The 59214-nt window shown below is 45.7% G+C and overlaps 2 protein-coding genes across 2 annotated transcripts; both read left to right on the top strand.

The window, feature by feature from the left end:
• Positions 1–8021: 8021 nt before the first annotated feature.
• On the top strand, positions 8022–18093 carry IZUMO2 (IZUMO family member 2; the record flags this gene model as incomplete). The annotated part of the gene is made up of 3 exons (XM_082676775.1): positions 8022–8253; positions 8450–8524; positions 17996–18093. The coding sequence occupies 3 exons, from the start codon at positions 8022–8024 to the stop codon at positions 18091–18093; spliced, it is 405 nt and encodes a 134-aa protein (XP_082532901.1).
• Positions 17947–37385, top strand: LOC309836725 (zinc finger protein 69 homolog B-like). The gene is made up of 5 exons (XM_082676849.1): positions 17947–18043; positions 25014–25102; positions 26050–26176; positions 28887–28988; positions 37329–37385. The coding sequence occupies exons 2-5, from the start codon at positions 25070–25072 to the stop codon at positions 37349–37351; spliced, it is 285 nt and encodes a 94-aa protein (XP_082532975.1). The 5' UTR covers positions 17947–18043; positions 25014–25069; the 3' UTR covers positions 37352–37385.
• Positions 37386–59214: the final 21829 nt, after the last annotated feature.

Consider the following 59214-nt stretch of genomic DNA (forward strand, 5'->3'; position numbering starts at 1 on the left):
CCAAGGCCCAGGCCAGGATGTGTGTGTGTGTGTGTGCATGTGCATGTGTGTGTGAGAGAGAGAGACAGTGTGTACACTATTAATTCAGCAAATAGCACTGCACATTAATTTTAATTTTTAAATTGCAGTTCAGTTGATTTATAATGTGTTAATTTCTACTGTACAGCAAAGTAATTCAGTTTTACATATACACGTATACATACTTTTTCATATTCTTTTCCACTATAGTTTATCACAGGATATTGAACAGTGCTTCCTGTGCTATACAGTAGGACCTTGTTGTTTATCCCTTGTGTATATAATGGCTTGCATCTGCTCATCCTCAACTCCCAATCCTTCCTTCCCCTACCCCCTCCGCCTTGCCAACCACAAGTCTGTTCTCTATGTCTGTGAGTCTGTTTCTGTTTCATAGATAAGTTCATTTGTGTCATATTTTAGATTCCACATATAAGTGATATCATATGATATTTGTCTTTCTCTGTCTGACACACTTCACTTAGTGTGATAATCTCTAGGTCCATCCATGTTGCTGCAAATGGCATCGTTTCATTCTTTCTTATGGCTCAGTTATATCCATATATATATGCCACATCTTCTTTATCCATTCATCTGTTGATGGACATTTAGGTTGTTTCCATGTCTTGGCTACTGTGAACAATGCTGCTATGAACATAGGGGTGCGTGTATTTTTTTAATTGTACTTTTGTCTGGATATATGTCCAGGAGTGGGATTGCTGGGTCATATGGCAACTCTACTTTTAGTTTTTTGATGCACATTATTTAGTTATGAAGTTTTTTTATTGTGAAATATAACACACATCCAGAAAAGGACATAATACGTAATGTCAAAGCAATCCACATGTTTGCTGATGGATGACTGGATACACAAAATGTGGTCTATCCAACCAATGTCATATCAATCAGCCTTAAAAAGGAAGAAGGGACTTCCCTGGCGGTCCAGTGGTTAAGACTGCACGCTTCCACTGCAGGGGACATGGGTTTGATCCCCGGTTGGGGAACTAAGATCCCACATGCTGCTGGGCACAGCCACAAAAGAAAAAAGGAAAAAAAGGAAGGAAATTCTGACACACACTACAACGTGGATGAACCTTGAGGACATTAGTGAAATAAGCCAGTCCCAGAAATACAAGTATTGCATGATTCCACTTATCTTAGATACTTAGAGTAGTTAAATTCATAGAGACAGAAAGTAGAATATTGGATACCAGCGGTTGAGGGGAGGGGGAAAACTGACTTAGTGTTTAATGGTACTGAGTTTCAGTTTTGCAAGATGAAAACCGTTCTGGAGACAGATGGTGGTGATGACTGCACAACAATGTGAATGTACTAGATGCCACCACGTTGTACACTTAAAAATGGTGAAAATGGGGCTTCCCTGGTGGCGCAGTGGTTGAGAGTCCGCCTGCCGATGCAGGGGACACGGGTTCGTGCCTCGGTCTGGGAGGATCCCACATGCTGCGGAGCGGCTGGGCCCGTGAGCCATGGCCGCTGAGCCTGCGCGTCCAGAGCCTGTGCTCCGCAACAGGAGAGGCCACAACAGTGAGAGGCCCGCGTACCGCAAAAAAAAAAAAAAGAATACGGTATCTAAAATATTTTACAAAGACAACGTCAATGAAAAAATAATAATAATAATTTTTCAATTAAAAAAATTAAAAAAAAATTTTTAAAAACCGTAAAGCTGCAACACCTGATATTTACACCGAGTTACTAGAAAACGAAGGGAAGCACTTATTAGTTTTAAATGAAAAAAAAAGCCATGAAAACAGGAATGCACTTTAATCAATACAAAAAAACACAGTAGGTTTATCTAGTGAGTCTCCTGTTGACGGACATTTGGGTGGTTTCCGGCTTGGGATCCTCACAGAGTGGGGACTGTGGGCATTCGTGTCCCCTGGCGGCCGCGTGCACCCGTTTCTCACCGGTACACACAGAGGGGACACGCGGACGGCCAGCTCTTGTAGATCCTGCCAGCTTTCCAAAGAGCTTGTCCCAATTTCTCCTCCCACGGCAGCGCTAGGGAACAGGCCACTCTTTCTGGGGCCACGCGATGTGGACTGAGGAGGGGGCTGGGCACGGACAGTGGATGGTGGGAAACAGCCCCCCTCCCCCATCCCCACCCCAGGCGCTGGCACGGCCTCTTCTAATTCCACCTCCTCCTCCACCGGGCTCAAAGCCAAATCCCTCCAACCGTTTCCCTGGCATTCTTTTCTGCCTGCCTCAGCCAACGCCAAACAGGGCCATTAGTGTTGCCCAGCGGGGCTCATGGTCAGGACCCCAACCTGGTTGCCCGGTCCGACTCCTGCTTCTGTCTCTACCTGCGCGACCCAGCACAAGTGGCTTGACCCTGCTAAGCCTCAGTTTCCACATCTGTCAAATGGTGATTTTTTTTAAAAAAAAGAGGCGTGCCCATTAAACGTGCCAAGTCATGCCTTCATTTGGGCGATACACTATTTTATGTCAATTACTTTACAAGGTTCACGGAGCACAGCAAAACCTCTGAAAATATCTGAGCCGCGGGTACCACTTTTTACAATCACAATGTGCGCATAAAGCATAAAGGCTTTTCTTTATAATACAGAGCTGTGTTCTAGAGCCTGGACCCTGGAACCGGACTGCCCAGGTTCAAAGCCCAGCCCTCCCACTAACTAGCTGTGCCACCTTAGAATAGTTACTTAACCTCTCTGATCCAGTTTCCTACTTATGAATGGGAGTCCAAACAGTACCTGTCTCACTCAGTCATGAGATTAAATGAGTTGATACGTGTAAAGCACTTAGGACTGTGCCTGGCACTTAGGAAGGGCTCAATACATGTAAGGTATTGTTCTATGACCTCGTGTGGTTGTCATGAGAATGACTTGAATGAACATATATGAGTAGCTAGGAAGATGTGTGGTACTTAACGCATGCTCAAGGGGGGATCCGATTTGGGTGGCAACCAGCAGTCTCTACCTCATTTCCTTTGTGCCCCGGAGCCTACAGGACGTTTACGGAGGCTTCTGATGGCCAAAGGCACACACCACCATTCCACCATACGGCTGCCAGTGGCCGTTTTAGAACATATCCACAAATTCCTTGGCCCTCGTCCCTTCCAAAGGTGGAGGCTGATTCCCCTTCCTTTGAATGTGAGCCAGACTCAATGGCTTGCTTCTAACAGAATACACTAGAAGTAATGGTGTGTGTCTTCGGAGGCTAGGTCAGTCACAAAAGACATGACGACTTCCTCCTGGCTTTCTCTTGGAATGTTCACTCTGTGGGAAGCCAGATACTCTATCCTGTGGACCTTTGAGAAGCCTGTGGGGAGGCCCACATAGCAAGGTCACGAGGTGTTCTGCCAAGAGCCAGGGCCAACTTGCCAGTGAGCCATCTTCGAAGCAGGTTCTCCAGCCTCAGTCTTGCCTTCTGATGGATGACTGCAGCCCAAGCTGACGTCATGAGACCCTGAGCCAGAACAGTCCAGCTAAGCCACTTCCCAATTCCTCACCCACAGAAACTGTGAGATAACAAACGCTTATTGTTGGTTTTTTTGGGGGGGCAGTACTTTGTTACAGCAGTAGGTGACTATTACACTGCCCCACCCTGATGGCATGAGGGAACTTCTCTGACAGGTTTGTCTTCTTTCTGAGCAAGCCCCAGACGTTCAGGATGAGTTTTCTCAGCTCTCAGGTCCCTAAGTTTAAAGAGGGTTTTGAGCTGGTCAGTCAAGCTGCTCGCAAATATTCCAACTCTCAATCCTTCTGGGCCCATAAAAGATCATTCTTCCTCACTCTTGTGAAGGGTGATGTGGCCTTGTGACTCAATTTGGCCAACAAGCAGGTGTCATTTGAGGGTGGAAGCATTTAAGAACAACTGTGGGTTCTCCTCTTTTTTCCCCGCCCCAGAGTTCTGACCAGCCAACCGTGATGACACAGCAAAAAAACAAGTTTGTTGTTTTAAGCCACTGAGACATTTGTGCTCTTTGTTACAGCAGCATAACCCAGCCCACACTGATACAGTATGCATCTTCCATGTCGCCTCACCTCTGCCAGACTCAGAAGGCTCCACATTCACGTCCAAATTTTTTATTTTCTCTCCTTCTCGCATCTCTCTCCCCTCCAGCTCAGAGGGCCTCCCTTTTCCCTTACATTGCTAACAACCTCAGGTGCAGAAGATTAAGTAAATAATCTTCAGCTCATAAAATGTATAAAAAATAGCCGGCAGGTAATAGCACTTGCTATGTACTATGTAAACTCTTTATACATTTTATGTTATTTCATTCTTGTCGGGACGACCCCGTAATGTAATGTCAGCACTCCTATTATCCCATTTTATAGATGAGGCAGCTGAGGCACAGAGAAATTACCTAATTTCACTGAGGGCCCCCAGTAATTAAGAGGCAGAGCTTAATTTTAATTAATTAATTAAAGTGGGCAGTCTGACCCCAGAGGCACACTTAACCACCTGGTTCATACAAAAGCCAGTGTTAGTTTTATTTATTTCTTATTCATTTACTCCATTTTGCCCTCACCACCTGCTTCCTTTTCCTTCCCAGCCAGAGTCACTATTTTATCATGTTTATTGTGGTTCTTTCGTTTGTAGGTGCTCTTACACATTGTGTATTTTTGTTTGGGACATATAAATTTTACATTTATATCAACAGTATTGGGTTGTTTCTTACTATTTTCACTCAGATGCATTCTTGCTGTGTGCACAGCCTGGTCTGTTGCTTCGCACCCACAGACTCCTCCGTCCTGGACCTCCACCCTCCCCTCCTCCCTAGTGATGGACACCAGCTTGCCTTTCACCCTCTCCCCCCGCCCCCACTATAAACAGCACTGGGATGAACATCTTTGCCCCTGATGGGCGAGCGTGAGAACTTCTTCAGCCTCTTCACCAAAGACAGTGGAATTGCCAGGTTGTGAAATCCGCAGGTAATTATGTTAACGAAGTTTTACCAAATGGCCCTTTAGCGTGGCTACATCATCAGAGAAACAAAACCGGTTCTGCTTCCAGATTCTTCCTGCCTCCCACCTGGACCTGAGGCTTTGGGGCTTAGAAGCGGAGGAATTTGCAGCCTTTGTTTCCCGACATTTATTTTCAGTCCCATTCTGACAACTCCTTACCTTGGGGCAAATAGCCCCTTGACTCACTACTGCCTGCCTGCGGCATGGTAATGGGGGAAGGGGAAAGGCCGGGCAAGTTCATATCTCGGTTCGTATCTCAAAGTATCATCTGCAGCGCATTAGCTATTATTATAAGTGGCTAATCCTGGGAAAGGTAGGCGAGGGCAGCAGGAGGCCAAGAGTGAGAGTTCTCAGGTGGGAAAAAGAGAATTTCAGTGTGGTGTGAGCACCCCCTTGTGGTCTAATCTCCTCATTACAACTTGAGTGATTCTCCCCATTAAACCCAGTTACTTTAATCACACCTAATTCAATTCAAATGATACCTATTAGGCACCAGCGATGTCCAATTTAAATATAATTCGAGCCCCACATGTGATTTCAAACTTTCTGCTAGCCAAATTAAAAAGGTAAAAAGAAACAGGTGACACTAATTATAATATTTTCTTTAACCCAATAGGCCCAAAAAACGATCACTTCAACGTGCAACCAATATAAAAATTATTGAGATTTTTTTACCTTTTATTGTACTAAGCCTTCAAAATGTTCTCAGGACAGCCCAGGTCAATGCGGACACTAATTTTTTCACTAAAAACATTTGATCTCTACTTAGATTTCATACCATTTACAGTAGAAGAGGTAGATTCCCATACTTACGTTGTTCCAAACATGTTTAAAGGGTTCCCAATAACTGAATTGAGGCTCCATTTTTTTAAATCTAAGTTTAAATCTATTACAAATTCCCTCCTAGGGGTTGGGGACATACTGGTGAACAAGATACATGTGGTTCCTCGCCTCAAGGGGTTTATTGGATGATATAGGAGAAGGACAAAAAAAGAATTATAAATTGTGATTAAAGCTACGGCAGAAACTAACAGGATAATTAGAGTTAATGGCAAACCATGACTCCTCAGCTGAAAATGGCTTTTACATCTCTAAAGGGTTGAAAAAAGTCAAAAGAAGAATAGTTTGTGACACGTGAAAATTATATGTAATTCGAATTTCAGTGTCTGTAAATAAAGTTTTATTGGAACACAGCTGCATCTATTCATTTCTATATTGTCGGTGGCTGCTTTCCTGTTACAGTGGCAAGAGAACTATGGACGACAAAGCCGAAAATATTTACAACCTGGCTCCTTACAGAAAGTGTTTGCCGATCCCTAAAATAGAGAATAAAGAGGCAGGCATGCTTTACAGGGAGGGGGTAATCTGGGAGGACTTCTCAGAGGAGGCGATATTGAAGCAGAGAAGAGTCAGGAGGCATTTACGAAAGTCTGAATATGGTTGAACCGATCAAGCCAATGTTAAATATCCTGAATGTGAATTTAACTACTCTAGGTACGTTCAATACCTCATATAAGTGGAATCATACAGTACCTACCTTTTGTGACTGGCTTTATTCCACTTAGCATAATGACCTCAAGTTTCATCCATGTTGTCGCATATGTCAGAATTCCCTTCCTTTTTAAGACTGAATAATATCCCATTGCATGTATATACCACATTTTGTTTACCGATTTGTTAATTGATAGGTTGTTTCCACATTTCAGTTTTTGTGAATAATGCTGCTAAGAACATGGGTGTGCAAAGATCTCTTCCAGTCCCTGCTTTCAGTTCTTTTGGATGTATATCCAGAAGTGGAATTGCTTCATCATATAGTAATTCTACTTTTAATTATTTGAGGAATGTCCATATTGTTTTCCATAGCGGCGGTACCATTTTACATTTCCACCAACAGTGCACAAGGGTTCCAATTTCTCCCCATCTTTTCCAACACATTATTTTCTGTTTTTTAGATAGTAGCCATCTTCCTGGGGGTGAGGTGGTAGCTCATTGTGGTTTTGACTTGCAGTTCCCTAATGCTCAGTGATGTTGGACATCTTTTCACGTACTTATTAGCCATTCTTATATCTTCTTTGGAGAAATATCTATTCAAATCCTTTGCCCATTTTTAATCGAAATTAACAATCTCTATATAATATATACATAGAGAGAGAGAGAGAGACAGTGGATGCAAGTGTTAATAAGGCATATTCAAGTGTTTATTGTACTGTTCCTGTAGCTTTTCTCTAGGTTTGAAGATTTTTCCAAAAAAAAAAAAAAATCCAGGGAAAAAACAGGGTGCGTTTTCCTCTTCTGTGGATTCATTGAATTCAATAAATATTTATTGAGCACCTAGGATATGTCAGGCATTGGACAAGGGCAGGGAACACAAACCCTGACCTCCGGGCACTAGCGTACTGGGAACTCATGATATATCACATGGTTTATTTACTTCCCAGCACTTAATGCGGTTTGTCATGATCTTATTTACTAATCTGTTTACTAGGTTTTACATTTCTCTCCCGAGCACATCCTTCCACTCCTGCTAGAAGGAACCCCATGAGCAGGAACTGTGTCCATCTCATTCAGTCTATCTCCAGCGCTCCGCTGGAGATAGTGGGTGCTCCATTGACAGGTCTTGAACTGTAAACTCCACGTGAGCAGAGACTGTGTCTGTTTGCCTCAGTGCTCCATCAGGCGCCTAGGACAGGGCCCGGTACACAATAGGTGTTCAATAAATATTTGTTGAATTGAAGAATGTAAGTTCTGAAAAGAGCAGGGATCTCCTGTTTTTCTCAGCTCTAACCCTAGCTCCTGGAGCAGACCTGGCACATAGTAGGTGCTCAATACACATAAGTTTGAAGAATGAATGTAAGATCCAAGAAGGCAGGGCAGACCTCTGGTTTTTGAGATTCTCTCCTTAGCTCCCAGCTCCACGCCTGGCACAAAGTAGGTGCTCAGCAAACGCGCGCCTGCGCACTCACGCACTCAAGGAGTGTTTCTCCCCGGGCCTCCCTGACTCCGCCCCTGGCTGGGGGGCGGGGCCGACCGGGTTCTCTGTGAAGTCACAAAGGCCGTGCCATGCCTCTGACCTTAGCCCTTCTGCTGCTCTTGGACCTGAGCGCCCGACGAGGCTGGGGCTGCCTGCATTGTGACCACTCGGTGCGGGAGGCCCTGAGCCAGCTGCGCGTCGCCCTCATCCCGGACCGCTTCCATCAAAAGCAGCTGCAGGCCCGCACTCGGGCCCTGCTGCTGGGCATGGAGGGGCCTTTCTTCCGGGACGACGCGCTGAACGCCTTTGTGGGGAGAGTGGGTGAGTGGTGGGGAGGGGAGGGTGCCTAGCACGGTGGAGAAAGGGACCAGTGGGGCAGCCCGAGGCTGGGCCGGGAGACCGACCCTTTGGGGACCACGCCCCCAAGGGGGAGGGCGGGGCCAATCTCGGAGGGAGCTGGAGGGGATCACTTGGCTCTCGCAGGACCCACTGGAATTTCCTCCTCTCTCGCCCCCAGGGATAGAGCACCTGGACCTTGTGGCATCCTTTATCAAGAATCAAACAAACAACTTAATGGTTAATTCTCTTAGAGGTAGGAGCTAAGAGGGAAAGCCTTTTTCCAGCCCCCTTTCCCTTCCTCCCTTTCCACCGTTCACTACGCCTTCTCTTGATGTAAAAATAAAAGCAAACACGCTGTACAGCCTTTACTGTGTCAGAGTTCTAGAAAAGTCTAGGACAGGTCATCAAGGTGGGCGGTATTGTGATCTGCCCTTAACAGAGGGGGAGGCTGAGGCTCAGAGAGGTTAGGCGACATACCCAAAGTCACACAGCTAGGAATAACAGAGCTGAGGATTTGAACCTGGGACATCCAGCTTAGACCCTTATATTCGTAACCATCACCCCATGAGGTTTCTCCTGGTTTTGTATTCAGCAGCTCCTGGGACGCCACTGAAATCATTGTGGCCGTTAAGACAGTTCCCAACGGGAGGGCAGTAGAGGGCCCTGTGGACTGGAGTGGGAGGACGGATCTAAGCCCCAGGAACCTCACCCCACTTTGAGGGATGGAGCAGGGAGAAGGGCACCACGGAAGAGCCCACCATTTTTTTAAAAAGATATGAAATATTTGTGTGTGTGTAGTTTGTAGAAAGCGAGCCCTGAAAGAGGAATGGGGGTGGGGAGGTGGGTAGATTCGCAGAATACTGATGTCGGTTGTCCTAGGATAAGGGAACAGAAGGTGATGTATGCTTTTCTTGCCTATGCTTGTCAAATTGCTGTGGATTTCCATTTCCTTTTCTTTTTCCCTCCCTCCCCTTTTTAATAACGAATATGCAGTAGTCACAGAATCAGGAGGAAATAACAATCATTTTAATTACATTAAAAACTTAAATTTTATCTCAATTTTTAGAATTGCCCTACCATTTAGTGAATATGAAACTTTAAAAAACAATGCACACTAAGGAGTGCAGGGCTTTTGCGGGGGCAGGGAGAGGTAATGAATATTCTAAAATTGTGGCGATGGTTACATAACTCTGGGAATAATCTAAAAGCCGTTAAATTGTGTACTTTATTTTTTTTATTTATTTATTTTTTTAAATTTATTTTTATTTTTTGGCTGTGTTGGATCTTCGTTTCTGTGCAAGGGCTTTCTGTAGTTGCGGTGAGCAGGGGCCACTCTTCATCGCGGTGCGCGGGCCTCTCACTGTCGCGGCCTCTCTTGTTGCGGAGCACAGGCTCCAGACGCGCAGGCTCAGTAGTTGTGGCTCACGGGCCCAGTTGCTCCGCGGCATGTGGGATCTTCCCAGACCAGGGCTCGAACCCGTGTCCCCTGCATTAGCAGGCGGATTCTCAACCACTGCGCCACCAGGGAAGCCCCAAATTGTGTACTTTAAATGGGTGAATTGTATAGTATGTGAATTATGTCTCAGTAAAGCTGTCCAAAAAAAGAGTCCAAATGTGTATAGTCCCCTTTGACCAGGCCCCTCCCTGGGAACTTTAAACACTGGAAGGTCTGTTCTCAGCTGGCGGCCAGGGAGTGAGTTTGGGTTCTCATTCCAGACCTTTGAGAGAGGTGTAGAAATTACAGTGGAGGTCCTGAGGGTGGACTGCCCTGGAATCAAAGCCTGGCTAACCTTCAGCAAGCTAGTTAACATCTTTGTGCCTCGGTTTGCTCATCTGTAAAACGGGAATAATAGCACTCACCCCATAGTCACTGAGAACCATAAAGAGGTCTGTGAAGGTGCAGTTAGCCCACAGTAAGTGCTCAATAAATGTTAGTTATTAAGATGATTATGCTGCATCTTGCGTCTCTGTCTAGAGCAGGAATTGGCAAGATATAGCCTGGGGGCCAAATCTGCAAATAAAGTTTTATTGGAACACAGCCACACCCATTCATGTATTTACTGTCTATGTTGCTTTTGCTCTCCAAGGCAGAGCTGAGTAGGGACAATGACCATATGGCCCTCAAAGCTGAAAATATTGACTGTCTGGACCTTCACAGAAAAAGCTTAGAGCAGGAGGTCTCAACTCAGGCTGCAAGTTGGAATCCCCTGGGGAACTTTTAAGACAGTCCAGGAGCCCAGGCAGCAGCCCATGCCAATTAAATCAGAATATCAGGGGGCGGGGCCTGAACATCAGTCATTTTTAAACTCTCACCTTTTAAAAAAAGTGATTTTTATATTTTGAAAAAATTCAAATGGATAGAAAAGTGGCAAGAGTAGTACAATAAACACCTATACACCATTCTTAACATTTCACTGTATGGTAACCATTGCCACATTTGGGGGGTGTGTGTGTGTGTGTGTGTACCATTTGAGACTTAGTGATACTTCAACCCTAAATTCTTCAGCAGGCAATCAGGCAATCTCCTAAAAACAAGGAAAGACATTCTCTTACACAGTGAGTGTACCTAGGAATTTAATCAATTCCATACTATCCTCTAATATTCAAACCTCATTAAAATGTCCCCAACTGTCTCAATCATGCCCTTCATGGCTAGTTTTCTTTCAGTGCTGGATCTGTTCTGGGATCATGCATTGCATTCAGTTGTCTTTTATGATGATGACATTTTTGAAGAGTCCAGGCCAATGATTTTACCAACTATTATTATATTATTGGGGTTGGTTACATAGGCAAGGAGCACCCAAGTGGCTTTTCTCAGTTATTCTGTCTCCAGCCCCACCAGAGGTCAAGCTGCTACTGTGTTGGCCCAAGGCCACCACCATGAATCACATTGTTAGCACAGACGGTGTGATGTGACCCAAGGCTTCCAAGTAAAGAAAGACACACTTAACAGGCGGGATATTCCAAGGACTTAGAGATTACCTCCCAGGAACGAGGCAAGAACCAAGCCTTTTTTTTTTTTTGGAATGTGCAGGGTTTGGAAAACTCAGACCTGCTGAGTTAACCCTTTACTGTAAAATATAACATGTCAAATGGGGAAAAATACTACAGAGAAAAAAAATAAAGCAGGGACCAGGGGATGGGGAGTACTGGGAATAGGGGCAGGGCTTGCAGGTTAAAATAGGACAGTCAAGAAGGATGTCACTGAAAGGTCAGCACGTGAGAAAAGATGTGGAGGAGAGGGGGAAGCAGCTATGAAAGGGTAGAAGCCTAGGCTAGAAGGCTGTAGGCAGAAAGGACAGCGACTGCAGTGCCTGAGATGAGACTGTGATTGGCATATTCACAGAACCTTGAAGAGGCCAGGGAGGCTGGAGTGGAGAGAGAGGGAGAGATGTAGAAGCTGAGGTCCTAGAGGTAAGGGGAAGGGGATGGGTAGGTTGGTACCCATCAACTGGAAGGGACTTATAATGGTAAGGACTTTCCTCATCACTTCTCTTTTTTTATTTTTTTATTTTTTGGCTGCACCGCAACCAGGGATTGAACCCACACCCTCGGCAATGAAAGCGTGGAGTCCTAACCACTGGACCACTGGACCACTGGACCACTCAAGAGATTATAGTCGAAAACTTCCCTAACATGGGAAAGGAAATAGTCAATCAAATCCAGGAAGCACAGAGAGTACCACACAGGATAAACCCAAAGAGAAACACACCAAGACACATATTAATCAAACTATCAAAAATTAAATACAAAGAAAAAATACTAAAAGCAGCAAGGGAAAAGCAACAAATAACATACAAGGTTATATGTTAACCCCATAAGGTTAACAGCTGATTTTTCAGCAGAAACTCTGCAAGCCAGAAGGGAGTGGCAGGACCTATTTAAAGTGATGAAAGGGAAAATGCTACAACCAAGATTACTCTACCTAGCAAGGATCTCATTCATATTCGACGGAGAAATTAAAACCTTTACAGATAAGAAAAAGTTAAGAGAATTCAGCACCACCAAACCAACTTTACAACAAATGCTAAAGGAACTTCTCTAGGCAGGAAACACAAGAGAAGGAAAAGACCTACAGAAACAAACCCAAAACAATTAAGAAAATGGTAATAGGAACATACATATTGATAATTACCTTAAATGTAAATGGATTAAATGCTTCAACCAAAAGACATAGACCAGCTGAGTGGATACAAAAACAAGACCTGTACATATGCTGTCTACAAGAGACCTACTTCAGACATAGGGACACATACAGACTGAAAGTGAGGTGATAGAAGAAACATTCCATGCAAATAGAACTGAAAAGAAAGCTGGAGTAGCAAGTCTCATATCAGACAAAATAGACTTTAAAGACTATTACAAGAGACAAAGAAGGACACTACATAATGATCAAGGGATCAATCCAAGAAGAAGATATAGCAATTGTAAATATTTATGCACCCAACATAGGAGCACCTCAATTCATAAGGCAAATGCTAACAGCCATAAAAGGGGAAATTGACAGTAACACATTCATAGTAGGAGACTTTAACACCCCACTTTCACCAATGGACAGATCATCCAAAATGAAAATAAATAAGGAAACACAAGCTTTAAATGCCACATTAAACAAGATGGACTTAATTAATATTTATAGGACATTCCATCCAAAAACAACAGAATACACTTTCTTCTCAAGTGTACATGGAACATTCTCCAGGATAGACCATATCTTGGGTCGCAAATCAAGCCTTGGTATATTTAAGAAAATTGAAATCATATCAAGTGTCTTTTCTGACCACAAAGCTATGAGACTAGATATCAATTACAGGAAAAAAAACTGTAAAAAATACAAACACATGGAGGCTAAACAATACCCTACTAAACAACAAAGAGATCACTGAAGAAATTAAAGAGGAAATCAAAAAATACCTAGAAACAAATAACAATGAAAACAGGATGACCCAAAACCTATGGGATGCAGCAAAAGCAGTTCCAAGAGGGAAGTTTATAACAATACAACCCTACCTCAAGAAACAAGAAAAATCTCAAATAAACAACCTAACCTTACACCTAAAGCAATTAGAGAAAAAAGAACAAAAACACCCCAAAGTTAGCAGAAGGAAAGAAATCAAAGATCAGATCAGAAATAAATGAAAAAGAAATGAAGGAAACAATAGCAAAGATCAATAAAACTAAAAGCTGGTTCTTTGAGAAAATAAACAAAATTGATAAATCATGAGCCAGGCTCATCAAGAAAAAAAGGGAGAAGACAAATCAACAGAATTAGAAATGAAAAAGAGAAGTAACAACTGACACTGCAGAAATACAAAGGATCATGAGAGATTACTAAAAGCAACTATATGCTAATAAAATGGACAACCTGGAAGAAATGGACAAATTCTTAGAAAAGCACAACCTTCCAAGACTGAACCAGGAAGAAACTGAAAATATAAACAGACTAATCTCAAGCACTGAAATCGAAACTGTGATTAAAAATCTTCCAACAAACAAAAGCCCAGGACCAGATGGCTTCACAGGTGAACACTCCCAAACTCATTCTACAAGGCCATCATCACGGTCATACCAAAACCAGACAAAGATGTCACACAAAAAGAAAACTACAGGCCAATATCACTGATGAACATAGATGCAAAAATCCTCAACAAAATACTAGCAAACAGAATCCAACAGCACATTAAAAGGATCATACACCATGAGCAAGTGGAGTTTATCCCAGGAATGCAAGGATTCTTCAATATACACAAATCAATCAATGTGATACACCATATTAACAAACTGAAGGATAAAAACCATATGATAATCTCAATAGATGCAGAAAAAGCTTTTGACAAAATTCCACACCCATTTATGATAAAAACTGTCCAGAAAGTAGGTATAGAGGGAAGCTACCTCAACATAATAAAGGCCATATGACAAACCCACAGCCAACATTGTTCTCAATGGTGAAAAACTGAAACCATTTTCTCTAAGATCAGGAACAAGACAAGGTTGCCCACTCTCACCACTGTTACTAAATATAGTTTTGGAAGTTTTAGCCACAGCAGTCGAAGAAGAAAAAGAAACAAAAGGAATCCAAATCAGAAAAGAAGAAGTAAAACTGTCACTGGTTGCAGATGACATGATGCTATACATACATAATCCTAAAGATGCTACCAGAAAACTACTAGAGCTAATCAATGAATTTGGTAGAGGAGCAGGATACAAAATTAATGCACAGAAATCTCGTGCATTCCTATACACTAATGATGAAAAATCTGAAAGAGAAATTAAGGAAACATTCCCATTTACCATTGCAACAAAAAGAACGAAATACCTAGGAATAAACCTACCTAAGGAGACAAAAGACCTGTATGCAGAAAACTGTAAGACACTGATGAAAGAAATTAAAGATGATACAAACAGATGGAGGGATATACCATGTCCTTGTATTGGAAGAATCAACATTGTGAAAATGACTATACTACACAAAGCAATGTACAGATTCAATGCAATCCCTATCAAACTACCACTGGCATTTTTCACAGAAATAGAATAAAAAATTTCACAATTTGTATGGAAACACAAAAGACCCCGAATAGCCAAAGCAATCTTGAGAAAGAAAAACGGAGCAGGAGGAATCAGGTTCCCAGTCTTCAGACTATACTACAAAGCTACAGTAATCAAGACAGTATGGTACTGGTACAAAAACAGATATATAGACCAATGGAACAGGATAGAAAGCACAGAGATAAACCCACACACATATGGTCACCTTACCTTTGATAAAGGAGGCAAGAGTATACAATAGAGAAAAGACAACCACTTTAATAAGTGGTGCTGGGAAAACTGGACAGCTACATTTAAAAGAATGAAATTAGAACACTTCCTAACACTGTACACAAAAATAAACTCAAAATGGATTAAAGACCTAAATGTAAGGCCAGACACCATCAAACTCTTAGAGGAAAACATAGGCAGAACACTCTATGACATAAATCACAGAAAGGTCCTTTTTGACCCACCTCCTAGAGAAATGGAAATAAAAACAAAAATAAACAAATGGTACCTAATGAAGCTTAAAACCTTTTGCACAGCAAATGACGCAACTGACAAAGGATTAATCTCCAAAATACACAAGCAGCTCATGCAGCGCAATATCAAAAAAAAAAAAAAAACAAAAACCAATCCAAAGATGGGCAAAAGACCTAAATAGGTATTCCTCCAAAGAAGATATACAAACACATGAAAAGATGCTCAGCATCACTAATCATTAGAGAAATGCAAATCAAAACTTCAATGAGGTATCACCTCACACTGGTCAGAATGGCCATCATCAAAAAATCTACAAACAAATGCTGGAGAGGGTGTAGAGAAAAGGGAACCCTCTTGCATTGTTGGTGGGAATGTAAATTGATACAGCCACTATGGAGAACATTATGGAGGTTCCTTAAAAAACTAAAAATAGAACTACCGTATGACCCAGCAATTCCACTACTGGGCATATACCCTGAAAAAACCGTAATTCAAAAAGAGTCATGTACCACAATGTTCATTGCAGCACTATTTACAATAGCCAGGACATGGAAGCAAGCTAAGTGTCCATTGACAGATGAATGGATAAAGAAGATGTGGCACATATATACAATGGAATATTACTCAGCCATAAAAAGAAATGAAATTGAGCTATTTGTAATGAGGTGGATGGACCCAGAGTCTGTCATACAGAGTGAAGTAAATCAGAAAGAGAAAAAAAAATACCGTATGCTAACACATATATATGGAATCTAAAAAAAAAAAAAAGGTTTTGATGAACCTAGGGGCAGGATAGGAATAAAGACACAGACGTAGAGAATGGACTTGAGGACACAGGGAGGGGTAAGGGTAAGCTGGGACAAAGTGAGAGAGTAACACTGACGTATATACACTACCAAATGTAAAATAGATAGCTAGTGGGAAGCAGCTGCATAGCACAGGGAGATCAGCTTGGTGCTTTGCGACCACCTAGAGGGGTGGCATAAGGAGGGTGGGAGGGAGACGCAAGAGGGAGGGGATATGGGAATATACGTATGCATATAGCTGATTCACTTTGTTATACAGCAGAAACGAACACAGCATTATAAAGCAATTATACTACAATAAAGATGTTAAAAAAAAAAAAGTAGTTCCTTTGAAGCCAAATTCACCCCAATTTTAGGGAAAGGGAAATGGAGACAGGTGCATTTATCAATATGATAGACCCAACCAGATTGAACATGTGACTGTCAATATAAAAATTATTATATTTTGGTGTGTGTAAGGGTTATAGAGTGACTCAGTTTATCTGAATTCAAAGAATTCATAAAAAGAGGTTTCATTTGTGTGATGCTTTATAGTTAACTGTTTTTAAAGTTGCAGCAATGTTCACAACTCTGTGAAGATTATGTAATCCTTAATAAAAAGAGGAGAAAATGAAAAAAAAAAAAAAAAAAGTAGAGGTAGACTTCCCTGGTGGTGCAGTGGGTAAGAATCCACCTGCCAATGCAAGGGACATCAGTTTGATCCCTGGTCCAGGAAGATCCCACGTGCTACGGAGCAACTAAGCCCGTGTGTCACAACTACTGAGCCTGTGTTTCAGGGCCTGTGAGCCACAACTACTGAGCCCCACTTGCTGCAACTACTGAAGCCCACATGCCTAGAGCCGGTGCTTGGAAGCAAGAGAAGCCACCACAATGAGTAGCCCGCACATGGCAAGGAAGAGTGGCCCCATGCTCACCGCACCTAGAGAAAGCCCACTCACAGCAATGAAGACCCAACGCAGCCAAAAATAAATAAATAAAATAAATAAATTTATTTAAAAAAAAAAAAGAACATAGACCCTAGACTGTTTGAAACCAGAAGACTGATGATGATGCTTGAAACTTCACTTTGATGCCAAGCAATCCGAGAATTGTCCACAAGCTGATCACTCCCTGCTCCTTGAACACTATAAAACTCCTCACTACCCACTCCAAGGTGGGTCACACAGTCTTGAGGGCATTAGCCCCCTGTGGCCCCTTTGCCTGGCAAAGCAATAAAAGCTACTCTTTTCTACTTCACCCAAAACTCTGACTCCACGTTTCTATTCAGCACCGATGAACAGAGTCTGAGTTTCGGCAACAGGATTTTATTATTCTGATATATTAAGAGACGAATTTATAATAACCCAGCGCATCCTTGCATTCCTGGCCATCTCCAGCTCCCACTATAGGGGTCTATTTCCTTTACCACGCTGCCCTTTAAGAGGTGATGGATGAAACTGAGCCAAGCAGGAAGGCGGTTGCCCAGGGAAATTGAATAATTAAGTAACAGAGTCTCGATTCATTCACCATCAGTTTAGGTGGTGTCTTGAAAACTTTTGCTTTGGTAGGAGAAATTTGAGTTAGATGGGTTAACTGGACTATGACGTCGCCTCCTGTGGAGGGCAGTGAAAAACTCTGGCTATAATGGAAATATTCACGGTGCCAGTACAGCCATACAGTTGCCAAATACCATGTTTCGGCCAGCTGCAAAGTAGCTGTTTACAGCATTCTTTCTCCCACCCCACGTTCTACTGGAGGACTCCATTTCCCAGCATTCCCCTGCCCTCAGAGACCTTAGGCCTAGAGGAGCGTGAGCCGCAGTGGTTTCTGGGAAATACAGTCCAGCTGCGGAGCGCAGTTTAAAGAACCAGGACTTGAGGTTCCGAGACAGCGACCGCGCAGGCGCCTTCCGGGACCCGAAGGAGGGCGGGAAGGCCTGGCCGCCGTGCACAACCCGCGGAGGCGCACAGGTGAGTTCCGAACTGGCGGACCCGAGAGGCTGCCGGTGGGTGTGGGCTGACTGAGGCAGGCGCGCAGGAGGCGGACCGAGTCTGCCTGGGTGGGCGGGGAAGGGCGCTGTGGGCGGCGCCCCGCCCCCTCCTGTCACTCGTGAGGCTGACCCAGAGCTCCACTGCCATGGACTCAGCGCACAGGAATTGGGAGCCCGCTGTTTTCCAGCAGTCTAGACGAGTGCGGTTCTGCGGCCATTTCCCAGGAGGGAGAACGTACCTTTTCCTCACTTAGCAGGTGAAGAACAGGCAAGGGAGATTCCATGACTTCTTCCAGATCACGATGCCGATTGAGTTGTCGACGTGGTGTGAAACCAGGGATGTCTGACCCGAAAGCCCTAGCCCCTCTGGGTCTCATCTCCCCTCTCTAATCTCCCACCACCACCCCAACCCCCATTCTGCCTCTCTCTCTCTCTCCCTGTGTCTTTGCTTCTCTTTCTCTGTGTCTGTCCCCTTCTCTCTGGGCCTCTGCGTGCCCCCAGCCTCCATAAGTCTGTGTGTCTTTTCTAAAAACAGTCATTTTCTTCCAAAACCATTGCACTACGCTCACATCAGGAAATGAACATCCATACAATACTATTGATTAGCTAATCTGCAGGCCTTTTTCAGATTTTGCTAATTGTCCCAATAATGTCCTTAATAGCAAAAGAAGATCCTGTGTCATGCACTGCATTCGTTGTCGTCACTTTAGTCTCCGTTAACCTGGAACAGTTCAGTCTTTCTTTGACCTTCATGATCTTAGCAATTCTGAAGATTGCAGACCACGTACTTCTAGAATGTCCCTCAGTTTGGATGTGTTGGTTGTTCCCTTGTGATTAGATTTAGCCTACATGCTTTTGGCAGGAATACCTTAGGAATGATGCTGTGTCCTTAACAGAGCAGGAGCCTGTGATGTCCGCTTGCCCATCACTGGTCACATTGGCCTCGATCACTTGGCTAAGGTGGCATCTGCCAAGTTTCTCCCCTTTAAAAAGTTATCCTCGGGCTTCCCTGGTGGCGCAGTGGTTAGGAATCCGCCTGCCAATGCAGGGGACATGGGTTCGAGCCCTGGTCTGGGAAGATCCCACATGCTGCAGAACAACTAAGCCCTTGCGCCACAACTACTGAGTCTGCACTCTAGAGCCCGGGAGCCACAACTACTGAGCCCGTGTGCCACAACTACTGAAGCCTGCGTGCCTAGAGCTCATGCTCCGCAACAAGAGAAGCCACCGCAATGAAAAGACCACGCACGGCAACGAAGAGTAGCCCCTGCTAGCCGCGACTGGAGAGAGCCCACGCGCAGCAATGAAGACCCAATACAGCCAAAAATAAATTAATTAATTAAATTAATTTAAAAAAAAAGTTATCCTCTTCGTTTTGTAATTACAGTAGATCCCATTATCCTCGGAGGGTACATTCCAAGACCCCCAGTGGATGGCTGAAATCTTGGATAGTACTGAACCCTCTATATACTGTTGTTAACCTAAAGAATAAAGCAGCGGGTTATTTTACCAGCAAAATGGGCTTATTCAGGAACAGCAAAGAATTGCAATTCGGGAGAAGCAGGCTATAGCAAAAGCCATAGGAAGTCCAACAAACAAGAGAGGAACTTTATCTTATAGAGAAAAAAAAAAAAAAACAGGAAATTGAGAGGAGTTCTTTTGAATGAAAGTCCATTAGAGAAAAGTGAGAATTCAGAGTGGTGATGGTTTCTCATTGGCCTAGTTGCTGTGGTAGTTGATTTCTTGTAGGGGATGCAATGTACATCTTTTCTGGTTGGGGCCTATAATAGATGGTTCTTTCCTGCTGAAGCTTCTTCCATTAGGGCCTGTGATGGTTGTGGAGTGGTGCTGCTTGAGAACTCCCCCTCCTGGCCTCCCAACTCCACTTTTTAAATAATCTAATCTAATCTAATTTAATTTAATTTTTGGCTGCGCCACACGGCATATGGGATCTTACTTCCCTGAACAGGGATCAAACCCACGCCCCCTGCATTGGAAGCGTGGAGTCTTAACCACTGGACCACCAGGGAAGTCCCCCAACTCCACTTTAAATGAGGTTCACTTTTATTAATTTTCACAGTTTTTTTCTAAACATTCGTACCTATGATAAAATTTTATTTACAAATTAGGCACAGTAAGAGATTAACAATAATAACTAATAATAAAATAGAACAACTTTAAGAATATACAGTAATAAAAGTTTTGTGAATGTGGGCTCTCTCAAAAAATCTCATTGTACAAATTTAATGCCTCTTCTGTAAAGTACTTATGCTTACGCGCTGTGGCTGTAACTTTTGCAGTTTGTTGGGGGCGTTTTGTTTTTTTGTTTTTTGGCCACGCGGCTTGTGGGATCTTCCTCGACCTGGGATTGGACCCGGGGCCATGGCAGTGAAAGCGCTGAGTCCTAACCACTGGACCACCAGCAAAGTCCTGAATTTCTTTTTCTTTCGTCACAATTTCACAGATAGAAGATTCATTCTTAGCGTAGATCTTAGCAACCTCAGCATATGATTTTTTTTCTTTTGTTTTTTAAATTTTATTTATTTTTGGCTGTGTTGGGTCTTCGTTGCTGTGCGCAGGCTTTCTCTAGTTACGGCGAGCGGGGACTACTCTTCATTGTGGTGCGCTGGCTTCTCATTGCGGTGGCTTCTCTTGTTGTGGAGCACGGGCTCTAGGCGCACGGGCTTCAGTAGCTGTGGCCCGCGAGCTCAGTAGTTGTGCCACGTGGGTTCTAGAGTGCAGGCTCAGTAGTTGTGGCGCACGGGCTTAGTTGCTCCGTGGCATGTGGGGTCTTCCCGGACCAGGGCTCGAGCCCGTGTCCTCTGCATTGGCAGGCGGATTCTTAACCACTGCACCACCAGAGAAGTCCCGGCAGACAGATTCTTGACCACTGCGCCACCAGGGAAGTCTGATATTTTTTTCTGTCTTTATTGAGATCTTTTACCTTTTCACTTAAAGGAAGCACTTTACAGCTTCTCTTTGGCATATTCGAATTATCAGCATCATTACTCTTGCACTTTGGGGCCATTACTAAGTAAAATAAGGGTTACTTGAACTCAAGCACTGCGATACCGCGACAGTCCATCGAGACAACTACTAAGTGACTGTGGTGCAGGATACGCTGGACAAGGGGATGATTCATGCCCCAGGTGGGATAGAGCGGGACGGCGCAAGATTTTATCACGATACTCAGAATGGTGTGTGATTTAAAACTTGTGAATTGTTTCTTTATGGAACTTTCCATTCAGTGTTTTTGGACCACAGTTGACCTCAGGTAACTGAAACCGTGGAAAGCGAAGCCGCGGATAAGGGGGCACTACTGTAATAAGTGACTCATGAGGAGGTGGTTAAGCCTCTGTTCCTCATCAAAATTTCACCCACTGGTTTCAGCCCTCAGGTGAGTGCGTTCCTGTGTAGCTGGGTGTACGTGCAGCTGTTAGCCTGGAAGCACGTGAGGCTCTGAGTCTTTATTTCTGGACCGTGTTAGTTTCCCATTTCTGCTCTAACAAATTACCAGAAACTTAGTGGCTTCAGACAATACAGATGTAATATTCTCTTACAGTTCTGGAGGCCAGAAGTCTGAACTGGTTTTCGCTGGGCAGCAATCAAGGTGTCAGCAGAGCCATGCTTCCTCCAGAGGCTCTAGGGGAGAATCCGTTTCCTGGCCTTTAGCAGCTTCTAGAGGCTGCTTGCATCCCGTGGCTCGTGGCCCCTTCCTTCGGCTTCAAAGCCAGAGGCATAGTGCCTTGTCTCTCTGACTCTGCTCCTCTGTACTTCTGTCACATGGGCTTCCCCTCCGTGTCAGATCTCCCTCTGCCTCCCTCTTATAAGGACACTTGTCATTGCATTTAAAGTCCACCCAGATAATCCAGGATCATCTTCCCATCTCAAGATGCTTAACGTGAGAGGCAGTGTTCCAGGCTGGGGTTACAGTCCTGCCCAAAGACTCAAACCTAGTGTTTTTTCTCTACCTTGCAGTGTATGGGGCTTTCCAGAGCCCACAGATATCAATCCCTCCAGGCAGCCTGTGGAAAGGTCACATATTTAGCTTGGTTTTTCTGAGAACTTGCTGGGGCTCTGAGCTCACAGCCTGGCTCTGTTACAAATGTTACAAGTGGGTGTGGTCTGCACACAACCCGCTCTGCTCTGAGTCAGGAGAGGCTGGCTGCATTCAGGAACTCATCACCCCCCAAAAAAGGAAAAAAAAGATGCTTAACTTAATCACATCAAAAGTTCATCCCAGGCCTTCCCTAGTGGCGCAGTGGTTAAGAATCCGCCCGCTAATTCAGGGTCCACGGGTTCAAGCCCTGGTCCGGGAAGATCCCACATGACGCGGAGCAACTAAGCCGCAGCGCCACAACTACTGAGCCTGTGCTCTAGAGCCTGTGAGCCACAACTACTGAGCCTGCGCACTTAGAACCCGTGCTCCACAACAAGAGAAGCCACCACAATGAGAAGCCCGCACATGCAACAAAGAGTAGCCCCCGCTCACCGCAACTAGAGAAAGCCTGAGCGCAGCAAAGAAGACCCAACGGCAGCCAAAAATTTAAAAATTAATTAATTGTTTTTAAAAGTTCATCCCAGGGATATCTTTTTTTTTTTACATCTTTATTGGAGTATAATTGCTTTACAATGGTGTGTTAGTTTCTGCTTTATAACAAAGTGAATCAGTTATGCATATACATATGTTCCCATATCTCTTCCCTCTTGCGTCTCCCTCCCTCCCACCCTCCCTATCCCACCCCTCTAGGTGATCACAAAGCACAGAGCTGATCTCCCTGTGCCATGCGGCTGCTTCCCACTAGCTATCTATTTTACGTTTGGTAGTGTATATATATCCATGCCACTCTCTCACTTTGTCACAGCTTACCCTTCCCCCTCCCCATATCCTCAAGTCCATTCTCTAGTAGGTCTGTGTCTTTATTCCTATCTTACCCCTAGGTTCTTCATGACATTTTTTTTTCTTAAATTCCATATATATGTGCTGGCATACGGTATTTGTCTTTCTCTTTCTGACTTACTTCACTCTGTATGACAGACTCTGGGTCCATCCACCTCATTACAAATAGCTCAATTTCGTTTCTTTTTATGGCTGAGTAATATTCCATTGTATATATGCGCCACATCTTTATCCATTCATCCGATGCTGGACACTTAGGTTGTTTCCATCTCCAGGCTATTGTAGATAGAGCTGCAATGAACATTGTGGTACATGACTCTTTTTGAATTATGGTTTTCTCAGGGTACATGCCCAGTAGTGCATCCCAGGGATATCTTTTGGGACCATTATTCAGCCCACCACCTGGTCTATGTCCAGGCCTGTGTCCCTCACAGGCAGGAAGTCCCTCGAGGGCAGGATCACATCTCACTCATCTCTCTGCCCTCAGAACCCCAAATGGAGCCTGTTACTCACATGGGGCACAGAGCATGTTTGACGAATGAATGGGGGTGACCACAGTCTGAGCACCAACTTCTCTTTGTAAAGGATTCTTCAACTTCATCTCAACAGCTGGAATCCTTCTTTAAATGACATCTTAAGCAGGAGTCCAGGATCCTTGGTTACTGCTTGGATTTTAGGACAGATAGAAGGAGCTCTGCAAAATGTGGTCCATCCACACAATGGAATATTATTCAGCCATAAAAAGGAATAAGACACTGATGACATGCTGTAGCATGGATGATCCTTGAACACGTTGGGCTGAATGAAAGAAGCCAGACACAAAATGTCACATATGGTATGGTTCCATTGATATGAAATGTCCAGAACAGGCAAATCCCTTGAGACAGAAAGGTTAGTGGTTATGAGGAGGGGCTGGCATGGGGGAAGCGAGATTCAGGGGTAACTGATCAAGTACAAGGTTTCCTTTTAGGACGATGATGAAAATGTCCTGCGACTAGATAGCAGTGATGGTTGCACACCGTTGTGACTGTATTAGATGCCACTGAATTGTATATATTCAAATGGTTAAAATGGTATCTTTTCTGTGTTTTACCACAATTTAAAAATTATAAGACACTACTGTATATAAGATAGATAACCAACAAGGACCTACTGTGTAGTACAGAGAACTCTACTCAATATTCTATAATGACCTATAAGAGAAAATAATCTAAAAAAGAATGAATATATGTATATGTGTAACTGATTCACTTTGCTGTACACCTGAAACTGACACAACATTGCAAATCAATTCTACTCCAATAAAATTAAAATTTTTAAAAATAAATAAAATTTATGAGAAAAAAAAGGAGGGGTTGGCTCTGGGGGCAGACTTCTGGGTTTGAATCTCACTCTGACACTTGACGTCTCTATGACCTTGAGCAATGACCGTGGCCTCCTGTGCTTGGATTTCCTCATCTGGGGATAACTGTAGTTACTTCTCTGAGAGCTGCTGTTTGGGTGCAGTGAGCTGAGCCCCTTGATTACTAGTGGTGATCACTACAGAATGGGGGCCTCGGGACTTCCCTGTTGGCGCAGTGGTTAAGAATCCCCCTGCCAATGCAGAGGACATGGGTTCGAGCCCTGGTCCAGGAAGATCCTACGTGCCGCGGAGCAACTAAGCCCACAGGCCACAACTGCTGAGCCTCCGAGCCACAACTACTGAGCCCACGTGCCTCAACTATCGAAGCCCACGCACCTAGAGCCCGTGCTCCACAACAAGAGAAGCCACCGCAATGAGAAGCCCGCTCACTGCAATGAAGTGTAGCCCCCGCTCGCCCCAACTAGAGAAAAGCCCGCGCACAGCAATAAAGACCCAATGCAGCCAAAAATAAATAAAATAAAATTATATATATATAAAAAAAGAACGGGGGCCTCAGGCACCCTGCCCTGAGCCTTTGCTTTGGCTCTCAGGAGACCAGGGGCCCCTCTGTCATGAGGCATCTTTGGCAAAGTGTCTGTCTGTCTAGGCCAGAACTGACCCCCTCTCTGCTCCATCTTCCTCCTGTAGCTTTGCAGACTTAGGCCTGGTTCTTTCTTCTGGAGGTGCATGCCTGGGACCCAGCAATGGCCATCAGGACCCTGACGGGCAAAGGCCAGGTGAGTCTGGGCTCCCTCTTCCCCGAGATGACTTTGTGGACCCCAGACGGCTTTCCACGTCTCTGCCTGTGCCAAAATCTTCTGCCCCTCCCAATACTGGGAGAGATACAGTGATGGGAGTTTCTCTGGGACTGGGAGGTGCGGGGTCTGGGGCAGGATTCTCTGAGATGGGACATTATGACATGGTCTAAAAATCAATCATCTAATGCTCAGCAGCCTTTTGGTTACCAGGTGAAGTGGACAGTGGATGGTTTTGCTTCATCCTGAGCCTTATTCTTGGAATCAGGAGTGAGGGTTGGGATCAGAGCTGGAGTGTGGGAAGGAGTGCGACTTAGGAGTAGCTCCGACATACCATGACTGGTAGTTTGTTTTTTATTTTGGCCGCGCCGCACAGCATGCAGAAATTCCCCAACTAGGGACTGAACCTGTGCCCCCCTGCACTGGAAAAGCGGAGTCTTAACCCCTGGACCACCAGGGAAGTCCGGTAGTTTTTAAAAAGTGTTTCTCAGGGCTGTCATGTACAGGTGTGTAGGTTACGTACTGCACAAGGGTGCCTCATCTCAGTGGCATGATTTGCATCTTCCACCTCCTACATCGGTATATTGATTATAGCAATTTACACGCAGATGGCAGTCAACTGTCACATGCTAGAAATAATTGGTGTATTATAACAATTTTCCAACAGATGGCAGTAAAGAGTCATGTGAACGCGGGGGTGGGGGTGGGGCGGCCTTGTTCTACTTTCTACCAAGGTGCCTGTGGGCTAACGGCTGCCCTACCTAGACATTTTACATTCCCATGGGCCGGTTTAATTCAGTCGTCCCAAATCTGCCAAGTCAGAACGTTCCAGCGCAGGGAACAAGTGGTAGGCTCTTGACACGTGACCTGTCCCACTCCAGAGTTCTGGAAAGACGTGCCTGTCCATGATATAAAATTGGCCCTTGCAGGAATCGGTGACCTTCAAAGACGTGGCTGTGGACTTCACCCTGGAGGAGTGGGGCCAGCTGGGGCCTGGCCAGAGGGAGCTGTATCGGGATGTGATGCTGGAGAACTACCAGAACCTTCTCTCGCTGGGTGAGGCCCTGCCCCCTTCCCTCCCAGGAAGAGGCAGGATGCCCCCTTCAGCCCTCATCTCCTCCATGCCCACCCACTGCTTAACTGTGGGCATTCACGGGGGTCCTCTCTGCACCTCTCACCGGACCCTCCTGGGCGGCCCCTGTCCATCTCTCTGTCTCTCTGCTGGCTTCTCCCAGAGTCCCAGCATCCCCAAGGGCCCCAAGTCCTCTGCCTGTCCCACAAAATCTTCAGCCTGTGCCCCTGCCCTCTTCTTTTTTTAAAAAATTTTATTGAAGTATAGTTGATTTACAATGTGGTGTTAATTTCCTCTGTACAGCAAAGTAACTCAGGTATACATACATATGTATTCTTTTTCATGTTCTTTTCCATTATGATTTATCTCAGGATATAAATATATTATTGAATATATTTCCCTGTGCTATACAGTAGGACCTTGTTTAACCATCCTATGTATAACAGTTCGCCTCTGCTAATCCCAAGCTCCCAGTCCATCCCTCCCCCACCCCTCCCCCTTGGCAACCACAAGTCTGTTCGCAATGTCTGTGAGTCTGTTTCTGTTTCGTAGATATGTTGATTTGTGTCATATTTTAGATTCCACATATAAGTATCATATGGTATTTGTCTTTCTCTTTCTGGCTTACTTTGCTTAGTATGAAAAACTCTAGGTCCATCCATGTTGCTGCAGACGGCATTATTTCATTCTTTTTTATGGCTGAGTAGTATTCCATTGTATATATGTACCACATCTTCTTTATCCATTCATCTATTGATGGACACTTAGGTTGCTTCCACATCTTGGCTATTGTGAATAGTGCTTCTATGCACATACGGGTGCATCTTTTTTTTTTTTTTTTTTTGCGGTACGCGGGCCTCTCACTGTTGTGGCCTCTCCCATTGTGGAGCACAGGCTCCGGACGCACAGGCTCAGTGGCCGTGGCTTACGGGCCTAGCCGCTCCACAGCATGTGGGATCTTCCCGGACTGGGGCACGAACCTGTGTCCCCTGCATCGGCAGGCAGACTCTCAACCACTGCGCCACCAGGGAAGCCCTTTTTTTTATTTTTTATTTTTATTGGAGTATAGTTGCTTTACAATGTTGTGTTCGTTTCTGCTGTGCAGCAAAGTGAATCAGTTATACGTATACATACATCCCCTCTTCTTTAGATTTCCTTCCCATGTAGGTGACCACAGAGCACTGGGTAGAGTTCCCTGTGCTAAACAATAGGTTCTCATTGGTTATCTATTTTATACATAGTAGGGTATGCGTGTATCTTTTTGAATTAGAGTTTTCTCTGGATATATGCCCAGGAGAGAAAACACATTGTTTTGAACAAACAGTTCAGGCACAGGGAGTCCCTCTTATCAGTTAGAGAGTTCTGGAACCCTCCTGAAACCCAGGTTCCCAGATGCCAGCAAGGGCAACCTTGCAAGCAGGCCTTGCCACGGAGAGCAGTCAGCCTGCTGTGTTAAACCCCTTTCTGCACAATCTGCACATACAGATGAGGTCCCCTCAGTCTGCCCCCCGAGCTTCAATCTGTGCTGCTGGTGGCCTGCAGAATACCTCCCTGGGGAGATCCCATGCTCCCTGTCCCCACTGAGCTCCCCATATCCCCCTGGACCCACTCCTCCTCCGGTTCCCGCATCTCAGGGACAGTTTCCGCCCATCCAGTCACCAGGCCAGTCCTGGGCATGGCCTGTACCCACTCCTTCATACCCTTATGTGACCTGGCCCCTGCCCACCTCCTCAGTGTTACCCCCTTCCATTCTCTTCCTCCTCCCGCTTCTCCATTTAAGGTGGGAGCGATTTTTCAGCATGTTTGCTCACAGGAATGATCATTAGGGAGTATGTTTGTTTCCTAGGGCGGCTGTACCAAATTGTCACAAACCTGGGGACTCACAACAGCAGAAATGTATTCTCTCACAGTTCAGGAGGCCAGGAGCACAAAACCAAGGTGCAGGCAGGGCCGGGCTCCTTCTGAAGACTCCTGAGGAGAGTCCTTCCCGGATTTCTCCAGCGTCTGAAGACTCGTGGCATTCTTGGCATTCTTTGCCCTGTACCTGCATCACCCCAATCTTTGCCTCCATCTTCACCTGGCCTTTTGCCCTCCAAATGTGTCTGTGTGTCTCTCCTCTTCTTATAAGGACACCAGTCATTGGATTTAGGGCCTGCCCGAATCCAGTAGGACCCCATCTTAACCGTTTACATCTGCAAAGCCCCTCTTTCCAAATCAGGCCACATGCTGAGGTTCCTGGGGGCGTAATATTCCCCCACTGCAGGAAGAGAGGAATTAGTGATCTCAAAGACAGCAGGCCTGAAAAAGTCAAAAGAAACAGATGAGATGAATTTTAGTAATCTGTTTTGTTGCACCCAGCCTAGCCAAAATATGATCATTTAGGCACATGTTGACATCATAATCAATCTATGAATTATTAGGTGAGATTGTTTCCTTTTTTCTCCATATCAAGTCCTTGAAATGCTATGTGTATTTTTCACTCAACTTGAACACAGCGCTGGAGCCTTAAACAGTGATGTCAGGGCTCAGGTTCTCTCTGGAATGTAGTAGGCACTCAATAAACGAGTCTTGCAGATCTTCTAATCATTAGGTGTCCAATGTATGCATCTCCCCTGCAGACCCAGGGCTTGGGGCCCAGCCCTGAGGCCTCCCTGTGACTGCAGCACCCATGGCCAAGTCTCACATTTTTTTCAGGGGCAGGGCTTCCTGGGTCCAAACCCGATGTGATCTCCCGTCTGGAGCGAGGGGAAGAGCCCAGGATGGAGAGGAGAGAAGCCTGGCGAGTTACCTGTTCAGGTGGGTGAGGATGTCCAGCAGATGCGAGCTGTCTTCCTACCCTCCATCTGTCATGATCAGTGACGGTCGTTTGAGAGTGAGGGAGTGTACCATACAGGCTATCACTGTGGGTGCTGGGTTCAAATCCCAGCTCCACCGCTTCCTGGCTGTGTGACCTTCAGGCAAGTCATTTAGCTCCTCTGTGCCTCAATTTCCTCATCTGCAAAATGGGGTCAATAATAGCACCTGGGGTTGGGAAGAATAAGTGAGTTAATACATACAGAGGGCACCCAGAACCCTCTGCTCAGAATAGGCTATGATGGGGAGTTCCATGGCAGACTCTGGGCTTTCACTGCTGTGGGCCCAGGTTCAATCCCTGGTCGGGTAACTAAGATCCCACAAGCCACGCAACGTGGCCAAAAAAAAAAGAAGAGGCTACAATGGTTATCGTTATGATTATTTATTGGAAATCACTTGTGTAAGAGACCCAGAAGTGGGATCTGTCCTGACGTGTTGGGGGACAGGAAGAGGCCAGATTTCTGCCCCTACTGGCCCGTGACCTCATCAGAGGAGGGAATTGAAGCATCCTTTTTTCCATCACTTGTCCATCCTGTTGTGGGGCCAGTACTTACCCCTTCCTACCCCCTCACTCACCATAGCCCATCAGGCCCCAGTCTCGTCCCTCCTGCCCGCTCTCTTTCCCCATTCCCCACCCCACCCCCCGCCAACAGCCCTGGCTCAGCCCTCAGCGACCCTCACCTGGACCCTCACCCCAGCCTCCTCCCTGGCCTCCCAGCTTCCAGTCTTCTGGTTCATCTTACACACAGCCCCAGATCCCGTCCCTCCCCTGCTCATAGCCCTCATGTGTCTGTCTCCCCAGTAACCCTGAGACAAAGTCCTAGCCGCACACCTGGCATCAAGGCCCTGTGTGATCCAGCCTACTCTGTCTCTGGCCTCATCTCTCATCACCATCCACCGGTGTTGGTACCTCACGCCCTGACCTCACTCCCTGAAGTGCCTGTTCCTCTCTGAACTTGAATGTGTGTTCCCACCTTTGGGCTTGTGCACATGCTGTTCCCTCTGCCTGGAACACCCTTCCCTGCTTTGTCTGCCTGGCAGACACCTTCATGATCCTCAAGGCTACAGGTCACTTCTTCTAGGAGGCCTTCCCTGACTTCCAGGCTGAGTGACCTGCCCCTTCTCGGTGCTTTCACAGCTCCTTGCTTGAGCTGCTATTACTGCACTTGTTCATGTGGCAGTGAAGAGTGTGGGCTCTGGAGCCAGACTCTCTGAGTTCAAATCCCAGCTCTGCCACTGTCAGGCCGTGTGACTGTGGGTAAGTGACTTAAGCTCTTGGTGCTTATCTGTCAAGTGGGGACATTGACTGGGGACACTGATAGTACCCGCTTCACTGAATTTATTTTGGGGACTGAATTAGAGAACTCTAGGCTCTAAGACTCAAGTGGATTTCCCTGGGTGAAGACCTCTACCATGTGTCTCCGAAGTTCACATCAGTACAGAAAAGCACATCCAAGTGACTCTTGCAGAGAGAGGCTGACATGGAAGCCCTCACATCATCTCTCTAGCCTTCACCTACACACATATTTGTTACATACTTTGCTGTAAGAAATTTTAGCTGTGCATACAACTTGTTGTTGAGTCATGTAAATCCTTCCAGAAAAATCACCAAATTAGTGGATGGTTGTGGGATCACCCCAAACAGAGTCATAGCAACTAAATGCTCTGCGGGATTTTGAAAATAATCCTGTTGTCATTGGATTAGGCAATGGTTTCTTAGATATGACATCAAAGGAACAAGCAAGAAAAGAAAAATAAATTGGACATCATCAAAATTTAAAACTTTTGTGCTTCAAAAGACACTATAAAGAAAATGAAAAGGCAACCCACAGAAAGCAAGAAAAATTTTGTAAATTATATGTCTGATAAGGGACTGATCCTTCTTACAACTCAACAATAAAAAGACAAATAATCCAGTTAAAAATGGGCCAAAGATCTCAGTAGCCGTTTCTTCAAAGACACACAAATGATCAGTAAGCATAAGAAAAGATGCTTGATATCATTAGCACATACTTGCTACATGACCAGCCGTGGTGAAGACCCCAAATCAGGCACCAGACGGGCATCATGAATCTTCCATTTACAGTAAACAATGCTGGGACTTCTCGGGCAGTCCACTGGTTAAGACTCCGCGCTTCCAATGCAAGGGGCGTGCGTTCAATCCCTGCTCAGGGAGCTAAAATCGTACATGCCACGTGGCCAAGAAAATATTGATTTTCTTTTTTAAATCCCAGCAAATTATACAGTAAACAATGCTGACAGCCTAGTACCTTTTGACCCATCGTCTTGAGCACACAGAAAAAGATCATTAACCAGTAATTATGTAAAATACCAGGAATTCAATTCTCAGAGCTTAGCTAAGGGTCATTGCCATGGTTACAGAGATAAAAACTGAGTAAAGTGGACCTTCTGTGTTAACTCTTTCCCTGCACATGTCCACCAACATAGTGTGAGAATGCTTCTACCATGCTCGTTTGCCAACATTGGATATTTTTAATATTTTCCAATGTAAAAAGTGTCAAATGGCATCTGAGAAATTTGACTTTTTAGACTATTACTGATGTTGAGCATATTTTTCACATATTTATCAGCCACTTGTTTTTCTTCTGCAAAATGTCTATTCACATTCCTGCTTCACTATTTCATTAGATTGTTTCTCTTTTTCTTATCGATTTGTGAAAATGTATTACACATATGGCTAAGAAACCACTGTGCATATAAACTGCTTTGCAACTCATTTTTTTGCATGTTTAGAATATACTGAGACCATTCTTCTGTGTCACAACATGCCTTTAGAACTAGCAATATAAACTTTGAAATCTTTCTTTTTAAGATTACAATGTCAGGGAATTCCCTGGCGGTCCAGTGGTTAGGACCCTGCACTTCCACTGCAGGGGACACGGGTTCCATCCCTGGTTGGGGAACTAAGATCCCACAAGCCGCACAGCCAAAAAAAAAAAAAAAAAAAAAATTACAATGCCAGATCTAAATAACCAGTTTCTTTTGTCCTGGGACAGATGAAGTTCATATTTTCCATTTCTTTCAGACTTGGAGACAAACTCTGAAACTACTCAGGAGACACTTCCAAAAAAGAGTATTTCCAAAGACGTGGCTTCCCCAATGGGAAAGATGGAGGGCATTTTAAGGGCAGTGCTTGGAGACACCAAGTTGGGGGACTTCTGGACATGCGGCCGTCAACTGGAAGACCAGGGAAAGCAGGAGAGGCGTTTGAGATGGTTCTTTACTACTCCCGAGGAAAACACCCATGGTGAGTTGAGACACTTCAGGCAGACCTCAGCTTTCGTTGGGAAGCAAAGAGTGCCTGGGGGAGAGGATCCTCAGAAGTGGACCAGGTCAAGAAAGAGCCTGAAACACCAAAGGAAACCATTTAACTGCACGGAATGTGGGAAAGCCTTCATCTACCATTCGGATTATGTCCTACACCAGAGAATTCACACTGGAGAGAAGCCCTACAAGTGTAACGAGTGCGGGAAAGCATTCAGCAACAGCTCATATTTCATCCAGCACCACATCATCCACACAGGAGAGAAGCCCTACGCCTGCAACGAATGTGGCAAGACCTTTACCCAGAGCTCATCGCTCACTGAGCATCAGAGGATCCACACTGGAGAGAAACCCTACAAATGCAAGGAATGTGGGAAAGCCTTCACCCAGAGCTCCTCCCTCATCAAACACCAGCGATGCCATACTGGGGAGAAACCCTATAAATGCAACCAGTGTGGGAAGTTCTACTCCCAGGTGTCCCACCTCACCCGCCACCAGAAAATACACACAGGGGAGAAGCCCTACAAATGCAGTGAGTGTGGCAAGGCTTTCTGTCACACCTCCTCCCTGACTCAGCACCAGACAATCCACACTGGTGAGAAACCCTACAAGTGTAACGAGTGTGGGAAAACCTTCAGCCACAGCTCGTCACTGACCCAGCACCAGCGAGTCCACACTGGAGAGAAACCTTACCAGTGCCCCGAGTGTGGCAAAGCCTTTAGCCACAGTTCATCCCTGACTCAGCATCAGAGAATTCATACTGGTGAGAAGCCCTATGAGTGTCATGAGTGCGGGAAGGCTTACACGCAGATCTCCCACCTCATGAGGCACCAAAGCGTTCACATGGGGGAGAAACCCTATATATGTAATGAGTGTGGAAAGGCTTTCAGTCACACCTCCTCCTTTACTCAACATCAGACGATCCACACTGGTGAGAAACCCTACAAGTGTAACGAATGCGGGAAAACCTTCAGCCAGAACTCCTCACTTATGCGCCACCAGAGAATTCACACCGGGGAGAAGCCCTATGAGTGTACAATTTGCGGGAGAGCCTACACCCAGATTTCCCACCTCATCCAACACCAGAGGACTCACACCGGAGAGAAACCTTATGAGTGCAGTGAGTGTGGGAAAGCCTTCAGCCGGAGCGCCCATCTCATCGAGCATCAGAAGATCCACACGGGCGAGAAACCCTATAAGTGTAAGGAGTGTGGGAAAACATTCAGTCACAACTCATCCCTAACTCAACATCAGAGGATTCACACTGGCGAGAAACCCTACACCTGTAAGGAATGCGGGAAAGCCTTCAATCAAAGTATCCACCTCATTCAGCATCAGAGGATTCATACCGGGGAGAGGCCCTACAAATGTAAGAACTGTGGGAAAACCTATGCCCAGATTTCACACCTCGTTCAACACCAGAAAGTTCATATGGGTGGCAAGCGCTATGCATGTAAAGAATGCGGAGAGGATTTCAGCTGGGGTTCACACCTGGCCGAACATCAGAGACTTCACACTGTGCATGATGGCTATGTCTGCGGTAATTTTGAGAAAGCCTTTGCTTGGAACATGCAGCTTAGTGATCATCAGAGAACTCATGCTGACTAGAGAGCCTGAGAATGAAACAAACTGGTGATTCTTCTGCTGGGTTCCGTTCAGCCTTCATCAGCAGTAGAAGCTTCTTCCCAGAGAGGAGCCATAACACTATATATTGAGATAGTTGGTTCCTTTTTTGCCTCCTAGAAGGAGGATGGCACTGTTTATCACCAGCAGAGACAGCTTCTGATCATTTAAAGGGCTCCCCCCTAAAATCTAAGCTTCCCCCCCATTTCTCAACCCTACAACGTCCCTGGATGGTGGTAGGTATGGGGTGGTCTACATAGGATGCAACTTCATCTGGGATCTTTAATAAGGTCTCTCTGAGCTTTTAAAATTTATTCATTATGTGTTAAATTGGAGCCTGGAAATTCAAGAAAAAACAAACACAGCTGGAAAGATTCATTTGTTAGAGTAAAAGTCACAAATATATGTAACTAAAGATAAATGCCAGGTGATTTTAGTTTCCTTTAAAACTTTAAGCTACAAATTTCACTGAAAAATCTGCAGTTGGCTTAAACATGGAATATGTTTCACATATTTCCAGCCATTTCTTATGTCCTATTGTTTCTGTCTTTTCCACTTCCAGGAATTGTGCTTTACAAAGTAATTGCCCTGTTAGACATCATTTTCTGATTTTAGTCATGCTCAAAAGGAGGTTTTTATTCCCTCATATTTTTGAAACATAGTATTTTCTATTAGAAAAATAATACATACACTTTTATAACAGGAAAAAATTTAAAGTAGAATAAGGTAAGCTTATTTTAAAGGATAATTTGAAAAGTGTAGAGAAGTATGAACTAAAATACCAATTCCCCATAATCCCACAGGCCAGAGAGACCCACTAGTCATTTTTGGGTCTATGTCTTTCTGGTTTCGTTTCACTCTGTATTCCATATCCATATTTTTTAATGTTGAAAATTTTGGATCATAAAACAAAAAGCTATATACTCACCTACAACTTGGCCATCCTCAGAAGTCAGGTTGTTTTGATTTTTTTCATCTTTCCTTCTGAATATCATTTTAAAATAAGTGTTACTTTATTTAATTGTAATCAGAAACAATTTTGGCTTCTCTGTTTTGCCCTCACTATACCATGACATTGTCCTTTGTCACCACGTAAACTCCATCCTCATCATTATTAGGGCTAACGATGTTTCATTGGTGGGCATAGAATAATCTATAAATCCATGCCCCCATTTAGACTTTGCTCTAAGCCCCAGATTGACACAGGTTATTCACCAATTTTCCCAATTATGAACCATGTAATAATGAGCATTTCCATGCTAACTTCCTCTCTCCTTTTGGGGGGATTATTTCTCTAAGTCAAATTCCCAGGATGGGAATAACAGAATCAAGACTCTAACCATTTTCTTGGTTCCTGGAACATATTGTTAAATTGCTTTCTAAAGGGGCTGGACCTAATCTACCTGGAGCAAGCTAGGGAGTGAGGACTACAGTTCTGTTACATTATAACCAACACTGAACATCAATCATATAATGTTTTCCCATGTCAAACATATAAAATGGCTAGTGATTTCAGTAACTTACTGTGTGCCAATTTTGTGCTAAGTCCTTGGTACGTGTGAACTCCTTTCATTCTTCAAACAACCACATATGTTCAGGGCTGTATTATCCCATTTCACAGATGAGGATACCGAGGCATGCTGATAATGTAGACAAAGCCCCACAGCTATGAGGTCATGGAGCCTGAACTCAAGGTCAAGTAGTCAAGCTCCAGGAGCTATGCATTGAACTTCTATTGGGATTGAACACATTTCACATATAACATTTCCTTCCTAAAATAATGTTTATTATCTTATTATAAAAACCAATACATGCTTTTTATAAAAAATTTACAAGATCCAAGAAATCCAGAAGATTTTACGCAAAGGCCAGTGCTACCCAGAGATAACTCTTAACATTTTGGTATACTTCTGCTATTTTTAAAACTTAATCACCGTATTATAATGCTTTAATAAATCTGGGACATAGTTAATATACAGTTTAGCATACTTCTGTGTTTACTTAACTTTATATCACAGGCCCCTATCATTAAATATGATTTATCGATATCATTAAATACCCACGTCATTAAATAATCTTTAACAACCTGATGTTTGGGGGCTTTGCATAGTTTGTGTTTAGTAGTAGCCAGTCCCCTGTTGGATACTTTGGTTGCTTCCAGTTTTTGACTTTTATAAACATCCCTTCTACTGAAGTCTTAGGCTGAGCACCCTACCAGCTCCCAAGTAGAATCCTGGCAGGGAGTCTGTGGGGTCAAAGAGAACATTTTAATGACCCTGTGCACATAGTTAATGGCTTCCTGAAATTTCTGCATCTGATTGGCAGTGGATGGGACTGCATCTCACCAACATCATCACTGGTAGTTACCATGTTTAAAAGTCTTTGCTCAGGTATTTCTTCTGTGACTTCCTTCATGGTTGATGAAATACTCGTTTATTGTGAATAATTCAAACAACACAAGAATGAAGAACACTATGGCTCTCTATAAATCTTCATTCCAAAGATTCTAGACTGTTTTCTGTTGTTTCTCCCTTTCTGTTGGTATGAAATATATATGTACATAAAATATTATTTATATGGCATAACCACAGACGTGATTTTAAGTGACTTTTTTCACTTGATATAATATTAATATTTTCCCATGACAATCAATCCAAAATATATATATAGTACATATTGTACAAAAATATATACACATGTATATATGTATATATATATGTATCATCATTTGCCACTTTTAACAGCTGCATAATAGTTCATGCTAGAGTTTCTTGAATTTATTTAACCAAATTCTATTAATGAGCATTTGGGTTGTTTTATTTTCTTTTCCATCATTGGACATATATTATTTGACACTTGTGCAAATTATCTCCATAAGATGAATTCCTAGAAGTAATCTTGTGGGATCATAGAATGTCCATGTTTAAAATTTTAATAGTTATTGCTAAATAATCCTCCAAAAAAGGATGACCCAATTTACAAAACTCCTGAAAGTGTACATGAGTGCCTATTTCTTTCCTCCACTTCCTTCACAAATACTCGGTATTAGTCTTTTATTATTTTTAACATTTCTCATCTAATAAGTAAAAATGTCCTGTTGGTAGGGAGATTAATGATCTTCTTATGCCTTTATTGATGTTTTGCCTTCTTCAAATTGCTTATTTATATATTTTGCCCATTTTTAATTGGGCTGCCTTTTTGTATTGATTTATAGGAGCAAGTCTATGTATTACATATACTAACTCTTTGGAATATACATTACTAATATTTTCTGCCAGTTTATTATTTCTCTTCCAGTTTTGTTTATGGTGTATTTTGCTATACAGAATTTTAAACTTTTTAGGTATTCAACTCTATCTGTATTTTCTTTTATAGTTCTTGGACCAGCTTCACACTAAGAAAAACCTGCCTCACCCCCCCAGGATTATGAAGAAAGTTCTATATTTTATTCTAGTACTGTTACGATTTTTTAACAAGTAAATGTTTATTCCTTCTGCATTTTTATGGCTTATGGTATAAAATTTCAGTTCCTAGAGGCCACCTGCATTCCTTGGCTTGTGGCCCCTTCATCCTCAAAGCCAGCAGTGTAGCATCTTTAAATGACCCATCCTAATATATTCCACCATATATGTAAATTTCTCAGCACACTTGGTCCACTCCCTTCTCGAAGATTCACCCCTCCTGTACTAACATACTGACGTAGAATAATTGAATTCTTAGTCTAAGAGAACCTAATTTTGAATCTTGCCTTTGCCATTGCCTTGCTGTCTGATCCAGTTTCTTCATATTTTAAATGAGAATAATAAGCTATATTACAAAAGATGTTTTAGGTTTCAAATAACAGAAAACTTAAAAGAGTTCAAACAAGAAAGACAGTTTACTAGCTCAAGTAGCCAAAAGGACCAAAACAAGGCATTCATCTTGTTTATCCTAGTACTTCAGGATGCCTTCAGTGGCAAGTAAGAGAAAACCCCAACTCAACCTCACAAACACTAGGAAGAAGAAATCTACAGGTAAGGCAAGCTCCACCTGCTATACATTAATATTTCCCTACAATTTGCTTGCGATTTATATGGTTTTATTTCACAATTATCTTCTCAAATAATTATATTGCCTGATCACCTTTTCATTCCTATCTCAGCCACTTCCCTGTTTACTTCATAGTACTTACCGTAATTTCCTATTATAGGTCCCCTATTTACTGCCTGCTCTGACTCCCTGAAGGCAGGTCCTTTGTGTCTGTCACCACTATATCTCCAGCGCCTAGAGCACTGCCTGGAACGTGGTAGGTTCTCAGAAAATAGTCACTGACTGATTGATTTATTTCAAGCCTGAGCCATTCCCATCCCCACTTGCACGGTAAGAGAATGTTAGTTTCCCCACTCCCTCAAGGTAAGTATATCATACAGCTTTAAATTTTGGCCGGATATATAAATAAAGATAGAATTTTTCCTTTTTCTCTTCCTGGCGCTCTCCTACACATCCCTCAAAGCTTTATTCAAGACCCCTCCCCTGAGAAACCTTCCTCACATCAACCCTTTCAGTCCCGCCCTACCCAGTTTTTCTCCCTTCTTTGTGCTGTAACACATTTTTCATTAAGTTTTATGAGCAAAGTACGCTGTTTTGTTGAGCATCCCTACTACTTAGAAACGCCTTTAAAGAAGACCCCTTGGGACTTCCTTGGTGGTGCAGTGGTTAAGAATCCGCCTGCCAATGCAGGGAACACGGGTTCGAGCCCTGGTCTGGGAAGATCACACATGCCGCGGAGCCCGTGCGCAACAACTACTGAGCCTGCGCTCTAGAGCCCGCGTGCCACAACTACTGCAGCCCACGCGCCTAGAGCCCGAGCTCTGCAACAAGAGAAGCCACCGCAATGAGAAGCCCGCGCACGGCAAGGAAGAGTAGCCTCCACTCGCCGCAACTAGAGAAAGCCTGCGCAGCAACGAAGACCCAATGTAACCAAAAATAAATAAATTTATTTATTTATTTTATAAAATAAATAAAGAGGGCCCCTCGCCTAGCGTCAGTGCTTGGACAGTTGTCATGAAGACAGGCTTCCGGAATTGACGGTTGCCCTGACAACGGACGCGCGGTGGTTAGCTTTCAGAACGCAGCCTGTGATTGGTCGAGAGGAAACGAACTGTGTAACCACCTTCTCCTTCACCACTCCGCCTACGGAAGATAGAAGAAGCCTTTGACACCGCTGTACCCAAAGCGGAGGCCGCCCCGGAACTCCAGGGTTTCCTCCACCTTTGCCCTCAGAGAACCGTCGCCCTGAGGAGCCGGAATCCCGCGAGGACCTGGGAAATGTAGTTAGGGAGCCTGCGCAGGCGCAGAGGCATTCATGGCACAGGGGCTGCGCACTCCGCGGCACCGCCTTCGTGGGGACTGTCTGTGGGGGACCCACTCTCAGTCCAAGACCAAATTGCCAGGTACTTCAGGATACGAGTGTCCATGACACTCATTGTGTCCTCCCCGTCTTTGGCCAGAAGAGAGGCTCGGAGCGGTCTCGGAGTCTTAGGCCATCTAGAGCAGGGGTTCCCAACCTGCTGGCTGGTGTACCCACCAGTCCATGGCCTGTTAGGAACCGGGCGGCACAACAGGAGGTGAACAGCGAGCGAGCAAAACTTCATCTGGGGCTCCCCACTGCTCTCATTACCGCCTGAACCATACCCCACCGCCCGCCACAGGTCAGTAGAAAACTTGTCTTCCACGAAACCGGTCCCTGGTGCCAAAAAGATTAGGGACCGCTGATCTAGAGGACAGAGGGGAATGAGAAGCTGGGCGAGGCTGGGGCATGCCGTCAAGGAGCCTGAGGCTGGAAGGGGGGCGGGCTTTGAGGCGAGGCGGTTGTAGGGGCGGGGTTATGAGGCGGGGTTATGAGCAGGACTAGAGCGGGAATTGGCTGGAATGGGCGTGGACGGGAGGGCGACCCTGGAAAAGAGGCGGGACCTCAGGTGGAATTGAGCCAATGAAGCTGGAGTAGGCGGAACTCGCTGACTGTCCTGAGAATCCTCCTATCCAATATCCTTCTTGAGTCCACGGGCGAAAGTGAGGCTCAGAGAAGAGTAGAGATTCGTCCAGGGCTGTTCACTGATCTTTCATTCTTGGTTTAGGGACTCATTGGCTGAATTAAATGGTGTTGAACCAGTTCAGTTTCTAAGCTAACTTTCTAAGGAAGGTAATTAGTAAATGTTTTGTAATAAGAAATTTATCGTTATTATTGTTTTATGAGTAATACAAGACTGAAGCATGTGTCACTTTTTGGCTCTCACTCCTTGTCGTAACGGGTGTAAATGATCTCTCAGGAATGGGATGGCCCAAGCCTTGTGACGCCGTGTTTTCCTGGTGAGTTTATCAGGTCTTTCTGTCCCTCTGTAACAGCTGAAGCTTATCAAGCACGGAAGTTTTCTGACTCAGTGGAGATCTGCTTTTATGCAGCTTATGGTACAAAGGGAACAACTCTTTTCTATCTTGTTGGGATTTCTTTCACCAGCAGATAGGTAGGCCTACACATAATTTTCAAAGCCAAGCAACGAAATGCTATTAGACAACAAAAAAAGTCCTCATGTAATAAAGAGTGACTCCATTATTTTTTTTTTACTTTTTCTTTTTAAGATTCTTTTTGATGTGGACCATTTTTTTTTAAGTCTTTATTGGATTTGTTACAATATTGCTTCTGTTTTATGTTTTGGGTTTTTGGCCACAAGGCACGTGGGATCTTAGCTCCCCGACCAGGGATCAAACCCTCACTCCGTGCATTGGAAGACAAAGTCTTAACCACTGGACCGCCAGGGAGGTCCCGTTTTTCTTTCTTTCTTCTTCTTTTTTTTTTTTTTTTGCCCACACCACGCAGCTTGCGGGATCTTAGCTCCCCGACCAGGGACTGAACCTGGGACCACAGGCAGTGAAAACACCAAGTCCTAACCACTGGACTGCCAGGGAATTCCCAACTCCGTTTTTTTCAAAACGGAGTTTTGCTGAAAGCATTGAGCCTCACCCCTCCCTTTTCCCGTGTCCCACATCTGGGGAAGCAGATTGGAAAGCCTGGCTGTGCCCTCTTTTGGTGCCAGTGGGAAGTTCAAACCAAAGGCAGGAACCCTCACCCTGGCCCCACCCATTAACCACTATACTAACCCCAAGCCGGTCCTTGCTCTCTTTCAAGCCACTTTCGAACCAGCTTGGGAAGCCTGCCTGCTCCCTAAAGAAAGTCACATTTTGTGACTAGTAAATCGTTTCATACCTTCTTGCTGTGTGTGTGTGCCGACATCAGTCTGGATGTTCAAAGCAAATTTGGTGGGGGGGGGAGCATCCTGTTTGGCCATAGTTCTTCAGAAGCTCCGTTCTTGTAACATGGTCCAGGAACAGGGAGCCTAAGATCATTATCAGATGGAGCACAGAAGTGTAATGTCCTGCATCCTCATGGGTTAGAGCTCAGGAAAGCTGAGCTGAATGACAGGTTGGATTATTGCTCACGTGGTGCTCATTTACACTTAATGGGTTCCCAGCCCTCTTTGCAGATGCTTGAGCAACCGAGGCTGTTATGTCCCACCTGCTGGCCCCAGCCCTGATCTGACCCTTGTGAATTGGGTTCAGTCACAGTTCAGACAGTTGAGGGTTCAAAACGTGGGGCAAGATCTCCCACTTTGGAAGGGCTTTCTGGGGAAGATGACCCCCAGAGGCTGCCTCCAGGGTAACAAGCCTTCAGTGATGGAGGGTGAAGCACATTTCTTCATTCACAGCACAAATAATTAGTATATTCGCAGAGTTGTGCAACCATCACCACAAACAAGTTTAGAACTTTTTTTTTTTTTTAACCACGTCACGAGGCATGCAGGATCTTTAGTTCCCTGACCAGGGATTGAACCCATGCCCTCTGCAGTAAAAGCATTGAGTCTTAACCACTGGACCACCAGGGAAGTCCCAAGTGTAGAACATTTTCATCACCCTAAAAAAGAAATCCCTTAGCCGGCCTCTCTCGATCCTCCCGTTCCCCAGCCCCTGGCAACCACTAATCTACTTCCTGTGTCTTGTGGATTTGCCTATTCCGGACATTTCATTTAAATGGAATCATACAATATGGGGCCTCTTATATCTGATCTTTTTACTTAGCATAATGTTTTCAAGGTTCATTCTTGTTGTAGCATCTATCGGTACTGGATTCCTTTTTATTGCAAAACAGTATTCCATTGTATGGATTATACCACATTTTATTTATCAGTTCATCAGTTGATAGACATTAGTTTTCACTTGGAAGCTATTATAAATGATGGTGATATGAGCAATCATGTACACGTTTTTATGTGGACATGTGTTTTCTTTTCTCTTGGGAAATACCTACGAGTGTAGTTGCTGGGTCATAGGGTAAGTCTAGGTTTAACTTTTTGAGGAACTGCCAGACTGTTTTCCAAAGTGGCTGAACCATTTTACAAGTCCACCAGCAGGGTATGAAGTTCCAGTTTCTCTACATCCTCACCAATACTTGTCTTTTTGATTGTAGCCATCCTAGTGAGTAGTATTTCATTGTGGTTTGGATTGTATTTCCCTAATGACGAATGATGTTGAACATCTTTTCATGTGCTTATTGGCCATTTTTGTATTTTCTTTGAAGAAATCTATATTCAGATCCTTTGCCATTTTTAAGTGGATTATTTATCTTACTATTGAGCCATAAGGGTTCCTTATATAGCCCAGCTACAGGTGCTATATCAGATATATGCTTTGCAACAATTTGTCCTCATTCTTTGTGTTGTCTTTTCACTTTCTCCATGTTGTCCTTTGAAGCACAAAAGTCTTTAATTTTGATGAAGTCCAATTTATCTTTTTTGTCTTTTTTTGCTTGTGCTTTTGGTGTCATATCTAAGAATCCATTACCTAATTTAAGGTTATTAAAATTTATACCTATGTTTTCTTCTAAGAGTTTATAGTTTTAGCTCTTACATTTAGATATATCTCTGATCCATTTAATTTTGTCAATTTTTTATTGTGGATAAATACACATAAAATTTACCATCTTAACTATTTGTAAGTGTACAGATCAATGGTATTAAATACATTCATCACTTGTGTGGCCATCACCACCACCCATCCCCACAACTGTTTTCAGCTTGTAAAACTGCCCCTTTCTCCAGCTCCTTGCAACCACCACTCCTAGGTACGATTTTCCTAGAACAGTATCTTCTCAACATTAGGCATCCACATCCCACCTCCTTGGTTTATACAGAGCGGCCCCTTTCCATCCTCCTAAGACGCCACTGCCTGTCCCAAGGTTCTATTTATTTCCATCCCCTTTGAAACTTTCAACCGCAACTGTGACTGAACAATCGGTATCACTTGCCGTGAATGGAAGTTTGCTGTAAAAGTAAATGCAACGAAAACTACTATTTGCACATTTTCAGTGGATAGCATTGCCCACCCAAAGTGCAGAGTTTGGGGTCCTGGGGAGAGGCTAAGTGTTAAAGCTACTTTCTCATTGGGGTGACCAAGAGGGATCAACAGACTCAAAAAGGGAACACTGGTCTCTCGGGTTGGATAGAGTAAGATGCCAGCCCCACCCCATTCCCCACCCCTGCCAGCCCACAGTGGACATGGAGCATGACATGAGGGAAATAAACAGCCACCAAAATCTGACACACAACTGTGTGACCATAGCATAATCTAGTTCATCCTGATGGATACAATTAAGAGTCCATTGGCAGGATGCTAGGCCTTAGCCGGGTGTTCCCCGACCTCATTCGATGACATACCACCGTCAATTTGTTTTGCTGTAGTTGTGTGCCATGTATTTTCCTTTAAATCAGCTTAAAAACAAAACAAAACAAAACAGATCAATTTATTTTTAAAGAGGACCTCCTACCACTACCATGAGTGAGAAACTGGTATCTCTTGTCAGTAGAGGAAAAAGGGGGAGAGGGGAAGTAAAATAAGTACCAGGAGAGCAAAACAATATTAAATTCTAGCAACAACTCTTGCCTGAGCCTGAGGCCTACTGTGTTTTTGTAACTAGAGAGGAATAAACATGCCGTCCACGCTTCCTCCTTGATCAAGTAGGATTGCATGAGAATGGAAAAGTGCCAGTTGATGATGTGCTGAGGACCAACTGAAATTGAGTGGTTCCCTGGTGGTCCTTGCCCCTCCCAGACTTTGGGAAAACAGATTTAACCATCTCATCGTGGGGTGGTTTTCACCATTAGGAGCCCTCCCGTCCTAGAATGTGAGCACTTGGCAGGTAGTGACTGTGCATGCCCAGCCTCTGCCCAGGTGTGTGGCACTGAGCTGAGAAAAGCAACCAACACTTAGAAACTCGAAACTTTAATCAGAGAACCAACACGCAAACATGAGGTCGGGCGTTTCTACACTGGCCCGCAGAACACAGGTCACTAGTTACATAGATGCCCCCCGCCTCCCCCCACACACAATGGCTGCCAACTTTCTACAAGACCTCTGACCTCTATCTGTGGTGTCAAAACTCTTGGTTGAACACACTGATCAAGTTGAGTTTCCGCCCCTGCCCTGCCCTGCCCCTTAGGTATCTATCAGGCCTGTTGCCCAGATACAACAGGTGGGGAGTTGGACGTTTCCGCCATTTGAAAACCAGTACACTCCCCACTGTGGTGTGAACGGTCAGCCAACAAGGTCCCAGTTTCAACGACAAAACCAACCAGCACAACTCAAGGTGCAAGGTTTGAAAATCCTAAGGGCCCAGAGCACATACTCCTGAACTTTTTTTAGCACCAAAAATATGAAAGAATATTAAAAGTGTCAAGAGTCCAATGTCTTTGTAAGATTGTGCTTCAGCAAAGAGGTGACTGGGTCACTTAGCTGGTGGGACACAAAAGCTCAGGGCCGAGGAGGTGCCATCAAGAGAGCTGGCAGTGTGGTTCCCTGCGGTGAGACTCAGCTGTAGAACAAGCCTGGCCAAGGTGAGCAGTGAACTCTGGGGCTCCAACAGGAAGGACTGTGTCCTCACTGGGCTCGCCAACAATCCTCAGGGGAATTGCTGTCATATAAGAGAATGTGGTATTTTAAGACGTCACTTGGCAATGGAAACGAGGCCATCCATTTCCCTTTGATTCTAGAAGCTTCAAGGCAAGGGCAGGGATTACCGTATTGGTGTTCCCCACCCTGGAGCCTAGGGAAGCGCCTGGTGAGTGGCCACCTTGGACAACTGGTAAAGGAGGAACATTCCAGCAGTCTTTTCTGTGCATCACAGTTTTTGCTACCAAGCACATCTTCTGTATAAATGGTGTGAACTGTGTGGAGACAGCAACATCCAAAGCAGCTTTCCTAACTGAATCCAGCTGTTTACGGTATTCACTCTCACGATAAACTGGGTCTCATCATTTAACCAACAACTTTAAGTAGGAGGAGATTATGGGAAGGGGTGGCATGTGGATATGGGAGGGGGTCCTTTTGAGTGAGAGGTTTGGGAGGTTAGGAGTGGAAAGTTCCTGCCATGCAATGTTAGTTTACGTGTTCTTCTTGGCTTTTTGTGGGTTAAGAAAGTACTAGGACAGGGCTTCCCTGGTGGTGCAGTGGCTAAGAATCCACCTGCCAATGCAGGGGATGCAGGTTCGAGCCCTGGTCCAGGAAGATCCCACATGCCGCGGAGCAACTAAGCCCGTGCACCACAACTACTGAGCCTGCGCTCTAGAGCCCGTGAGCCACAACTACTGAGCCTGTGTGCCACAACTACTGAAGCCTGCGTGCCTAAAGCCCATGCTCCACAACAAGAGAAGTCACCGCAGTGAGAAGCCTGTGCATCGCAACAAGGAGTAGCCTCCACTTGCCGCAACCAGAGAAGAGCCCGTGTGCAGCAACGAAGACACAATGCAGCCCAAAGAATAAATAAATAAAATAATTTAAAAAGAAAGAAAGTACTAGGACAGAGCTGAGAGATGGAGGGAAGAAAAATGCTAGGCTTTTTTTTTTTTTTTTTTTTTTTAAGAGCAAAGTGCTGGGGTTTTGGATCCAACGAAGCCAAGGATATTTTGGTGGAAAACTTTAAAAATAAAAGGCATGCACATTATTAGTAATAACGTTAACTGCAGTGAAATAAAGATAGAGGGTTGCTTAATTTTCTCTTCCTTTTAATGTAAAAGTGTATATTTGTTATATCTGATGCGTGTTTGTAGCTCACACTTGGTGAGTACTTACTATGTGCTGGGCACTTAGTTCTAAAGTGCTTCACATCTCTTTATCCTCACAACAGCCCTATGAAGTAGGTAGCTATTATTTTGCCCACCTTACAGATGAGGACACTGAAGCCCTGAAAGGTTCCATGACTTTCCGTAGGTCACTTAGGTGGCAGATGGAAGAGCTGGGATTTAACTCAGCAGACTGGCTCCAGTCTAACTCTGACTTCAAAAGCTCCACAGCTTCTCAGTGTTTGTGTTTTTATTGTTTTAATGAAACTCATGTGTGCAAATTTTCTAATCAATCTTTATTAATAAAGAGATTTATTACTCTTGGGGGGGAGGGGCTTACACTGGGATGGTTTCAACTTTAGGCCTCGGATGAACACATTCTCAGATGTCTGGGATCCTGCTGCCACCCAGCAGCCATGGGCAGAATTGCTACCTGCTACTTTGGAGTGTGAACTCACTGATGTCGGCTAAGACCTAAGCAGCAGCACAAGGCTTTCTGACAATGTGGACACTGATGTGGTTTCTCCTTGGTGTGAATTCTCTGATGCTGACTGAGATGGGCTCTAAGGCCAAAGGCTTTCCCACACACATCACAAGCATAAGGCTTCTCCCCAGTGTGAGTTCTCTGATGCTGCATCAGATTTGCTTTCTGGGTGAAGGCTTTCCCACATTCGGCACACACAAAAGGCTTCTCCCCACTGTGAACTCTCTGATGCTTAGAAAGGCAGGAGCTCTGGTTGAAGGCTTTCCCGCATTCCTGACAAACGTAAGGCTTTTCTCCAGTATGAATCCTCCGGTGTCGGATGAGTGCAGCACCCAGGCTGAAGGTTTTCCCGCAGTCGCCACATTCGTAGGGTTTCTCACCTGTGTGAACTCTCTGATGCTTAGAAAAGCACGAGCTCTGGCTGAAGGCTTTCCCGCATTCCTGACAAACGTAAGGCTTTTCTCCAGTGTGAATCCTCCGGTGTCGGATGAGTTGAGCACCCAGGTTGAAAGTTTTCCCACAGTCACCACATTCATAGGGCTTCTCACCTGTGTGAATTCTCTGATGCTTGGAAAGGCACGAGCTCTGCTGTGATGTTTTCCCACATTCATTTTGCTCAAAGGGCTTCTTTCCTGCCTGAGTTCCCTGATGCTGAACAAGGTGGTTACTGTAGGCAAAGACTTCGTCACACTTGTTAGGTTTAAAGGGCTCCTCTGCAGTTTGGATTAACTGATGTTCTGAGAGACATGCACTTTGGCTGAAGGTCTTTCCACTTTTGTTACATTGAAAGGGGTGCTCACTCTTATGGGTGGACTGATGTTTGGCAAGGGAGGCACTATGAACGAAGGCCTTCCCGCAGTTCCTACATTCATATGGCCTCACTCCAGAGTGGATCCTCTGGTGGCGGATGAGCTGTGAACTTTGGCTAAAGGCCTTCCCACACTGGTTACACTCAAAGGGCTTCACCCTGGCATGAATCCGCTCATGCTGAGTCAGGTATTTGCTGCAGCTAAAGGTTTTCTCACATTTGTTACACTTAAAGCGCTTCTCACTGACCCTTGGAGGCTCTCTGTGCTCTGGGTTCTCATTCAAGATCTTCCTGCTCTCGTCGAGTACTTGTTTTTCTCTGGCGTGAATGCTCTGGTGGCAAGTTAGGGTAGAGTGGCAAATGAAGCGCTCACCACACTCCTGACATTCGTAGGGGGTTTCCACCGCGTGGATTTTCTGGTGCTGAACAAGGTGTTCATTGTGGCTGAAGGTCTCCTTGCATTCTGCACAGCTGTAGGGCTTTTCTATGGCGTGAATGGATAGGTGTCGATTTAGGTGGGAGGGCCGGGTGAAACTCTTGATGCATTGGTGGCACTTGTGGGGCCTGTAGCCCGTGTGAACCCTCTGGTGTTCATTAAGGTGAGTGTTCCGGTAAAAGGCTTTCCCACATGTGTTGCATTCGTAAGGCTTCTCGCCCCTGTGAACCCTCTGGTGGGTCTTTAAGGTCAGGATATGACTGAAGCGTTTCCCACACTCGTCGCACTTATAAGGTTTTTCTCCAGTGTGAACAGACTGGTGTTTGACAAGCAAGGAGCTTCGCCTGAAGGCCTTCCCACACTCCTGACACACAGCCGTCTTTTCTGCAGCATGAATTTTCTGATGTTGGAGGAGGTATTTGTTAAAGTTGAAGATTGCCTTGCATCTGGCACATTCGTAGAGTTTCCGAGTGTGAGTTTTCTGATACCGGGTGAGATGAAAGGTTTGGCTGAAACTCTCACCATATTCATTACATTTGTCGGATTTGCCACCTGAGGGTGGTTTGTGACACTCAACAGGCTGTGAGTCTTGACCTGCTGGACCATCACTGTCTTGACTCTTACATGGTTCTTCTTCACTGTGAATGTTCTGATGCCACAGGAGGTATGTATTCTGACTAGAAGTCTTCCTGCACTTGTTACCCACATAGGATTTGGAGCCTGTGTGAGACACTGGCTGCACAAAAAGGCAAGAACTCTGGTTGACATCTTTCTCATTCTCTTGAGGCACAGTGGGGTCCTCCCTAGTGTGAAGAATCCAGTGCTGGATCAGATGGTAGCTCTGGCTGAAGCTCTTCTCACACTGACCACATTTATAAGGTTTCTCCCCTCCCTGGATGTTATCCTGCTGGCTCTGGTCTGAGTAGCACCCAAAGTCATTCCCACTTTCCTGAGACTTAGCGGGTGTCAGGCTCCTTTCAGGAAGATCAGGAGTCACAGAACCTGCTCCTGGGAAAGGGAGGGACTTGGGACCAAGGCCTCTCTTGAGTTTGTGGCTCTCGAGTTCGTGGCTCTTGCATTCTGTGGGACTTTCCTTGCTGGTAACAATATCGGACTTCAGAAGACTTTCCGGATCTCCAAGCAAACTATCTAACCAGCTCTGATCTATGTAGGCTTCTTCCAGATGGGAGTTCCAGAGGCCATCCTTGGAAAACATCTCAGTAATCTCCTGGAAGATTCCTTCATCCAAGAAGTCCTGTGGCAGAGGAGAGGTCTTGGCCTCAGCAGTGTCTGAAAGAGAGGGCAAGAGCAAATGTCTCCTGTGCCCTGGGGGTTAAAGACGGGAGCTGAACGCTGAAAGCAGACAAAAGGGAGAACAGGTGATGGGTCCTGAGTCAGGCCTATCTAGCAAGGAGATGAAGGAGACAGGGCCAGAGTGGTGATCCAGCTGGAACTGGCATCACAGGAAACAGAGCCCATTTCCAGGAGGATTAAGAGGGAAGCTGGGCAACCTCGAGGGTTCCACAGAGAAGTGGAGGCTCTCAGTGGATACTCTCCACCATCACCCCCATCAGCTAAGGCCCACTTCCTAGAGAAGTGCACTCAATGGAAAAGAGGTATAAATGATAACAATGCAATATGATTGTTACCACGTGGTTATCATTGTAACCACATCCAAAGGTGGTGTGCACATGGTTACACATGCTTGGAACCAGCCTGGATGTTAAGGTGGCAGAAACAGAAATCCACGATTGCAGGAGCCTGGGCCTATGTGAAAACACCTGTGTGCTCAACGGGAGGCTACAGAAGGTCCATGTTCACAAGCTCACGAGAGGTGAGCAGAGAATAGAGCTCCAGGCTGACGGCTGGGGTGCAGGTTGAGACTGAGCCATGCAGCCTCCACTCCGTGGCCTCTGGTTCAGGGGTCCTTCTCCTCATGTTAACAGCCTAACAATGAGAAAAGCCTCCAGTGCCCCAGGCAGGGCCCTGCCTCTGCTTTTTCCTCCTGGGGATGTCTCAACCAGTGTTAACACCTGGGAATCCTCACTGCTTGACTGGATCCCCTGGAGAAACCGTGGCCTGGAAGAGGGCAGACCGAAGGCTCTTGGCAGCATTTAGGCCCAGGCTTGAGTTACTAACAGATGGGCCATCTGCTAGGCCCTGTGGACCAGGAAGGAAGGATAGGCCTGAATGAAAGGGCGGTGAAACAGGTAGACAGGGGGTCCACAGTGCTCAAGGGGCACAAGGCAAGAAGGTGGAGAGACCAACTCAGGGAATGGAAGGCCAACCCCTGCTGAGTCTGGAAGGATGTGGAGGGGACAGAGGAAGGGCAACAGGACAACCATGTGCTGAACACAGAGGCAGGCAGAGATAAGGCATGCTGGGTGAGGGTCCTGGACCTAAAGCCAGTGCAAGGCAGAGTGAAGCCCGGAAGCAGGGAATCAAGCTGTCTGGGTAGACAAACTGGGTGGGATGGAGGTCCAAAGATGGAGGGCCCACAAAGGGCCACACCCCACGACCCCTCCACCCTCCTGCTCGCTGGGTGCTGGTGGGCCCTCTCTGCCCACTCACCAGGGCCTGTTGACTCTGGGCTTCCTTTCGCCAGGGCCGCCAGCTCTTCCCCATCATCTGGATGGGAGGTCAGGTTGGGTCTGGGGGAATCTGAAGGGAGAGAAAAGCATTGTCACCAACCAGATGACAGCAGCATGGAGGGTCATCCAGCCACTGAGTGGGAACTTCCCAGCTCTCCTGACTATTCAGCACCTTATCCAGCGCACGGCTCCCAAGGACCAGATGCAGCACTGGGTGACTCCAGAAACGCCTGCCCTACAGGGTTCCCAGTCCAGTGGAGGAGAGGGACCTGGACAGTCACAATCCAGAATGATCAGAGCTGTGACAACTGGGCCTGGGAACACAAAGGATCTGTAACAGCTCTTGAGGAATGAGCAGAGTGGCCAGGGAGAGGCAGGTACTTCCTCGGTCATCTGAGATTCATTCATTCACCCATGGACCACACACGGCCAGAGGCCTCCGTGGGCTAGGCCCCGTGAAGTGTGTTGGGGTCCCAGAGCTCAATCCCGCACTCTACCCCCCTGCAAACTTTCTCAAGGAAGGGAGCACAGAGTTGTAATCCCTGGGGAAATGTGCTACAGTGGGGAGAAAGCCACTGCTAACTTCAAAGATGAGAGGTCATGAGCCCAGCAAGTAGGCTTCATCTTTTAGCTGAAAGAGGGCAAGGAAAGAGATTCTCCCCTACAGCCTCCAGAAGGAACCAGCCATGCCCACACCTGGATTTCAGCCAAGGCAGACCCACTTCAAACTTCTGACCTCCATGGGGCTTCCCTGGTGGCGCAGTGGTTAAGAATCCGCCTGCCAATGCAGGGGACACAGGTTCGAGCCCTGGTCTGGGAAGATCCCACATGCCACGGAGCAACTAAGCCCGTGCGCCACAACTACTGAGCCTGCGCTTTAGAGCCCGCAAGGCACAACTACTGAGCCTGCGTGCCACAACTACTGAAGCCCACGCACCTAGAGCCCGTACTCTGCAACAAGAGAAGCCACTGCAGTGAGAAGGCCGCGCACCACAACGAAGAGTAGCCCCACTCGCTGCAACTAGAGAAAGCCCGTGCTCAGCAATGAAGACCCAACTCAGCCAAAAATAAAATAAAACAAATAAATTAAAAACAACCACAAAAAACAAAAAACTTCTGACCTCCAGAACCATCAGTCAGTGTGTGCTGTTTTCAGCCACATTTGTGGCATCTGCAAGAGCGCCATAGCAAACGATTACACCACTCATATATATAGACACACAAACGTGTGCCAGGGAGTCAAGGGAAACACATTTCTACCATGGATTGTAATTTAAAAATTGCAGACACTGAGATTTGACCTCCCACAAGCTGCTTCTGTAGCGTACATTGAGCAGTTTAGAGAAAATCTGCCCCAATGCAATAAAATAACATGAAATGATATTTTTCAGTGTGTAATCCTTTTTTTCCTTTTTAAAAATCTTTTGGAATAAATTATTTTTTCTGCTTTTGGAAAAGAAAGAAGCAAGGAACTTGAGAAGGGGAAATGAGCTGATCAGGATGAGGTGACATGGATGAAGAGCAGCACAGGCTCCACCTAGTGTCTCAGCCCTGCCGCTCCCTCCCTGGGTGACACTGCTGTTCACAGCCCAGGGAGAACGGTTAGCGCCGCAGGCTGACTGCTCTCCTTGGAAAGGCCTGCTCGCAAGGCTGGCCCTTGGCTGGTGTCTGGGAACCTGGATTTCGGGAGTGGGGGGTTCCAGCATTCCCTAACCAATAAGAGGGGCTCCCTGTGCCCAAATGCCTGCTTCCCTTCGGGGAGTCTAGGATTTGGGTACGTGGCAGGCAGAGGGTGCCTATGCGACCAGCCCCCGTTAAAGAACCTGGGTGCTGGGTCTCTAATGAGCATCCTCGTAGACATTTCATATGTGTTGGCGCACCTGGTCGCTGGGGGAATTAACCAATGGCCGTGAGTAGGACCATTCGCTGAGTCCCAAGAGTCCTCCTAGTCAATCACCAAATGTCGGGGTGCTCCTGGGGACTCCCACAGAGCTGGGAAGGTGAATTCCCCTCTCTGAACCTCGATTTCAGGAGGATCAAGAAAACAGGGAGCCAGACTTCCTTGCATGGTGACTGGAAGATGGGAGGAGAGGACTGTAAGCGCTTGCCCAGCACAAGACCCAGCTCCTGACACAGCGGCTCTTGCTGCTCACTCATCTATTCGTTGAGCCCCCAAAACGGGTACTGTCCGTTCCGGACACGGGGGCTCCACCAGGGAGCAGCACGAGTCCCTGTCCGCAGGAAGCTCCCATCCTAGCAGAGGGAGACAGACCATAAAATGAGCGGTCAGAACATGAAGGAGCAGTGGGCAAGCCGGGCAGGGGAAAAGCAGGGAGTGCTCATGGGGTTGCAGTTTGTCTTAAAAAAGGGAAGCCCCATGGTGGTGCAGTGGTTAAGAATCCGCCTGCCAAAGTGGGATCCCAATGTTGGCTCTTCCCGGACCAGGGATCGAACCTGGTCCGGGAAGATCCCACATGCCACGGAGCAACTGAGCCTGTGCGCCACAACCACTGAGCCCGCGAGACACAACTACTGAGCCCACGTGCCACAACTACTGAAGCCCACGCACCTAGAACCCATGCTCTGCAACAAGAAAAGTCACCACAATGAGAAGCCTGTACAGCGCAACAAAGAGTAGCCCCCACTCGCCGCAACTAGAGAAAGCCCGCGCATAGCAACAAAGTCCCAACACAGCCAGAAATAATTTTTTTTTTTTTAAGGGAAAAAAGAAAAAAGGGGAAGCCCTGAGTCAGGGAGGGGACAGAGAACAGCAAATGCAAAGATCCCTAAGTGTCAGCTGGAGGAATTCTTCTACTATGATAACAGGAAAGGCAGGGGCCAGATCAGGGTTTCTCAACCTGGGCACTACTGCCATTTGGGGTCGGATAATCCCTGCATTCTGGGATATGTGGCAGCACCTCTGGGTTCCACCTACTGGATTCCAGGAGCACACCCACCACTGCCAACTGGTGACAATCAAAAAGGTCGCCAGGCGTTGCCAATGTTGCAGAATCGGCCAGCTGAGTACGCTGGTCTGAGGCGCTCAGGAGGCACGGGCCCCTTCCATGGGTGACAAGAGAGCCACGGGTGATCACCGAGCAGGGCAGTGACAGACCCCTGGGGCTCAGGTGGACACTCACTCAGCAGGAAGAGGTTCTGGTAGTTGTCCAGTGCTGTGTCCCAGAACAGGTCCCCCTGGTCCAGCCCCAGCTGCTCCCAGTCCTCCAAGGTGAAGTCCATGGCTACGTCCTCGAGGGTCACAAATTCCTGGAATGCAACACACTGTCAGTGATGACTGCGGGGCTGGGGTCAGGGAGGGGCCAACGGCTTACTCAGCAGCCCCAGCCCCCCATGCCCCAGGCCTTTGGCAAAAGTCGTCTTGTGAGAACCTTCAGATGCAAGACACTGGGCATCCCCGTATTTTCTAGGAAAGGACAGGAGTCTTGAAGAGGAGACGTGAGGTTCCTTCAAGGTCACAGAGGTGGGTCTGCCTGATCCTGACATCCATCTACCTTGGCTTTTGTTTTTTTCAGTGTTTGTTCAAGATTTTAAGTTTTTTTAATTAAAAAAAATTTTTTTTAATTATAGTTGATTTACAATGTTATGTTAATTTCTGCTGTACAGCAAAGTGATTCAGTTATACATATACATTCTTTTTCACATTCTTTTCCCTTATGGTTTATCACAGGATACTGAATATAGTTCCCTGTAGGGCCTTGTTGTTTATCCATTCTATATATAATAGTTTGCATCTGCTAATCCCAAACTCCCAATCCTTCCCTCCCCCACCCCCTCCCACTTGGCAACCACAAGTCTGTTCTGTGTCTGTGAGCCTGTTTCTGTTTCATTTACTCATTCCACAAACACCTTGAGGAACTTCCCTGGTGGCGCAGTGGATAAGACTCCGCACTCCCAGTGCAGGGGGCCCAGGTTCCATCCCTGGTCAGGGAACTAGATCCCACATGCGTGCCACAACTAAGGAGCTGCCAAGCAGCAGCTAAGGAGCCCATCTGCCACAACTCAGACCCAGCGCAAACAAATAAATATTAAAATACAAACAAACAAACAAAAAACATCTTGAGGCTTCCTGTGTGCCAAACCGGTGATGGTCCCTGGGGACCCAGAGATGAGTCCCAATCAGTACTTGTACCCGTGGAGCGCCAAGTCTGGTGGGGCTGACAGATATAGTCAGGGACACCCCATCCGGGTGGATTTGTGCTACAGCTGAGGCAGCAGGGGTGATATGGGAGACCAGAGCGGGGAGGAGCTGACGCTGCCCAGGGAAAGTGGGGGGAATGAGCTGGGTCTTGAAGGTTGTGGAAGACTCACCAGCCAGAGATGGTGGGCGGGGTATATTCTAGCAGAGGGAGGAGGCTGACCAAAGGCGGGAAGCTGGAAAGTACAGAGTAACATTCTACCACCAGGCCAAGGAGGGAGTACGGCGTGTGTGGGGACATGGAGAAGACAGTGTGGAGGGGGGCAGGACCCAGGTCACGCAGGGATGGGCTCAGAAACCTGGATTTTATCCTATAGGCAATAAGGATTCCTGGAAGGATACTGAGCAGGAGAGCGACAGGGTGAGGGCTTTCCTTTAAGAAGATCGAGCTGGGGGACTTCCCTGGTGGTGCAGTGGTTAAGAATCCACCTGCCAATGCAGGGGACACGGGTTCAAGCCCTGGTCTGGGAAGATCCCACATGCCGCGGAGCCCGCGAGCCCCAACTACTGAAGCCTGCGCACCTAGAGCCCATGCTCTGCAACAAAGAAAAGCCACCGCAATGAGAAGGCCGCGCACCGCATCGAAGAGTAGCCCCCGCTCGCTGCAACTAGAGAAAGCCTGCGCACAGCAACGAAGACCCAACGCAGCCAAAAATAAATAAATTAATTAATTTTTAAAAAAAAGATCGAGTTGGGGACCATGATAAGACAGTGAGCCAGAACAAGGCAGGCCAGCTGTGCAGCCTTTGGGGATGATGGGTTAGGATAGGGAGGGACCCTTGACTCACCTCAGTCATAGCCAATGCGGGCCCAGCAGCCGAGTCCTCCATTAAGCTCCCCCTCCTGGGAGAAAGTGTCCCTTCCTCCTAGGGCTGACTCTGGCCACGCTGGAGGAGCCCCCAAAACTTCCAGAAGCAGGAGGAGGAGTCAGAACATAAGTCTCCCTGCAGGAACCACAACAATTCTATTTACTGAAACCACCCAGCCCCACGTTCCTCCTGTGCTTCAGAGCCCTCAAGGCCACTTCACAACCCTTCTTGGCACTCACAGTCAGTAAATACAGCCAGTAAATACCCACTTGGGAGAGGTGGAGATTCAGATCTATCACCTTGGCGGAACCTTCTGTCTTGCTCCCCACTGTGTGCACAGTGCCTGGCACACAGTAGGGATTTTTAAAATATTTGTTGACAGAACACATGTGTCTCTAACTGAACCCCTGGGACGATGCTTCTGATATTTCTGATTCTCATCTCTAAGACTTGAGTCCAGGTGAGCCTCCAAGACTGTTGATGTTTCTTCAACCTTTTTTTTTAAACCATGACCCACAGTAACACAGACAATATATACCATGACTACTCATTTGCATACATAACTGAACAAAAGCTTCATGAAACAATACTTCATCTTACAAAGTAGGATGGACTGGGATGTTTACCATTCTGGTTGTTTTTATTTTGCTTCATTAAAAAAAATTATGGTCACTGCCCCCCGAGTTATTTTCATCACCCATAGTATGCAAAACACTGTACCACTGGTGTGGCCACTGTGTATTTTCTAAGTAGCATATACCCGTGGGGTGTCAAAAGCATTCCATATCATGAATCAGCAACGACACAGGTCCACAATTCTTAAGTCTCTGGGGCCAGGTATGCTTTGAATTCAGAAATTTTCAGATTTTAAGAAGATAATCCAGGGGCTTCCCTGGTGGCGCAGTAGTTGGGAGTCCGCTTGCCGATGCAGGGGACACGGGTTCGTGCCCTGGTCCAGGAAGATCCCACATGCCGCGGAGCGGCTGGGCCCGTAAGCCATGGCCGCTGAGCCTGCGCGTCCGGAGTCTGTGCTCCGCCACAACAGTGAGAGACCCGCGTACCGCAAAAAAGAAATAAATAAATAAAGCGCTATGGGTATTCGTTTAAAAAAAAAAAAAAGATAATCCAGGGACTTCCCTGGCTGTCCAATGGTTAAGACTTCGCCTTCCAATGCAGGGGGTGTGGGTTCGATCCCTGGTTGGGGAGCTAAGATCCCACATGCCTCATGGCCAAAAAATCAAAACATAAAACGGAAGGAATATGGTAACAAATTCAATAAAAACTTTAAAAAATGGTTCACATCCAAAAAAAAAAACTCTTAAAAAAAAAAAGTGATCCACCATATATATGGTGTATTTCATTAGAATCCCAATGCAGTGGGGTCGGGGGAGGGCGCTGGCGGGAGCATTTCATAATTGAATACTTTGATATTTCTAGAACAGAGGTATCAATATTCACTCTAGGTAGGATAAGTAAAAGTAATAAATCACAGCAGTTCTAATCAGTTGCGGGCACCAAATCCATGGAAAATAATGTTTGGTTTTCAGAGCTTTCTAGATTTTGTGACTGCAGATAAGGGAATGTGGTAGACCTATAATAAGTGCTAACATTTTACCCAACGAGGATTTCCCTCACAACAGAGGTTAAGCCGTGAATTTTTAGTATAATTTGATCCACAGATTTTTAAAATTTTATTTTATTGAAGTAAAGTTGATTTACAATATTGTGTTAGTTTCTGGTATACAGCAAAGTGATTCCGTTATTTATGTATATATGTACATACAGTATATGTGTGTATATATATTCTTTTTCATATTCTTTTGTATTATGGTTTACTACAAGATATTGAATGTAGTTCCCTGTGCTACATAGTAGGACCTTGTTGTTTATTCAGTCTATATATAATAGTTTGCATCTGCTAATCCCAAACTCCCAATCTGTCCCTCCCCCAGCCCCCCTCCCCCTTGGCAACCAGAAGTCTGTTCGCTATGTCCAATCCACAGATGTTTTTTGTTTTGGGGTGTTTTTTTTTTGCGGTACGCGGGCCTCTCACTGTTGTGGCCTCTCCCGTTTTGGAGCACAGGCTCCGGATGCGCAGGTTCAGCGGCCATGGCTCACGGGCCCAGCCGCCCCGCGGCATGTGGGATCTTCCCGGACCAGGGCACGAACCCGTGTCCCCTGCATCGGCAGGCGGACTCTCAACCACTGCGCCACCAGGGAAGCCCCACAGGTGTTTTATCTGGCCTGAGTTGGCACTGAGTGTTTTGACAGAAAATTCTTTTAAATAATCCCAAACTTAAAAGCTGGGAGATTTCACCTAAAGACTTGATTTCCAGCTTCTGAAAAATCCTAGGATTTGGCCACATGGGGTCTGCATTCCCATGAAGCTAGTTTGTTGGAGGCCGTTTAGAGCTACCCCGCACCCCGCTTTAGATGGGGTGAGCCCTCCCAGATGCCCCACAGCCTTCACCCAGACCTCTTCTCTCCTTTTCCTTATCTGCCTGACGCTCATAGACATCTGAGTTTGAGAACTCTACGTACAGTTTCCAGATCCCGTTCTGTCCACATCTCATACACTCTCAGCCCTGGGAGGGAAGAAACTGGAGCCCTGATGCGAAGTTCAAGGTCACCCAGCTTGTCATAATAACTTGAGACAAATAGGACTGGAAAACCTTAGGCCCTGGAGTCAGGGAATCTTGCCTCTTCCTGGTGTGGGACCATGGCCAGATCATTCACTCTTTCTGTGCCTGTTTCTTCATGTACAAAATGGGGCAGATACAACTCATCCACAATCTCTTGTCTACAATTCTGAAAACGTAAGGCTCTGAAAACCAGAACTTTATTCAAAAATTGGCAGCCAATCTGAACCCGAATTGCCACAGGCTATGTATATTCTTTATTCCCCTTTAGTGTGGGTATTCATGCCTTTTCCGGCAGAAATACTCGATTTCCAAGAATTGCCCCAGATCTCGCTTGGGGGTGTTGCCTAGTTATGAAACATGCACCCTACTAACTCTCTAAATTCTGAAAAATTCTGATTCCCGAGATGATCCTGGTGGCTGAGGAGCTGACAAGAGAAAATGCGAGGACAGAGCGGCGCCTGGCACACAGATAGCGCCCAAATAAATGGTAAATATCTTGACTTTCTAAGGAACTGCCATTCATTCATCCCTCAAGATCTGACTCAGCTCTGCCAAAGACTTCAGGCAACTCACCCCCCTCCTTCAGCCTCAGTTTCCTCACCCAAGAATAAAATAAAATAGAATCGATCCTCTCTGGGCTGCCGGTGAGAGTTGGAAACCACTTCAGCAAGATCCTGGCTTGTAACTCTGAACAAGGGCTCAAGACTCCACCTAGATACCCACAGCCCAAGGCGACTCGCCCAGTGCCGAAGTCTCCCCAAAAGCATTCCGTCACCTCTCGTCTTCAGCGATCCCAGCCCCGGCGTCTCCTCACCTCGAGACTGCGGTCAGCCAGGTTAAAAGACTCGACCCCAAACGGGTGGGAGCCGGAGACCCAACTGCTCGGACTCGCGCCTCCCCACAGCCACTTCCGTTACCGGGAGAATCTCTTCAGAGCTACTCCCCACCCAGGATCCTCCGCGCCAGCCCCAGGATCCCGTTTCCCAGAGAGCTATGCGGACGCCTTTTCTTGTCTTCCCATCTCCACCCTCTTCTTCGTCCTTAGAGGCCCCGCTGAGCACACTGGGAAATAGAGTAGAAAGAGACTCGGCATCAGGTGGCATCTGGGTATTGTAGTCCAGCTTTTGAA

Source organism: Grampus griseus (genome assembly GCF_964374135.1).
Source record: "Grampus griseus genome assembly, chromosome: 19".
In the NCBI taxonomy this organism is placed as follows: Eukaryota; Metazoa; Chordata; class Mammalia; order Artiodactyla; family Delphinidae; genus Grampus; species Grampus griseus.

Coding starts and splice junctions, on each gene's coding strand:
- LOC309836725 (XM_082676849.1), top strand. CDS start 25,070: ATGGCCATCAGGACCCTGACGGGCAAAGGCCAG. Junction 25,103..26,049: donor CCCTGACGGGCAAAGGCCAG/GTGAGTCTGGGC, acceptor TGGCCCTTGCAG/GAATCGGTGACCTTCAAAGA. Junction 28,989..37,328: donor CTGGCGAGTTACCTGTTCAG/GTGGGTGAGGAT, acceptor TTTCTTTTATAG/TTCTTGGACCAGCTTCACAC.